We start from the raw sequence: 72,089 nt of genomic DNA on the forward strand, positions 1-72,089 counted from the left end.
CAATTTTGATTTGAAGCCTTTAGGAAAGCAATTTCATTTTTACTTTTAGGTTTTTGAGAGAGAGAGAGAGAGAGAGAGAGAGCATGAGCAAGAGAGAGGGGCAAAGAGGGGGTAGAGAGGTGAGGGAGAGAGAGAGAGAGAGAGAGAGAGAGAGAGAGAGAGAGAATCATCTTAAGCAGGCTCCATGCTTAGTGCAGAGTCTGATGCAGCACTCAATCCCATGACCCTGGGATCATGAACGGAGCCAAAATGAAGAGTCGGATGCTCAACCGAGCCACTCAAAAGCCCTGAGCAAGTTTATTTTTATACTTTAAATGAGTTAAAATTATATCACTTTGGGCTGTCTTATCACATTTAATCATTAGGCTGTTAGTATACTGTATGTTAAAAGTTTCGGGAAATTCTGGGTTTCCCCCCTTATTCCTCTGAGCAACTGCCTTGTAAATAAATGTGCTTGCCTGGTCAGTAGAAGGTTTGGCTGAAGGAAAGAGAGCATTTAGAACATTTCTTTGATCTCTACTCAGAAACAAAAAATTCCAGTTGTATGCTTTACTCTGCAAGATACAAGGAGGCAGTCCTTGATGACATTGTCCAATGTGATTTCCATATGGACTCCAAGGTCTTAAAAGAACTCTCTCTAATCTTCTGTCTTATAATGTTCCAGATTTAAATTCCATCTATACCCACCTTTTAGCTCCTTTGCTGCCACCCCAGAGCTGAGTCACCATGAATAATCTCTCTTCGTCTTTGAGGCTGGGTCAAGCCTGAAGGATAACATGAGAAAGCACCTCATCCTTGAGGTTGAATTAGCTCTTTGGATTTCAGAATAGATGTTCTTTGCTGAGAGCTATTACAATGTCTACCTAAACATTTTCATCTTAGACAATGGTGCGGCAAGGTGAGGATAGCTGCAACCTCAAGGCAGAGGCTATGTTTACTTCTGTTAAACATGATTTGGCAGAGATTTAAATGCTGCTATTTTGTTATGATAAAACTAGTGGTGCCTATGGATAAATTTAAGGACGTGCATTCTCAGTATATTTAAGCATTTTAAGGATATTTTATACAATTCTTTAAAAAGATTCAGTTTGCTAAATAATTCAGAGTATTAAAATTTAAGATCGAGAGAATTTACTAAGTTTTAGAGAAAGGAGACATAATTTAGATGCCAGGATATTCATGATTGTCTTTACCACCAGTGAGCTGAATAATCTTGGGAAAATCACTTTGTTTCTTTGGTTGTCAACTTTCTCTTTTTAAAAGGAAGTAGGATTAAATTATTCCTAATGACATTTTCAGCTGCAGTTTCCTATAGTTTCAAGTTCATACAAATTTATTGTGGTCTTTAGAATACACTTAAACACCCTATTTTAAGAATTCTCAAAAATTGATATTCTAACATAATAACTATATTCTAAAATAATAAATACTATATCATTGGGTAAGTCATATTTAACAAGTTACTAAAGAGTTGTTAAATATTTTAAAGTATTCTTTTAATAGATATCTAAGCCTTTAAGGAACTGTAGGTCTGTCAGGACAATGAGAAGTGAATTTTTTTTTCAATCCAAGTTAGTTAACATATAGTGTAATACCAGTTTTAAGAGTAGAATTTAGTGATTCATCACTTACCTATAACACCCAGTGCTTATCCCAACAAGTGGCCCCCTTATACCCATCACTCATTTAGCCCATCCCCCCACCCAACACCCCTCCAGCCACCTTGTTTGTTCTCTGCCTTGAGAGTCTCTTATGGGAATGCCTGAGTGGCTCAGTGAAGCATCTGACTCTTGGTTTCAGCTTAGGTCATGATCTTACAGTTCATGAGTTCAAGCCCCACATGAGCTCTACTCTCACATAGACGCTGTTTGGGATTCTCTCTCTCTTCCTCTCTTTCCTTGCACCTACCCCCCCCCCCCCCCAGCTCATGCTCTCTCTCTCAAAAATAAATTAAAAAAAAAAAAAGAATATTTTATGGTTTGCCTCCCTCTCTGTTTTTATCTTATTTTTCCTTCCCTTCCCCTATGTTCATCTGTTTTGTTTTTTTAAATTTCAGGAAGTGAACCTTTATAACTATAGTGTGAAGCAAGGTGACTTGTATTAAAAGCTTGCTGGAGGATAGATGTATTCTGTAAACTGTGGTGGGTCAAAGCAAACTTTGTGTGAGAAGCATGTTGGTGCAGAAAGTAAGACCAAGGGATAAAGTTCTTCTTAGACATATTTTTCCATACTTTCCTGTGATTGATTTTAGTGCCTAAGTGAAAAGTATTTGCTTTCATACACATTTGTGTATATGTGTGATGTGTTCTTTGTTGAGGGGGAACGTGGTGATGATGCAGATGATGCGGAGGATGATCTTGTTGCTAAATAAGTTCAATTCTCTAGAATTTGTAAGTCTTTTTTATTTATAGGAAGTGTTTTTAAAGCATTATAAAATAGTGTTTCCTTTGCACATTATTCTAAGTCTCTAAATAGCTGTTTATTCTATTAGATCCTAAACTCACTAAGGTTCTCATCAAATTTATCTCAAATATTTGTTAAATAAAATTATATTCACATTTGAAATAGAGCATTAACGTTTCCCTGTGGAAATGATTCATAGAATATGACTATGCCCTTTCCTTGGTTTATTTTTCTCCCTGGTGCTTTTTATCATCTAGGTACTATACATTTCAGTCATTCATTTTTTCATTCCCACTTGCATAAATGACTGCCAAGATCTCAGCTCAGTCTGTTGAGGGACATTTGAAAGAGAATAAAATAAATGACTAATGATCTGGTCTACACAATCCCACTTAGATATATATATATTAGATTACCAGATTATTCCATTACACACCTATTATGAGCTCCAAACCCTAAAATATGAACACATCACATCTTCAATGTCTTTCTTTATACACTTGACATTGGAGTTTCCATTAGATATCACTTGTTTAAATAAGGTTAATTTTTTTAATTAAGAATATGTATTGGCATAATTAAGTGATTGTAGATGGATTACTAAAATCATCTTAGAAAGGGTAAGAATCATTCGTTTATACTAAGATTGGAAGTGACTTAAAAATCTGAATCTTTCTAACAATTGTTTGTTTCCAACAACTTCTTCTTCTGTTGAAATTGTTCATTATGAGGAGGAATGATAATGGCTAACATAAAAAGAGAATTTGTGTCCTTAACAGACCTTGGCCTTACCAGAAACAGATTCTAAGTTTTTTTTTTTTTAATAGTTTCTAGTATCTCTTTTCCTGCAGTTTTATCATCTATTCCTAATTTTGTTTTCACTATATTTACACATGAGATTAAAATTGACATAGGCTATAATACCTACCAAATATACTGAACTTAAATTAACAAGTGGGAAGGAAGCTGTGACATTTCTTTTACATATTATTACTGATCAAAGAATATAGCATGGGTATTTTGCTCCAATAGAACTCACTTAGAAACTTTCAATGATATGAAGGCAAATATTATAAGAGTGCTTGTTGAAATATTTATAGGGGGAAAAATAAGACTCTAATGTCAAAGTGAATATTAAGAAAAACATGAAAACATGACAGGACTAGGAAAATGAACACATTATATTATCAAAGGGTACAGCCATCAGGTGAAAAATATGATATAAATACCAGCTGGGCAATTTGAAGGTTAGATACTCGAAAACAGTACAAACCACTAGCATTTAAGAAATAACAGAGTGTCTATTGAAACTTCTCTACCATCAGGAAGAAAGTGCATGGGAAAGCTGACCAAATGTGGTCACTTACCATTATATTAAATCACTGGGTACATAGGTCGTAGCTGGCATTAAAGAGAAACACTTGCAGGATAGAGGGAAAGTGGAGAGAGTGTTATGGTTAGTATTCTTTGACTATAAGTAACAGAGTAACTCAAGCTACCTTATGTAAAAATAGATTTATGTTATATCATATTCTATTTTATTATGATATGATATGATATGATATGATATGATATGATATATATTAGTGTCTCATAGTCCAACAACATGAATGTGGCCAGGCTTTAGGAAGGGAGTGAATCCAGGGACTGGAAAACATCAGTTTTTCCCCATTTTTTGTCTCTTCTTCCTGTAAGTGTGCTTTGACTACAGGTCTAACTCCTGGCTGGGAAGACATACAAAGATCTTTTCTACATAGACTTGTAAGATAAAGCTAATGTGTTTGATAAAGTGTTGGTCAGTAGCAGAAGGTTGGCCTGGGATGGTGACTTTTCTGTTAGAGCTGGGAATCCTCAGGGCTTGCATTGCCATGGGAGGAGTTTGGGGGTAGAACAGGTGTGTCATAGTAGGGCAGGTCAGAAAGTCAGTGTTCATAAGACTTGACGTCCAGGAGACAAAGATCCAGAAAAGGACTAAGGGCTTGGCTTGGGTCTTATAGGGCCTTACTTTGCCCTTCCTGCTCTTTTAATCGGGAGAGTGGTCTTACCTGGGATCCTTGTATGGCTTGCATTCTATCTCAGCCCAAATGTCACCACACAGAGGCTTTCCCTTACCACTCTACTTAAAGAAACCTCCACACGACACTCAGATCACTCTTTTATAACTGTTTTGTCTCCTTTGAAGGGCTTATTTTTCCGAAATTATCTTATTTCTATACTTACCTATTTGTTTGTTCGTACCTTCTGCTGTTTCTGTTTTCCAGTCCCTGGATTCACTCCCTTCACAGACCTTTTCTGACTCGTTCTCCTTTGTGTCTCTGTCATCTAACACAATGCCTAGCACATAGCAGATGCACAATAAATATCTGTTGGATAAATGACTAGGAGCATAGACTGCAACTGTAGAATTGGAGCTAAGAGCAGTATGTGGTTCTAGAAGCGAGGAGATTATATACGGTGCCTTGTTCTGGAGCAGACTGAAGGTCTTTGTAGTCCTATCAGAAGCAGGATCTACCCACCCCTTATAAGTGGGGGACTTAAAGTACTTACTTATTATATCTATGTTTCAGTGAGGTTAGGAAATCAAGACTTATCATCTAGTTTGGGGTCCGATATTAGTACGGGACAGGGGATTATGTGCTCAAAACGTAAAGGGTCCTGGGGCATGTCAGACACCTTTATGCTCTCTGAGAAAGTGTTCAGCCATCTGTTACAGATAAGTGTTTCACAGCTGTTGCCAATCTCCCAGATTTAAAGGGAGATGAATAGAGTTTTTGAGAAGGAAAAAAGTGACTTGCAGCTATTTATTACACCAGATTTCTAACAGAGATTTTTTTTTTTTTTTTTTTTTGGTTAATGAAGGAAGAATTATTTTAAATCGTCTCTATACATTTGAAAGACTTAAACTACATTATATGAAAAAATAAGATATCTGCAGTTAAGCCTGAATATTAGTGTTAAGACCTCATTGTTTTCTTTTCCTTATTTTTTTTTTTAATGTTTATTTATTCTTGAGACAGAGAGAGACGGAGACAGAGACAGAGACAGAGACAGAGACAGAGACAGAGACAGAGTGGGGGAGGGGCATAAAGAGAGGGAGACACAGAATCTGAAGTAGGCTCCAGGCTCTGAGCTGTCAGCACAGAGTCCGACGTGGGGCTCAAGCTCACAAACAGCAAGATCATGACCCAAGCCAAAGTCGGACGCTTAACCGACTGAGCCATCCAGGGGCCCCAGGACATCATGGTTTTCTAATAAAGTTTACTGCTGTCTTTCACATCGTGGGAGTCAAGGTAATGTAAGTATACAGTTTTCCTTCTTTTCTCTTCATTTTTGGCTGTCTTCCTGAGGAATGAACTTCATGAAGATATAAGATATTTGTTCACTTAAACAGGAGGAGTTTCTCTGAAAGAGAAGCTGGGGTAATGTTTGGAAGAAGGCAGAGAAACTGGTCCATCACGAGCATTAACTTTTGCACTAGAACTTCAACTTGAATGTCAGGTTTTGGTAACACAGCATTAAAAATGTGCTGTAAGTTGGCCTATATTATACCCTGAAAATCATTTTTTCTGCAATGGTCATTTCTTGAATTGTTTTGCTCTAAGAGCAAACTTGCTTTTGCCCAGCCAGAAAACATTGCACTCTAAAGGTCAAGTTTCAGCAATCTCAGACTAAACAAATAAGTCTAACTTTGGTAACTTGTGGCTTTCACTACAGTTTTTTCTCCTGATATTTATGAATTTAGTATGTATACCCTATTCTGGAGGGAATTAAATAATGCAATTAAGAGTGCTTATTCTACAATATGTAAGGAAAGGGGAGACTTGGGCATATGTTCCTCTTGAGTTCTCCCCTTAGAAGAATTTGCACCTTCAGATCACATGCACTTCTCAGATCTGGTGGGAAAATACATTAAAAAACCCAGGTCTTGGGATGCCTGGGTGGCATATCTGGTTAAACATCTGACTTTTGATACTGTCTCAGGTCATGTTCTCATGGTTTGTGAGTTCGAGTCCTACATCTGGCTCTGCACTGACAGTGCAGTCCTGCTTGAGACTCTCTGTCTCCCTCTCTCTCTCTCTGCCCCTATCCTGCTTGCTGTCTCTCTCAAAATGAATAAACATTAAAAAATTTAAAAAAAAAACTCAAATCTTCAGAGAGCAATGTCAGGTTATAATCTCAAGTCTCTATCCTTAGTTCCAAGCTTCTCTTGAAACTGTGCTGGTTGAATCTCCACTGACTTTTCAGAAAAACTCAGTTCTTATACAGAAGCATAGGATCCAGGTCCATTATCTATCACTTTTTTCCTAATGGTACATTTCCCTAAGGCTGAGGCATTCTGGGAGTCAGTGAAGGTAGGGGTTAGGGAGACCAGGAAACTTAGTGGTGTCTAATGGAAGGCCAAATCCCACAGAAAAATTCCTTTCTCTTCTGACTGTATAATTTCCAAATCTAGTTTTCTTCAGGTTCTCACCAGACTTCTTCTTTTGGCCATGAGAGAATAACAGAGATTGAATTTATTCTTTTTCAGGAAACGAACAAGGAAACAAGACAAAATATATGATAAAATAATCTTTAAGGCCCTGGACATCAGGCAATGAAAGATAGTGATACTTAAAAGATGGGAAAACAGAGAACACATGAAGTTAGCCCTGTTATTGCCTGTTTTAGTGCCTGATAGAGTCTCCAGGCTGTGGTGCTGGGAAGAGAAACTAAGGCAGAGGACAATGGGCTCCCTGAGTGAAGGAGATGCTTCCGGGTGTCCAAAGAGATTATGATAACAAGTAGGGTTCACAAGGATGAGTGCTGAAAAGAGAGACCTACACAATGAGAAAACCTCGGAAATCTGCAGAGGGTCCCCTTCTAGGATTCAGGAGAGTCTTAATAAATCCATGCATGTGAGGAAACTATGTATGAGTTCAAGGAAAGAACTATCCAAAAAATGATTAGAGGTAATAGAACATTCATACAGTGCCAACAAGGCCTGATTGCATCAACCACACTGGAAGAATCTCACAATTCACAGGGCGTTGAGTAGAGGGCTCAAAAGGGTCATGGTAGTGGACAATAGTTAATTAGCTCTAAACTAAATGCTACTCTAGTTCTACATAGCAAATCTTAAAAAAAAATTCAAAAAGATTAAATTTTTCCCAAGTAACTTAGCTGTATTGAAAAGGAAAGCTTAAGAATATTTATACAAAAATATGCAGCCCTCAATAATATAAAATCAACAATGTCTGATATAAAAGGATTACCAGGCATTCAAAGAGGCTGGAATATAGGACTCATAATGATGAAGAAAAAATCAAAGAAAGCTGACTCAGAATTGGGTTAAGATAAGTACATTAATACAGTTATTAAACTACATTCCATATGTTCAAAAATCTAAAAAGAATAATTTTAAGAGACCCAAATTAAACTTTTGAAGTTGAGAGCCAGAATGACTGAGACCTTAAAATATACTGAATAGGTTAAACAGAAGATAAGACACTGAAGGGGGAAAAAAAAAAAAAAGATGAGTACACTTGAAGACACAAGTACAATTTATCCAAAATGAACCACCATGGGAGAAAAGAATAGAAAAGAGCATCATTGAGGTCTGGGAAAACTTCAAGCATCCTAGAATGTTTGTAATTGGAGTCTATGAATGAAGGCAGGTAGAGAAAAATACTTGAATAAATAATGGCTGAAAAAATTTCAGACTTGTTGAAATTTTAAACTCCACAGATTCAAGAAGCAATGGACTCCATGCACAAGAAACATGAAGAAAACTATACAAAGGTACATTATAATTAAATTACCTAGAAAGAATGACAAAAGGATAATCTTAAAAGCAGATGGAGAAAAGAAAAAAAAATACAAAAACACACTATAGATGAATAAAGATAAGGTTGACAGCAGATTTGCTAGAAACAATGCAAGACATGGATATTTGTTCTAGTATGGAGGTTTTTGCTTCCTACTTTGCCTTCTTTGACACTATGGCCAGAGAGAGTTGGAACACCTCATTATATCCTCACAAGGCTAGACTTCTAGGCTTCCCACTCATCCTTGGCTGGCATGGATGTGGGTGGGGCCTTGCTTTTTTCTGTGATGTTTGGCGAGAGTATAATAATTGTCTAAAGGGTCCTGTTTTCGAAGTTCTTCTTTTCCTGGTCCTTTGGCAAGAGGGAGCAGGCTTTTGTTGGGCCTTTTTATTGTCTGCATCCATTGGCATTTATGGATCATTGGCTTCTTCAGCTCCAAGTCTGGGATATCTGAGACAAAAATAAAACCCACAGAACCCAATACTTGGCCATCCTTCAGGTCCCAAATTCCCCAGCCAGTCTGCCTTTTTCTCTCCATGTTTCAGAATCTTCTTATGTTTATTTTATATATAATGTTCAGAAATTTTAGTTGTACTTCATGGGAGAAATAGGAAAAGTACATTAGCTATTTTCTTGGTAGCAAAAGTCTGGACAACTGATTGCTCACAAATTGCCAAGGTGATTCAGTGGAGAAAAAAATAGTCTTTTCAACAAATGTTACTGGAATAGTTAGAAACTACATGCAGAAAAAAAGACTTGATTCATAACCATACAATATAATAAAATTAACCTTAAATAGAGTTTTAAGAATAAACTTTAAAACTCTAAAACTTCTAGAAGAATGCATAAAAAAATCTTTCTCATCTTAGGTTAGGGAAAGGGCTTCTAGATACAGTAGTGCCCCCCACCCCATCTGTGGTTTTGCTTTCTGAGATTTCAGTTACCCACTGTCAACCATGGTCCAGAAGCAGATACTCCTCTTTCTGATACATCATCAGAAAGTCAATAGTAGGTCACAATACCTGCATCATTCACCCCACTTTGTCTCATAAGTTAGGCATTTTATCATCTCACATCATCACAAGAAGAAGAGTGAATATAGCACATTAAGATATTTAGAGAGGTAGACCAGATTCACATAACGTAGGTTAAAAATAAATTGTTATAATTGTTCTATTTTATTATTGTTGTTAATCTCTTACTGTGCCTAACTTACTTATTAAACTTTATCCTAGGTATGTATGTATACATAGGAAAAAACATGGTTATATATATAGGGTTTGATGCAATCCCTGTTTCAGGCATCTCATGGGGGTCTTGGAACATAGCCCCTGTGGATAAGGGAGAACTCCTATATAACATAGGAGTATGGTCCCTGAAAGAGCAGACTGATAAACTGCACTGCATCAAATGCAAAAATTTTTGTCTTCAAAAGTCATGTCAAGAAAGTGAAAAGACAAGCCATAAGCTTGGAGGAAATATCTGCACAGCACACATCTGATAAAGTACTGACACCCAGAACATATATATAAAGTTCTCAATAGTTCATAAGAAAACAAGCCTCTGAATTTAAAAATGGGCAAAGGAGTTGAAAAGACAATTCACCAAGTAATAAAATGTAACCACACTGGCTCCTGATTCGTACATGGCAACAATCGTCTGGAGCTGAGTAGTAGTTGCTACCTTAGATTGGGCACTGGTTTTCTGGTTTTCTTCAGTCCCTACCTGTTACCTTCCTGGTCCTTGCAGGAACATGAGTTACCTGATTGATCTCTGTTCTAAGTGAGGTTACTTCTGTCATTGTCAAGTTTGTGTTTCACATTAAAGTAGAGGCAATTCTCTTCCCCCCCCTACTTGCTTTTCCCCCAGACTCAACTTTCACACTGGATCCCTCTCGGTTGGCTTGCAAAGCTACACAGTCTCCACGACGACTTTGAAATTATTGGTTGTAAGGACTTGATTAATTACTTCTTTTCCTATAAACCATTCTTCTCTCTATCTTTAACAGTTATAATAAAAAGAATGATCTAAAATAGCATGAACTCTATAAATAAAAATTTGCATTAAACATAATTCATCAAATTCAAATTGATTTGAAATCCTAAAATTGTACTGAAAATGGAATTTATTCTATGTGTCCTTGTTTTAACATGATTGTCTCAGCCCCTACTGGGCATTAAGCCCTCAGTGTAATTTATGATATGGAATTAATTATTTTGCTCTCTAGTGCTACAGACATCACACCCTTCACTTGCTGCATGAAAGCACAGGATCTGAGGCCTCTGAGGATAAGGTTCTGTGTTTGCTTATACAGCCTTCTCCTTTTTCTATATGTTTACTCTAAAATATACACCAAGCATGGTTGGTATACAAATATGTACTTCCCAGTAAATAATTCCTCTTTGTCATTTTTATTTGGCATTGAGACTTTCATTCTATCAATTGAAGATTGATAGAAATTAATTGAAATTAATCTAACATTCTTCAAATGGAATTTTTACAATACCAGGATATATAAATTCTCATAAAATACTAACCGCTAAATTTCTAAAAAAAAATTTTTTTTATTTAGAGAATTCTTAATGTCCCTGGGAAACTCCACTCAGAGGACAAGGCTGCAGTAAATCTTTGTGACAATTGTACTTCTACGGGATTTGTGTGGTGAGGTTGGATCGAAAATTTACATCCACATAAAAGCCTGCACATGGATGTTTATAGTAAGTTTATTCACATTTGCCAAAACTTGGAAGCGACCAAGATGTCTTTCAGTAGGTGAATGAATACATAAACTGTGGTACATCCAGGCAATGGAATATCATCTAGTACTAAAAAGAAATGAGCTATAAAGCAATGAAAAGCCACCAAGGAACCTAAAAAAGCATATTGCTAAGTGAAAGAAGACAATTTTAAAAGGCTACATATGGTACTATTCCAGCTATCTGACATTCTGGAAAAGGCAAAATTATGGAGACAATAAAACAATCAGTGGTTGCCGGGGTAGGGGGGCAGTAAGGATGAATAGGTAGGGCACAGGGGATTTTTAGAGTAGTGAAACTATTCTGTATGATACTACAATGGTGGGTACTTATATTACATCAGTGTCTAAACTCATAGAATGTACAACACCAAGAGTGAATCGCCTGCGACAAGTATAGCACTCTGATTGGGGGTACTGATAGTGAGGAAGGCTATGCATGTAGGGTGCATATGGGAACTCTGTACTTTTCATTCAGCTTCTGCTCAGCTTTGCTATGAATCTAAAATTGTAAAAAATGAAGTTTATTAATTTAAAAAGAATGTTGGATGGCATTTATAATTGAGAAGTCATTTGACACATTGGAAGTAACATAGTCCTGGAATCAGAAAACGCTATTTGAATTTGACTCTACCAATCATTTTGTGGTAACTTGGTGAGATTTAACTTCTCAGGGCCTTGGTTTTCTTGGGAATAAGTTAAATGAATAATATTTATTTTGCAGGATTGATATGGGGAGTAATTGCCGTACCTTCCTACTGGGGCCAAGGGATTTATTCTTCCCACCAGCGGCAGAATAAGGAGGAATGCCCATTGGTGTCATGTTCCCAGGGCCTGGAGGCCCTTAGAAGGCAATAGATGAAACTACACCCTTTTCAGGAGCAATATACGGGAGACAGAGGAAAGAGTAAATCCAACCAGTCTCAAGTATATTATGTTTTTAAGTTTTTCCTTTTACTCTTGCTGTGATAATGTGAGATCTCCTTAGATAAACTGATGCTATTTTTAAAATACCACACATACTCCCATCCCTGAAAAAGAATTAGAAATTATACTCAAAAAGCTTTCATGTCTTGATTAATTTTCCCTCCAAATATTAGGAATTTGACTAATATTTCCAAAAATATTTCCAAATATTATTCTTTCTGAAGAAAGAAAAATACCTACATGAAAAAATTACTAGGAAGTAGTCCCCGTATAATGGATCCTAGTCACTAATCTCATTGAGAAATTAAACTTGTAATTAAGCACATAAATGGAGAGCAATGACAGGCAAAGTATCTTGAGAAATATGAAAAGAGAAAAATTAAGGCAATTGGGAAGAGTGGATAACCATAAGAACTGTCAAATGGGTTCTTTTCCATTTTCTCCTTTACCCCATCCCAAAAACCCTCACTTAAAAAACCAAAGTAGTGTCTAGTGGCAAACCAACAAACTCTACCACAGCATTCATTTCTTCCTTTTTCCTTTCTAACAGTTCCCCTCATTTTTTTTGTTGCTATATCTCTTTGCCCCTTCCAACCAATGGGCTTCAGGTAAAAAGACATTTTTTTCCCAGCTCTAGGGATTGGTGTCATTGACCTAAGATATTCCCTCTTCTTTGGCCAGTGATGGCTTTAGAAATGGGAATGTGATGTGACAGTTTGTGCTGGTGAGATGTGAAGACAGGTTTGCTGAGGGTTTCAGGGAAAGAAATTTCCTTGCGGTTAAAAAAGAGCCAATCAAAAAAGATAGTCTGTCTTTCTCTGGTCATCATGGTGATGCAGATAAAAAGCTCAGAATTGACACAGCTCCTTTTTGGTTATGCAGAAGCTAATCTTAGGATGAAATTAATTCACAGTGGAGGACTTGGTGGAGGGAATTATGGAGAAAAAGGACCGGAGTTATTGGCTTGTTCTAAAACTATACTATGCCTTCCCCTGGAATTCCAGGTATATGGACCAATACATATCTTTATCTGAACTAGCTTAATTAGATGTTTATTTGCAGCTGAAAGCATTCTAGCTAATATCAGCCAACTAATGAGGTATTAAAAATAGTTATTTTATTACACAGGCACAAACAAAGTTAACAAAGCTATGGTAAGATCTTTAGATCATGGCACAGGATAAAGAAAATGAGTTATTTGATACTGTGGGAAAGAATACTAAAAAGGCAGTTGACTTGCCTATCTGAAGCTACCACCACTCATTTTTGAACGATTAAGACATTACGTTAATGTCTTTTCGATTCACTTTTTTTTGACAGCATTTTGAATTGTTACGTGGTCTCATACTTATCTGAGTTTGAGACTTAGCAGAAACACCATGAATAACTATGTAAGAGAGTTGGAATAGACTCAATGGAACTTAATCATATCATGGATAATGGAAGCTGAGTAATATTGACAGTTATAACAAAGATGATGGCAGGGAATTTTTTATAAGGGGGTTTAATGCAACATTGAATCTAGATGCAATAGCATTTTAAGACTAGGTTTGATAACAGGTATTTTCAAAAGGTTGGAATGTGCAATCAAACTGTGGAGATAGACTCACACTGATATTTCCCGTGATATGAAAAATCCCTTGACTTTTCGACATGTAATTTCTAACATAGAAGAGGAGAGCACACATTCCCTAGATATTCTGAAGTGACTCTCACTTGTCAACCTTCTTAATGGGGATGGGATTAGAATGTCATTGATTCAGAGTAAATGTAACAGGTCATTCATGATGAAAGAAAATGTTTATTTGTGGAAGAAAGGAAAGAAGGGAGGAAGGGAAGAAGGGAGGGAGGAAGCAATTTATTTCAATGACCACTTAAACTACTGGCCTATATAAGGAGTTCTATACTGTTAAGATGATGAATTCCACAAACCACTCATGAAACTCTTCACCTTACTTTACTGTTGGTTTCACTGTACACTCTGGGTCCAGATTCATCTTTCCAGATGCCTATAGAATACTTTCACATGTATGTCCCACTATCAGCTCAAATTTGGATATCCCAAATCAAGCCTCTGTCTCATCTGGAGCTTTTCCCCATCCTCCCACTTTCCCTGTATTTGGGGGCACACCTTTCTCCCAGTTACTAAGGGATGCATCAAGTCACTATTCATTTTCTTCCTCTCCATTATCTCTCTTACTGAATTAGCCCTGGAGTCTTGTTTACTCTTCTTTAAAGTGTCTCTGGTTTCTTAATCCAATGGTTACAAAACCTCAACTGACTCATTGTTGTTATAGACATGTCACTACTTTCCCAGGTTTTATTTACCCCCAATTCAAATCACACCACACACTTCTGCCTGATTAATCTATCTAAAACATTGCTTTTATTGTGGCTTTCTTTGGCTTGAGAGCTCACAGTAACTGTATATTGCTTGAAGTTTGAAATCCAGTTGAACTTGACTGTCATTCCAGGTCTTTTATCATTGGTCTAAGATTACTTACAAAAATTGTCTTTTAAATCTCACACTATACTCTTTGCTATAAATTGGTTTCTGGCATGTACTAGGTGCATTTTCCAAAGCCTTGCCTTTGCTTATATTGTCTCTGCCAGACGTGCCCATTTTCAAATCCTTCTCCAACTCAATCCTTTCCCTTGCTTTCTTACTTTCACCTTGACTCTCAATGCAAGCATCCATGCCAGGTTTTCTTCCTGTTCAGCTAAGTCTTATCTATGTAAATATTTCTCACTATCTCAGTTCACAGTTATTCCTTTCTGAAGGAGCATCCCCCCAGGGTAAATTGCTTTAAGTTGTGTAAAGTTACACAACTGGATGTCTGTATTATGCAGCTTTGAAGGGAATGAGCCTTTGATCCCATCTCTGGCTGGACCCAAACAAGAGCACTAGGATTATGATACTAGTCATAATGTAGCCTGGTGTTTATCTGCTAACCGTGGTCTTCCTCATCATGGCTTCCCTATTACAAATCTCTGTAATGGAAAATGACAATTAAATCCTTACTTAAAAAAAAAATTCTTTCTTGGGGCTCCTAGGTGGCTGAGTTGGTTGGACTTCTGACTTCGGCTCAGGTCATAATCCCACAGCTCCTGAGTTCAAGCCCCACATCAGTCTCTGTGCTGACAGCTCAGAGCCTGGAGCCTGCTTCAGATTCTGTGTCTCCCTCTTTCTCTGCCCCTACCCAGTTTGTGCTCTGTCTCTGTTTCTCTCTCTCTCTCTCTCTCTCAAAAATAAATAAACATTTAGAAAAAAAGGAATTATTTCTTTTTTTTCACAATGGCATTTTTCTTTTTAATTTACATTTTAATCACCCATTGCTCATCACAAGTGCACTCCTTAAGTCTCATCACCTATTTCACCCATCCCCCCACCCACCTCCTCTCTGGTAACCATCTGTTTGTTCTCTATAGTTAACAATCTGTTTCTTGCTTTGCCTCTCTCTCTCTCTTTTTTTCCCCTTTGCTCTTTTGTTTCCTTTCTTAGATTCCACATATGAGTGAAATCATATGGCGATTTTCCTTTCTCTGACTTATTTCACTTAGCATTATACTCTCTAGCTCCATCCATGTCATTGCAAATGGTGAGATTTCGTTCTTTTTATGGCTGAATAATGTTCCATATTACATCTTATTTATCAACTCATATATTAATGGACACTTAGGGTGCTTCCGTAATTTGGCTATTGTAAATCATGCTGCTATAAACACAGGGGTGGATGTATCCCTTTGAATTAGTGTTTTTGTATTCTTGGGTATATGACCAGTAGGGCCATTACTGGATAGTAGTTCTATTTTTAACTTTTTGAGGAAACTCTATACTGTTTTCTAGAGTGGTTGCAACAGTTTGCACTCCCACCAAGGGTATATGAGTTTTTTTTCCCACATCCTTACCAACACCTGTTGTTTCTTGTGTTGCTGATTTTAGTCATTCTGACAGGTGTGAGGTGATAACTCATTGTAGTTTTGATTTGCATTTCCCTGAAGATAAGTGATGGTGAGCATCTTTTCATGTGTCTGTTGGCCATCTGTTTGTCTCCTTTGGAGAAATGTCTGTTCATGTCTTCGGCCCATTTTAAATTGGATTATTTGTTTTTTTTGGGTGTTGAGTTTTATCAGTTCTTTGTATATTTTGGATACTAACCTTTTATTGAATATGTCATTTTTCCCCATTCATTTTTATTGAATATTTCATATTTTCCCCATTCCCTACATTGCCTTTTAGTTTAGTTCATTGTTTCCTTCACTGTGCAGAAGCTTTTTATTTTGAAGTAGTCCCAATAATTTTATTTTGTTTTGTTTTGTTTGTTTGTTTGCTTTTGTTCCCCCCTGCTTCAGGGGACCTGTCTAGAAAAAAATTGCCACAGACTATGTAAGAGAAATTACTGCTTATGCTCTTTTCTAGGATTTTTATGGTTTCATATCTCACATTTAGGACTTTAATCCATTTTTTAAAATTTTTATTTATTTATTTTGAGAGAGCATACACATGCATGAGTGGGGGAGGGGAAGAGAGACAGGGAGAGAGAGAATCCCAAGCAGGCCCCATGCTGTTAGGGCAGAGCCCAACACAGGGCTGGATCCCAAGAACATTGAGATCATGATCTGAGCTGAAATAAAGAGTGACTTAATCAAGAGTGACTTAACAGACTGAGCCACCCAGGTGCTCCAGTATTTAATCCATTTTGAATTTATTTTTGTGAATGGTGAAAGAAAGTGGTCCAATTTCATTTTTTTGCATGTTGCTGTCTAGTTTTCCCAGTACCATTTGTTGAAGACACTGACTGTCTTTTTCACATTGGATATTCTTGCCTGCTTTGTTAAAGATGAATGACCATGTAATTGTGGGTTTACCTCTGGGTTTTCTATTCTATTCTTTGTTCTATGTGTCTATGTTTGTGCAAGTACTATAATGTTTTGATTACTACAGCTTTGTACTATAACTTGAAGTTTAAACCTGTGATATCTCCACCTTTGCTTTTCATTTTCGAAATTGCTTTGGCTATTCAGGGTCTTTTGTGGTTTCATACAAATTTTAGGATTCTTTGCTCTAGTTCTGTGAAAAATGTTGATATACTGATAGTGATTGCATTAAATGTGGAGATTGCTTTGGGTAGTATAGACATTTTAACAACGTTTGTTCTTCCAATCGATGAGCATGGAACGTCTTTCTATTTCTTTGTGTCTTCTTCGATTTCTTTAATCAATGTTTTGTAGTTTTCATAGTACAGGTCTTTTACCTCTTTGGTTAGGTTTTTTTTTAGGTATCTTATTATACCTAATTATATATATTATATATATATACCTAATTATACCTAATATACCTAATATATACCTAATTATGTTATATATATATATATATATATATATATATATATAAAATTATATATTAATCCCAATTATATATGGGATTATTTTCTTAATCTCTCTTTCTGCTACCTCATTATTGATGTATTGAAATGCAACAGAGTTCTTTATATTCATTTTGTATCTTGTGACTTTACTGAATTTGTTTATCAGTTCTAGTAGTTTTCTGGTAGAGCCTTTCAAGTTTTCTATATATACTATCATGTCATCTGCAAAGGGTGAAAGTTTTACCTCTTCCTTTCCAATTTAGATGCCTTTTGCTTCTTTTTGTTGTCTGATTGCTGTGGCTAGGCAAAATTCTTTCTTATGCTTAAGTGCACTGTGGTTGTAAAATCTACCCTGTGGTTAGAGAATCCATTAAAACAATTTAAAATATTTAGAAAAAGACTGTAATCCCTGGGCTCTATCACAATACAGAAAAAGGCAGAATAAAAACTTGTACATAATATCTTGAGTATATCAAAATATTTCTATTCTAAAAAATACTGGAATATTAATATTAACAGTGGTCATTTGGGGATGATAGCATTGAGTGACTTGCTATCTTTTAAAAGATGGATGTATTTTAATTTGTGTTGTAGAATAGTGGAATAAGGTCTACTCCTAAGTGTTCTGTAAAAGTTAACAAATTAAGGCCTAGAAACTTGTTGCTGTTTTTTTTGAAAAGCATTAAAAAATATGAATAAATAGGAGATCAAATATTATTTGTTACAACTTATGGGACAGGAAGATAGTTAAATGCAATATTGTTTTGAATATTTACAGTAAGAAAGGATGTAACAGAAGCAACTTAAAAAATAAATAGCTTTGTTTTGTTTTGTTTATTTATATTTATTATTATAAAAAATTTTAAACATACCCAAAAGTAGAGAGAATACTATATATAAAATAATCCATATATCTACTACTTGGATTTTAAAATTGTTAAAACTTTTTCTGTATTTGCTTCATCTATTTTTTATAAAGTCTTTTAAGATAAAATATCGACATCATGACATTTTATTCCTAAATACTTCATGGATTTCTTAGAAAATGAAAGCAGTTTCCTACATAACTACAAATCTGTTATCACAACTAAAAATATAACTAATTACCTTACACTATCTAGTACTGAGGCCATATTTAAATTTTAAATATTCTGTCCTGTCCCCAACATATCTTTTATAGCCAGTTATTGAAACCAGGATCCTAATGGAGGGACACATAGTACATTGATTTGTGATGTATTTTGACTGTTTTTATCTACAACACCTGCTTTTTCCTCATTCCCTCCTTTACTTCCTTCCTCTCCATGATATTAACTTGTTGATGAGACTGGGCCAGTTGTCTTGTAGAACAACCTGCTTTTTAAATGTGTTTAATTGCTTTGTGGTGGTGCTGTGTTAGCTTGTTCTTCCAGCTCCTGTTTTACTATAAACTAGAGGTTCAATCTTTAGGAGTGATGACATTCAGGTTGAACATTTTAGGCACAAATATTTTATGAGCGAAGCCACCTAGTTCCTAACACATCCCATTAGGAAATGCATGATATATGGTTGCCCCTCCATCATCATGCCAAGACTGATCTCTGAGTCAAAGAGGCCCCAGGTAGATTCCTTCCCACAAAGCCATATTTCTCCCATCCAACCTACATTGATGCTTACTACCACGTAGCTGGATTTTAAGATTGATTACTTTTTTTAAAAAATAGAGTCCTCCGTATAAGTTCATACTTAAATATACTTAATTTTAGAAAGCCCTTGGATTATATGAAAACTGTTTTTGACTTTGAAATATGACCACACAAAAGCAATGTCCTATAGTGAGCAATAAAACCATTGTATTAGACCAAATGATGTAATTTTTCTTCAGCTATAAGCTCAATTCCTTTAAAACTTTCCTGTGTGTTATACTAAATAAAAATTTTGATATGTTTCATTCATATGGCAGAACTTATGGTTTTTGCTGTATAAGTGTCCAGGGGCCCTAACATTGCTTCTTTTCTGGTGCTCTCAGAACACAGAACACAAATGTGCTTTTGTGTGCTTTGTGGCTTGCCGTCTGCCAATCAAAACTGACCGTTCCCTCTGTGCCAGCCTCTTGCATGGTTCCTGGGTTTTTGCCAGTTCCTAAACCTGGCAACAGAACTTATGCTGCAAAAATTTGTGTTTCTACATTTCCTACTGACTTTAAATTCTGGGCAAAAATAAACTCTTTTTCTTTGGGAGGGTACTTAAATCTTCCTTTTTAACTTTGAACTCTGGGCACATGCACTATATGAAAGGTGCTAAAATTTATGCAATTTAAATAAAGATTTAAATGAACACCTATAAGGGCACACCTTTAAGGGTCCAACTTCGGCTCAGGTCATGACCTCTCGGTTCATGGGTTTGAGACCCACATGGGGATATGTGCTGACAGCTCAGAGCCTGGAGCTTGCTTTGGATTCTGCATCTAGCTCTCTCTCTGTCCCTATCCCGCTCATGCTCTGTCTCTTTCTTAAAAATAAATAAACATTGAAAAAAATTTAAAAAAATAAATGAATGCCTATAACCATGATCAACTGTGTATATTTGTTGTGATGGTCCCTAAGACATCATTTTCTTAATTAATGGAATATGGACTAGATTTGTTGATATTTTAGCAACATTTCAGAATGGCATCTAGAATGCGGCACCTAACTTGCTCTTCAATTTTATATTATTCTTAGTAGCATTTTCCTTGGAAGCCATGTGCTTAAAATGAGTAGGGATTGATCACTTAACTTAGTGTTTAACTTAGCAGATTTAAATCTTAGGATGCTTTGTCCTTAGGTTGTTTTTGCATTAGCAAAAATATACCTGTTTAAATATGGGTTGTTGGAAACAATGTAAAACTTAGAAATACTAGAAAGGTAGACAAAGAAGAAGTAGGTAGAAATAGAAACATTTACTTTTCACAGTTACCAATAATCTGCTTTCCTTTTTAGAAATGCCTTTGACTGGGAGGGATTATATATTGTATGTTCTCCAAACTGTTATGTAAAATTTTATTTCTCCATGAGTTCTTAAGCTAGAAGCCAAAACAATGTTTTGGGGGGCCTAAGTGCATTGCTTGATCTTGCAAAGCCTATTTCATGGTCTGCTGGATTCTAATGGAGATAGTTGGTAATAAGATAATATTTATTTACATAGAAAATAAATTTATAACAGAGTGCAAAAAAGCATGTAAGTAAGCAGTACCAGCTTTAAAAAATTTATAGTAAAACCATATGGATGTTTCTAGTTTCTCCAGGAAAACACTTTCCTCACACATATACTACAGATACCTCATGGACATACCTATAAACATATATACTTTCCTTTTACTCAAAGGTATATGTGTACCTTGAGGTGTCATTGTGGGGGATTCTTACTCTCTAATTTAAGCTTTAGGATTCTTCTATCCCAAGAGCTATTCATCAGCTTGCTGCTCCTTGAAATCGATTGACAGCAAATGTTGAATTTATTTGCTTAAAGCAAGTTCTGTGCCCCAGTTAAGTGATTTATATATTTCACCATCTAAGAACAGTAAAAGAAACTTCTATAGTGTCTTTTGCTGACCTTGATAGCTGATGTGTTAATAACATTTCAGACAGACGATTTGCAGCAGGCTTTTTGCCCAAAGCTCTGTAGTAAATTATTGCTGCATTGCAGATTACAATTTAATTCCTTAAAAAAAAAAAAAAAAAAAAAGCCTATATTCTCAGATCCTTGTTTGGGCTGCAGAATCTAAAACCACACTCAGCCTATGGCATCTTGGAAAAACCATCCTTGTAGATGGAACTTAATGTTATTCATAAATATGCTGTGTGCCAAAAAATGTATAGTGTGATACCTTGATTAGTGAAAACTCTGGGAACTGATCTCCTTTATAATGAAATTGGCAGTATTAAAACTGTGGGAAGTGAAGCTTTGTATGTGGTAAAGCTTGACAAATGACACTGCACAGTTTCCAATTGTTCCATCTACATACAGGCAGACAGGGCTACAATGAGCAAAATTGTGAGGCTTTCAAAATATGTTTCGCCTCCTTTTTACTTTACCCCCTTAAACCACTGGCTTCCTGCTGTCTTTACTCTGAGCTTTGCCCAAAGAGGAAGCATTTATAACTTTCACTTCTACCAGCTTGCCTAGTTGACTAAATACTTTTTGATGAGCACTTGCAAAATGGCAATCTGTGTCCTGAGTTTGTCAGGCACAACTGCTTCCCGCCCCCCCCCCCCCCACAGTGTTTTGTTTTGTTGGCTTTTATGAGTTAGTTACCAATGTTTGAAGATACAAACAGTTTTACAGAAAAATAGGGATCAGCATCTCTCTTGAAATATAAGAAGCTCTTGAAATATTTGTAACCACCCAGGCTTTCCCTTGGCCACCCTCAGTTGAAGCTGGATGACAACTGTTCACTGTTGACAGGGCGTGTCTTCTGCTTTTAGTATCCCCTCCCCCCACCTCAACTGCTTCACTTGCTGTCCCTTGTGGGCGTTTGTTTTGACTCTTGTATTTAACGACAGTTTTATCCTAACCAGCACTTATGTTTTATGAATGTAAGTTTTATACCTAGTCATTCAAATTATCAAGGGAAAGACTATCTTAAAAGACTGTCTGACCTTGGGGAGCAAGTATGTGAGACTCAAGTCATGAGGTGTCTAGGTCATGAAAGTAAAGTTGAGTTATTCCTATCAGATACTTGGTTTTTTGTTTTTTTTTTTTCCTTAGAATACCCCTTTCTTCCAGTCTCTCCCTTTCTTTCTACCCGCCCTGGGTCACCAGTGGCAGTTACAGAGATGGCTGCATCTAGATGAAATTGTGTCCTTCATCACCGTGACCTGCTGAAACCTACACTGCCCTGCCCTTCAGCAGGTCACTCCGCGCACCTTTTCCAATCAACCTTTCCCCAAACCTTCCACCTGTCTTGACAACGGGGTTACTATTGGGTTTATTTACTAAAATCCAGTAGCATGATTTCTCCTCATTTACTTCTATCCTAAATCATAGGAGGCCTATTTCGTGTTTTCCAGCAGAATTGATGCTATTTTCTTTAGTATTTTGTCATATTTGTGTATTACATATCATACTTTTACCCTCCTGTATGGAGTTCTGAAGCTAACACCTCGATCTTTGGTATTTTTATTTTCTGTCTTGCTTATGAAATATCTGATGAATAAGTGTGTCATTGGAACACATTCTCTTCATTAATAGAGGTATTACTGCAAGCCTATGTTAATGTCCCACTGGAAATAAGCCTGCAGGAGTGCTCATATTTTCAACAGGTTTTATTTGCTGAATTTCTCCCTGGTGCATTCTTTCAGAATAAGGTAAGGAAATGCATTTTTATGCCTGACATTTGGGTTTTATTTTAATACTGCCCATTGTTTTCACATACAGTTGTAAACACTGCCGCCTAAGGCTGCTTTGTAAAATTGCTTGTTTTAGAAACCTGTTGATCATAAAAACCTAATTTTGGGCTTTTCTGTTCTGCCCTAAGTTGAGTGTGCTCAATAAATGTAGACAGACCAGCCTGAGTACATTCCTGCAAGTCTACTCAAGAAGGGATCATGTACAATGCTTTCTATTCTATCTACCTGGGATGTGTGGTGGTGGGATTTTAGTAATAAAATATTTGTCAGGGGCACTGGTAGTATTAAAATAATATCCTTAGACGGAGAATATTCCTTTCTCATATGAGCTTAGATACAAAGGCTTAGTTATCGAAGCATGACAGAATATAGCATGTTCAGAGTCAAGCTAGGACTTCTGTGCTCAGTGGCTATAGAGACCTCAGTGTAGTTGAAGGAATATGAACTGGGAGATCAGGGAAAAGCATGTGTGAGACACCAGAGAGAAAGGACATGTGATGGGGAAGAGAGGAATAGTATGAGCTTTAATCAAAAACCTCAAAGGAAGTTTGAGGGATATTTCTTTAATCAGTCTGCTTTTCCCTCCCATTTTACTGACTTCCTAAATAAGTAGACATTCCCAAGAGTGTGCCTGTCAGCGGAAAACTAAGTTGGTCCAGTCAAGGCATTGGGTCCAAGAGTTCTGAGGGACCCATTTGAGTAAAATTTTCAACAGAATTGATTATGGTCATTAACTAGACAATTATATTTGAGGATCATTATGACACCAATAGAATTGCATTTGAGTAAAATTTAATTTTTAAGTTGCATTTTTTAAAACTGCAGAGAGGTCTCAATATGGCATGTTCAGAGTCAAGCTAGGACTTCTGTGCTCAGTGACTATAGACACCTCAGTGTAGTTGAAGAAATGCCTATGATGTGACTGTAATTCATCTTTTCAGACTTGTCTCTTGTGATATTTGAATGCTGTGTGACATTGAACTGCTGCTTCTAGTCCTTTCCCTTGATGAAAGAGTATGAAATAATAGAAAATATTTATTGGTCTCTGTCGCTGGTTATTGGAACTCCCAAAACCTTTGTAATTTCCTAAGTGATAAGAGCACAAGGAGCATCTTTTGTTCTAATATTTTGTCTTTGACCCTTGTTCTTGACACAAGGTTCCTAAATCCCTTGGAATTTCCTGGGTGATAGGAGTGTCTTTTGTTCTAATGAGGTGACCTTTGATTAGCTGAATGGGGGCTGGTCACTGGAAAGACCAAGCTGTGATTAAGAAGTTTGGAACTTTCAGCACTGTCTCCAGTGACATTGCTCCCCCCGCCCCCCACCTCTCCCCGCCCATCCTCTGGAAAGGGAAGAGGAGCTGGAGACTGAGTTAATGATCAATCATGCCTACATGATGAAGCCTTCATAAAAAATCTCAATAATTTTGGGTTTGAAGACATTTTGGATCTACATGCCTGGAGGGTGGCAAATCCCACCTCCACAGGGAGAGAAGCTCCTGTACTTGGGACCCTTCCAGACCTCATTCCATATGTCTTTTCATTTGACTGATCATTCATACCCTCTATAGTATCTTTTATAATAAACCAGTGTTACAGGATTTTTTACCTCAATACTCAGGTTTCATTGTCTTACTGCTTCGAAGAATGAAGAGGTGGACACAAAACAAGCAGCAGGCAAAAGTTTATTAGAGTATATGATCAGAAGGTAAGAATACTAGGAAAGTTCTCTTTACAGAGAGGGGACATTTGAAAGTGAAAGCCCATGACAATAGGCAAGGGTCTTTGTTTTATAAGGGTCTGGTCACCTCATCCCTTCCTTCCCCTTTGTTCCTTCTCAGGTCCTACCCTTCTTGGCTTGATAGCTCTAGATGCTGGGTTGTCCATTTCTGATTGGCTCTGTTCCATTGTATGAAGGGTGGTCTATGGCCATACCATTCCTTGGGGGGCATATGTTTTATGGTCTACCAGTTATTTTTAGTTAGGTCTGTTGTCAAATCCCTGAGGAAAACCTGAGGGGGAATAGGTGGCGTCTGTTACATTCTTGAGGAACCTTACGCCTGAGGGGGTTTTCTGTGATCAGATACTCCCAGCATTGTTCCAGAATATGTGTTTTTGCCCACCCAGGTACCTCAGGTCCTAATCTTTCTCTCTCTGCCCACTGAATCCTATCTTTAACTATCATACCAGTAAATGTAATTGTTTTCCTGACTTCTAGCAAATTCTAACAAATTATTGAGCCCAAAGATGGGGTTGTGGGAACTCCAAATTATAGACGATAAATAGGTCAAAGGACAGGTGACTGCAATTGGTGTCTAAAATGGAGGAAGTCTTGTGGGACTGAAAACTTATGGGATGTGATGCTAACTTCAAATAGATAGTTTCAGAATTGAATTGAGTTACAGAGCAACCATCTGGTATTGTAGAGAATTGCTTGATGTGTAGAAAAACCCACATATCTGGCATCAGAAGTATTAAGTGTATGAGTAAAGGGAAACACAGAAGTGCTTTTCCTAGACAATGGAGAAATATCCTTCTATGCACTTCTGTTCTTTACATGCCACCCACATTTGAAGACCCAGCTCAAATGTCACCGACTCCATGAAGATTCCAACATCATCTCATCAGAAGTAATCTCTCCCCCACTATATTTGCCTTATATTTATAGTTGCTTGTGTTTCTGTCTTAATTCTCACAAGTGCATATATATGTGTGTGTGTATATATACACACACACACACACACACACACACACACATATATGTATATATATATATATATATATATATATATATATATATATATCTCCATCTTCTCACTGTGTCCTCACATGGCTGAAGGAGCAGGGGAGCTCTCTGGGGTCCTTTTTTATAAGGGCACTAATCCCATTCATGAGTGCTCCACCCTCATGACCTGGTCACTTCCAAAGGCCCTACTTCCAAACACCATCACATTGGGGATTAGGTTTCAGCATATGAATTTGGAGGGGGAGGGGGGAATACACTCAGTCTAAAGAATGTAGCATTGACATATAGTCACTATTAATATTTTGGCATTTTATTTCCAATCATATTTTTACATACACATATATAACACACACACATAACACACATAAACACACATTTGGAGGGAGGAAAAACTCTCTCACTTATTTAATATCAAGGCTCAGAAAGGGCAGATGCTCAAGGTCATTATTGATTTTTTAAAAGTTTTTTTATTATGAAAAATGTAAAAATATACATAAAAGTATTCATAAAATTGTATAAATCTCCATCCTCAGCCTCAGTAATTATCTCATAACCGATCTTGTTGCATCTATGCCCTCACACATTTTTCTGCCTCTTGTATTATTTTGGAAGAAATCCCAGATACTAGTATGTGTTTCTAAAAGATAAGGATTCTTTTTTTTTTAAAGCATAACCACAAAGCATTATCACAAATATAACTAACAATGTTCCTTCTTACCGTCAAAATCCAGTTAGCATTCAAATTTCCAAATGTCTCCAAAATGTCATAGTTTCTGTCTTTATTTGCATTTTTACCTGAATTTATTTGAATTATTTAAAATCAGGCCCACATATGATTAACATGATTTTAAGCCTCTCAGTCTATGCGTTTCATACCTTTTCTCTCTTTGTTCCCTTGTGATTTATTTGGTGAAGCAACCACATCATCTAGCCTGTACCTTCCTACAACAAATTCTCTATTAATTTTTATTCAAATAAAACCTCAGAGTTTATAGCTACCCTTGGTCTACCATGAGAGGGAAAGGAATTAGAATTTACCGGAAGCTATAATTAGCAAGCCATGTATGGTGTCTGAAGGATAGCTTTTGTGTCCTGATGTTTCATTGGCATTAAAATCATATCCATATGATCATGAAATTTCAAACTCAAAAGCATGAGCTTTTTCAGAAATTAATTTCTAAAAAGTGTCTAGTCCTTGCATAGCATTCCATATACTACTGTATCAAAACCCTAGAGGTGCTTGCTAAGAAAACCTAATGCCATGAGTTTAAAGTCAATAATAAACATAGTTTATTGTCTTTTTGTGTGTGGTAACATTGTATTAAGACAAAACAAAGCAGTATAAAAAAAAACTAAAAAGAACATAAGTATTTTGAAAGTATAATTGAAAGTATTAGAAAAATGTAATTGTCAAACTCTCAAAGGTCTCGGACATTGTATTCTTGGTCTTTTGTTTGTTTTTCAAGAAACAAAGACACACTCAAGCTGACTCAGGTGAGACGCATTTGTTGTCAGGATGCATGGGAAAGAGTGGAAGACCTGGAACTGCCATCTGGTCAGAAATCACTGGGCACAGCAGCGGTCCTTCAGTTGGCCTGCAGCACTCCATGAGACCCAGTGGAAGCTCTAAAAGCTATTCTCTTCAAAGCCAGTAACCTTACTCTGGAAGGGCTCCATATGACAATGACCCAAAGGGCATCATCTCTGCTTCTATTCCTCTTGCCTCTATTGACTTGTCTCCATTTTCCTTCTCTCAGAGGCATGGGTTTTTTTTTTTTTTTTTTGATGCTCTATGGCTTTTACCACCTCATAACTTTTGCAGATAGGTTAATACCTTCTGCTTCCTTCATTCATTCTGGGTGTCTCTCCACCTCTGATTCTACTACTCCCTCCTATTTGTCTGTGTTTTGCATTTACACACTACTTTGGGAGACTCTGAGTCAGTTCCTCCCCATTGTCCTTTTCTTGCAGAGCACGAGTACCAGGTATGTTTTTAGTTTTTACCGTCTGGTTATATTTATCTTTTTGTATACTCCCTAGCTTAGTTAGTGGAATCAATGATCCAAACCATGAACCTGGGAGTCTTCCTTTATCTCATCTTCGCTAGCCAAATGGTCACCAGCTACCACTTATTCTACATCATGAAGTGCTCCCAGATGATCTTGATCTCCTTGGCTACTCCCTTATCATCTTCCATTAGGATTATTATAGCACTCTGGTGGGTCTTCCCATCTCTAATTTCTTCCTTTGCTCTAACCTCCACATTATCACCAGAGTGATCTTTGAAAACTACAATTTTTCAAAAGTGGTATTTGACTTGCTTTTAAACTTAAAAAAAAATGCCTTATTGTCTATGGCATAAAATATAAACTTCCTAAAATGCCCTACAAGGTTCTTCACCAGTCATCCCCATACTCCTCTCCAGCTTCATTTCCCACCAGCATCCTCCCATGGGCACTGTTCTCCAGCCACTAAGAATTATCATCAGTACCACAAACAAATTATTGCTTATTATTCCTCTATGCCCTTTCTCGTGCTGTTCCTCCTCCTTGAAATATCGACACCTTCTGCCTCCCTTCTGCGCCTATTAAAATTCTACTGCCCTTCAAGGCAAAACTAAAGGTCATTTCATCAATGATTCCCCAGGATGATGGAGCTATTCACCTGCGGTGTTTCCGCAATATTTTATATGCTTGTGTCAGAACATGAATCACATCATCCTGTGGTTATTTACTCCCACGACTATTTCTACCATTGCTGTGGGGACTCTTTTAGGACATGTTCTATGATTTATCCTGCTGACCCCTGATGAGTGCAAGACCTGACACACAGTAGGCATTGACTAGCAAAAGTGGTTATTGTATAATAATAGCCATGAAATTATTCTTCTTGCTCTAGTGTTTACAGCTTTTTGTTTATATTAAGGACACAAAATTGTTAAGGCATCATTTGTGAAACATTATCTTCCTGAAATATGCGCAAAATGAAGTTGCTGCCAGTGACAACTCTAGCTAAAAAGGAAATCTATTGTTACTAAACTTCACTAATTACCTTACCAGCAGCTATCACTAGAACTTCTGCTTGGGAAGAAAGATCTCTTTTTGTTTTGTTTTGTTTTTTTATGAGTAAAAGTTATCTTTCTGATTAGAAAGTGCATAGGAATGTTATATTATTGTCTGAAAAGCATCATTCTGCTTTCTGTCCATATCTTTTGCTCTCATGTAGAACAGATAAAAGAGAGTCCCTGGGGGTCCTGAATCTGTGGGAAATGATTCAGCAGCAGGTCTTGAATGAGGAAAATCAAAAAAATTATTCTTTGACCTAAAATACTCATGTCCCACAATGACCAGATCTTTCAAGGATTCCGGTGCTAAGTTATTCTGAAGTCTACTTCCAGAGCCTTTCCTTTCTACGCCCATGCCATATGCCCCCCACGTGATTGTCTCATGATTACCCTGAGGTGCGAAGAGGGGAGTTGATTTTAAAAATTGGCATTTTATTTAAAAAAAATTTTTTTTAATGTTTATTTATTTTTGAGACAGAGAGAGACAGAGCATGAACGGGGGAGGGTCAGAGAGAGAGGGAGACACAGAATCTGAAGCAGGCTCCAGGCTCTGAGCTGTCAGCACAGAGCCCGATGCAGCGCTCGAACTCATGGACCGTGAGATCATGACCCGAGCCGAAGTCGGACGCTTAACCGACTGAGCCACCCAGGCGCCCCAAAAAACTGGCATTTTAAAAAAGGTTTACTTTTTGAAAAAGTTGGCCTTTTATTTTATTTTTTCATGTACAATTAAAATTTGGTCTTCAAATAGCTGACTTTATCATGTGACTTTTCTTGTATAACTACTAAAAACTCAAAAGAAAACAACAAACAGAAACTACACCATGATTAACTTTTTTTCATGAGAAATAGCTTCCTGTGGTTGTTAAGGAGTTATGGTGCTAAGTTTATATTTTAATGCTGTGTTTCAACTACCTGTGTGATCTTGGGTAAGTTACATGGCCTCTCTGTGCCTAAGTTTCCTCATCTGTAAAATAGAAATTATAAAGCTATTTACTTCTTTGGGAGTTGTGGATTAAACAAAATGTTGCTTACACATTGCTTAGAATGATGTCTAGAATATAGCAAGGGCAATATAGTGTTTGAAAATATATAAATATTCTCCTAAGAGTTAATAATGTATGTTAGTGTTGTCTGTTAAGTTGTGCACTTTGGTAGGAAAAAAAAGATTGAGAACTATAGCTTTACTTATTTGTTTTTAACTTTTGAAGCACTGTCCCATGTATTATCTTATTTGATCTTTACCACAATACCCTGGGAAAAAGGAATGATACATAAGGTATTAACATCTGAATGGCTTGCCCTAGGTAATCCAGAGAATCAATGGCAGGAAGAGAGGTGCAAGTAGAGTCTCTTGGCTTTCTAGGGGCATATGCATTTTTACAAAATTGGACTATCTGATTAGAAATCAATATACATTATGTTTAAAATTTTTTTACTGACAAAATGACAAACTTTAGCCTGTTTATTTTTTAAGTGTTTATAAAGATAATTGAAAAATCACTTTGTCCAACATTATCGTCCAAAATTCTGAATCCTGATTATTGATTTATTTTGATATTGTCAATAAAAATGTCAATATTTAATATAGTAAAATAGCCTGTGTTTATGACCAGAGCTGTTCAGCAATTTTAGGTTCTTTCAATAAGTATTAGGAATTTCTGGTGATTCAAGATCCCACCACCAGGTACCAGGGATATATTATTATTATTTTTTTTTTCAACGTTTATTTATTTTTGGGACAGAGAGAGACAGAGCATGAACGGGGGAGGGGCAGAGAGAGAGGGAGACACAGAATCGGAAACAGGCTCCAGGCTCTGAGCCATCAGACCAGAGCCTGACGCGGGGCTCGAACCCACGGACCGCGAGATCGTGACCTGGCTGAAGTCGGACGCTTAACCGACTGCGCCACCCAGGCGCCCCACCAGGGATATATTAGAATCAGAGTAAGTCTTAGGCAAATTCTATCAAGGAAACCATTACTTATCAGTAAAGAGGTGCCATATAACCTATTCATGAACCTTCAACACCCTACCCCCTGTCATCAGACAATTAATCAATGAGATATTAGGTTTTATTCTCAGGTTCTACCATGGATATAGGAAAAGTAATTATAGACTCAAGCTTTTGAAAAGAAACCTTTTGTTATTGGTGTAAGATTTACTTGCAGGAAGAAACAAGAGAGCATCTTTTAGTTAGAAATCAGACACTTCAATCCTCAGGGCATTAAAAATGACTCAAGTTTATATTTCAAAAATTGGAATAATAACAGTAAATTAGATCAAAATTGAATTAGGAAATTAAAATATACAAGGGAGACACAGTAAATAAAGTACATATAGATTTGAAAAGAAATTCAGATATACATTGACAAGAATGAGAGTCATGGTATTATTTTGGAAGAAGAAAAAGCAGTATGACATCGAAGGGCCCATGAAATTGGTTCCGGAGAGTAAAATTTAAGGGTTTTTTAAAATAAATTGAGATTATAAATTCTAGAACATTTAATATATATTTCTGTTGATTATATAGGGACTGTTTTTGTCATCATATTCTCTCCTTTTTGGACATAAAAGTCCACACATTTATACCTATATATGTTTTAGCCTCAACTCTGCCTTTTTAATCACTCATATTGTTCACTGTAAGAAACACTTGAGGAAGGTGAAGAAGTGTAAGAAGTGGGTTAGAAGGAACCTCTTGGTAGGCAGCAGCGAACTACAACTGTAAAGGAGGTAAAGGCAGAATGAATCCTTATAGCCACTATTAGAGAATGGCTTTTCAAATTCATAATACTGTTGTGGTTATTTGTCCTGTGTCTCCATGCACTTACTTCCAGACTTCCTTGTTGTAGTGTTGTATTGCCAATTATATGGAATTGACTCACACAATTATGGAGGCTGAGAAGTCCCACAGTTTGTCATCTGCAAGCTGGAGACCCAGGAAAACCAGCAGTGTGGTCTGAGTACAAAGGCCTGAAACCAGAAGGACCAGTGGTGTAGGAGCCAGTCTGAAGGTTGAGGACTGGAGTGCCCAGAGTGTAAGTCCAAGTCTAAGGGCAGGGGAAGACTGGTTTCAGCTCAAACATTCAGGCAGGGAGAAGAAATTCTTCCCTCCTCTATCTTTTTGTTGTATTCAGGTCCTCAACCAATTGGATGACGCCCACCTACATTGAAGAGGGCCATCTGCTTTACTTTCTCTTGGAAATGCCCTCACATACACATCCAGAAATAATGTTTACCAGATATCTAGGTACTCTGTGCCTCAGTCAAGTTGACACATAAAACTGTCACAAGTATATGTGGTCTTTCCAGGGATATACTGAGCCCCATTTATGATTGCTATTTCAATTTTTCTTACAACTTCAAGAGAGTGGTGATCCAATAGCCCACTCCTCTGAATTCCATTTATTCTGATTGCCTAATTCTTCTTTGTAGCCATAGAATTCTGTAGCTCCCTCCCAGGTCAATCTCCTTCTCGCTCTGGTACCCTGGAAAATAGAGTCTTGGGATCTGATGGAACGTTGCATTCTTTTATATTCTTCAGAACATACAATTCTTAAAAATACCTAATATTATTTTAGTTAAAAGTATATATTTTATGTGGTTTTGTCTGACTCCAGGTCATGCCTTATGGAGTCTTTCTACTAATATTTTCCATGAATCAGAAAATGTCTTTTCACTGATGTATTTATATTTATATGTTACTATATTCTTCATGGATATAATAAATGATTCAGTAAGATCTGCTTGATTGAATATAAAACTGAATAGAAACTTTGCTTGTTTGATTATTTTTTGTTAGCCTTTTCTTTTCCATGTATCATTGTGGATTTATGGCTTTTCAGATTTAAAGTATTACAGTCAACTTGAGCCAACTTTTTCTGTTTGATGCTTAGATTATCATAACTTTGGCCAGTGGGACCCCCAATTTGATTGCCTCTGGTGTAATTTTGACATGACTCCATAAACTTTGAAAGCTTTCTTGCTTGTTGGCCGATAGGAAGATCTTCATTTGCCTTGTATCTTCCTGCCCCAGACATGGCATGTCATTTTTCTAGGAAACCTGGAAAAAAATAGCATTGGAGGCCATAAAACCTTGTGCTGGTTTTGAAAGTAACATTTTAGAAGTGACATTATAGAACTAGGGAAGAAAGTTGTGGGGGGGTTTCATTTGTTTTGTTTTTTAAATTGTGTAAAGATATAAGATAATTTTGCCTCATTTCCCATGGGAAATTTTCAATCCCATTCTGTCAGTAGGGTGTTCCTACCTTAATTCTTGATTTTAAAATATTACCTTCTTTCTTTTACACTATACAATATATACTACACTTTTATATATATCTTATTGAATTCTAGATTCCCAGCACAATCAACATAATTAGTTATTTACTAACAATATTAGAGTTCCACGGTAAAAATACAACATTAATACAAACCATAAAAGGACTAGACTAAAGTCTAAACATTTCTATGTATTTCCTTTAAATTTTAAACTGCATTACTCTAAGGATTTGCAGGTAATTGCTTTGTTCTAGAAATTATGTAGTTTTTGGGTGGCTATATAATTACTAAGTGATTGATAGTTTGGTTCAATTGTTTCCATTAGCTTTCCTTTTGAAGGCTTTGGCATATTATCAGCTGAAAATCCAAATGCTTAAAACAGTGGAAACTTTTAGCTGCTAGTTTTTTCTTGGTGGCTACTGTCAATGAAGAGAGAGAAGAGTCTGTTCTACTTGAGATTAAGTGAAACGCAAATAGCTCAATCTTTGAAATTCTGTACATCATCTGTAACACCATCATCCCTAATAAAAACATATTGTTAAACTATATTGAATTTCTAGAATATCAGAATCTATATATTTTATGTACTTACATATTTTTTATTTTATTATTTTTAAATTATTTTTAAAAATTTATTTATTTATTTTGAGTGAGAGAGTGTGAGTAGAGGATGGGGCAGAGAGCGAGGGAGAGAGAGAATCCCAAGCAAGCCCCATGCTGTCAATGCAGAGCCCAACATGGGTCTCAATGTGGGGCTTAAACCCGTGAACCCTTGAGATCATGACCTGAGCAGAGATCAAGAATCGGACACTTAATTGACCCTCCCCTGGTTATATATATTTTAAACTTTACTAAATCATCTTCTGATCTTTCAAGTTTTTAAATTTATTTTGCTTCTTTTTCTGAGCTACAAATTCTTTTTTATTTTATAATCTGTAACATCCCTTTAAAAACCCAGCATCTCATGACTTACATTGTTACACCAAGTTTAAAGTGTATCAATCTAAATCTCCCAATTAGGATCATATTAACCTAGTACAGTCAAAGTCTTTAATTTTGCTTCAGGAATATCAAGGCAAAAACTCATATTTACAACTCTTGTGATTATCAGAGAACAAAGCATGGATACATGGGCTTTTACATATGGGTCACAACGAGTCAAAGTAATGGGTCAAAAACACTTTGTACATATTATTGGTGTCCTTGGTTTAAAAACAGGTCTAATAAACAGTTATTTTTCAGAAGTCTCTAGATAAGTACAAATAGATATTTTCTTAAGACCTAAAAATTCAGAATTCTAAAATCCAACTAAGAATGCTATAAAAATATCAAGAGTATATCAAAATAAAATGCAATTTATTTTTTTTTCTTTTTTTTTTTTTAATTTTTTTTTCAACGTTTATTTATTTTTTTTGGGACAGAGAGAGACAGAGCATGAACGGGGGAGGGGCAGAGAGAGAGGGAGACACAGAATCGGAAACAGGCTCCAGGCTCTGAGCCATCAGCCCAGAGCCCGACGCGGGGCTCGAACTCACGGACCGCGAGATCGTGACCTGGCTGAAGTCGGACGCTTAACCGACTGCGCCACCCAGGCGCCCCTAAAATGCAGTCAATTTAAAAAATAAGTGGAAAATGTGGAAGATTTTATGCTCAAGTCGAAACCTTTCTATGGTTTCATATAATTTTCGGATCATCCGGGTCTCGTTAGAATTGTATTTGTAAAGAACGTTCAGGTTTACAACTACAACACATTTCAGTTGCACTTCATTTCAAATGAAAGAAATATCATGTTTTACATAAAATGTTAGCTCTTTAGTTGTAGTGCAGAAATTCAAATTCTTAAATAGAAACAAATATGCTGTGCCCAAGATTTCCAATTTCATATCTTATGGTAATTGCACTTGTAGCTATAGTATACAATGTAAAATTGTATTTCTTAAAACTTTATGTAAACCAATAGAAATTTCATTTTTATTATGCAATATTTTTTAAAGTTAGAATTTTATTTTAGTTATATTATTATTTTATTTAGTTATATTTAGTTCAGTTATATTTTATTTAGTTATATTAGTTTAGTTATATTATTATTATTATTATTTTATTTTATTTTATTTTTTGAGGGAAAGATAGAGAGCATGCAAGTGCACATGAGCAGGGGAAGGGCAGAGGGAAAAGAAGAGAGAGAATTTTAGGTAGGCTCCACGAAATGTGAGATCATGACCTGAGCCGAAATCAAGAGTCAGATGCTCAATAGACTGAGCCACCCAGGCACCCCTAAAATTAGAATTTTAGACTTAAAGTGAGCCAAATATATGTTTAACTCATTAAAGAGGGACCGAGCAGGATGGTAAAGTTGGATCAAAGGAGAATTAAAAACAGAATGCTGAAGTAAGAGTACTAAATTAGGTGCAAAATAGGACAATAAAGCTTTAATCTCTGGGGTTGTATTTTCTACAGGATAGAAATTATTTACATCTCTACCAGACCAAAATCATTTGCAACTTATCAATTTTCTACAAGTTAAAACCTAACTTCATGAGTCTGAACTTTAATCAATGGTAAATAGTAAGTTAAAAATATAATCCCCTAGGCAGCTGACTTATTAGCCAATGCCCCAGTATGTCAGTGAAAGGACACAGCCATCCTTTTGTCTTATTTGCATATATTGGATAAATTTTTCCTAACCAGGGGTATTTAAAACACCAGCAACAACAAAAACATCCTCAAACTTGTAATGAATGTTTTAGAAATAAAAGTGAGATAAAATATGAATATTTTATTAAAGAAAAGAGAGGTAATTAGGTCAACCCCTTCCCCAGTTTTCTAGAACAAGTGTTCCCTGTTTGCAGATTGTAAACTGATATCTTTTCTCCCTCTCTTTTTTTTTTTTTTTTTTAGTCTCTTTATTTATTTTTGAAAGAGACAGAGACAGTGTGAGCAGGGAAGGGACAGAGAGAGAGGGAGAAGGAGAGAGAGAATCCCAGCAGGCTCCACACTATCAGCACAGAGCCCGATGTGGGGCTTGAACTCATGAAACCGCCCAGAGATCATGACCTGAGCTGAAACCTAGAGTCAGAGGCTTAAGTGACTGAGCTACCCAGGTACCTCTCCCTCTCTTTTTATTTACTTTCAGAGGCTAACCTCAGGCACAAGCCTATTATCAATTACTGGCATGTTGCTGGTCTTTTTTTTTTTTTTCTTTTAAGTTTATATATTATTTTGAGAGAGAGAGAGAAAGAAAGGGGAAGGGACAGAAAAAGACAGAATCTTAAGCACTATCAGTGCAGAGCCCAGTGAGATACGCATTCTCATTAACTATGAGATCTTGACCTGAGCCAAAATCAGGATTTGAGTGCTTAATGGAGCCACCCAAGTGCCCCTTGTTGCTGGTCTTTACCAGGCCAAAGATAACTTTTTATTTTGGAGCTTAAGATAATTTATTTTTTTATACACTCACTTTATGTGACATCCTGACTTTCTGGTTAAAAAATCAACTGTGATGTTTAATCAAAATAACCTAATATATATCAACATATTTTATACTTTTTAACCATATATATTTAAAAATAGAAATTTTATATGGTAATGTATTTGGAGCACTCCTTCCCAAACAGTTCTTAAGATTCTTAAAAAAGAATTCTTAATAAATTAATTAATTATTTTCAGGGTAACATATTCTTTCATCTATAAAAGAGAGATTACATTACAGTATAAAGCAGAGTTACTTGCAGATATAGCTGTTTGGATGTCAACATCTATGCACTGTTTGCTGCTAGACTAATAATTTTCTATTTCACAGTCCTTTGTAATTCAGGCTTACTTGAGGAGAATGGTTATTTTGATCTACTTCCTATTATTTAAAAGTTAAGGAATAGACAGCAAAAGAATTAGTTTCTAAAAAATAGACTTTTTCTGGGGATCAGTCTTTGTTCCATTCACCGTGAAGCAGAGTGGCCACCGCTGGCCATTATTTTTAAGGTGTGACCTCCTCAGGGCTAAGCAACTTCAATAATAATGTTTTGAATATTTAATCTTATGTTGAAATAACTGTATAGAAACTTTTCTGGCATCTCTGAAGAAGGAAATCTGGAAGCTGGTAGGGGCCCACTGCATGGGTTGTTGTAAGTCTAGGAACAAAGTATAAAGGTTATTGGGGTTATCAGGTACTCTTTCATCAATACCAGGTGTTTCACAGGGATCCATATTCCTTAACATAGTCTGGTAGAGGAACCTGGGCCCGTACCCCTTTTAAGAAATAGAGAACAGGACTTTTGCTCCTGGGGCCTTTCAGCAGATAGTTTTACAAGGCTTGTCCCCAAATTCCTCTCTGCCTCTGTCCCTCTCTGTCTCTCTGTATTTCTCTCTCTGTACTCAGTAAAGTTTCCAGACTTTCCTGGATGTATGAAGAGTCAACTAAATTTTAGTTTTCTTTTGTATGCTTCTTTGTCCCATAGATACCAGACTTCATCTGGCCAGGATGAAATTTTTCTATTAGAAAAACAATTTTGTTTTCTCTTAGGTGATTCATGTCATGATGGTTTGGAAGTCATCAAGGGAATACTTTGGGTCATCTCTGATACACCAAATTATGCAGAATAGAGTCCATTTGGTTGAAAATAACTGAGCAAGGGTGGGGTTTCAGTTTTCTGACTCTTAGAGAGAAGAGTGCCCATAAAAAGTGGGTCTTGCCTACACATGAAAATAGGCTAACTAGAAAAAATGATTTATGAAATCTACAAAAATATGTTAAGTGGTGGGAAGCAATAACAGAGGAGAGACAGAACAAGCAAACACAGAGGAAGGGCTCATTATGAGCCCTACTTGAAATGATAAAAGTCTTTTGAACTGAAAACTGCTCAAGGAAGCAGTATTTGGAAGTGGTATTTTTTCATGAGATTTTTCAGTGAGATTTTTTTCATGAGATTTTTCCTGTAGCCGACCACTTCTTTGTCAGGATCTGTTCTGCCAGGCCGGGTCAAGACTACACCAAAGTGTGGTGTGGAAAGACCAAGAATGGTATTTGTCACTTTGGAGGATGAAATGGTCAATCATTTTGTCCAGAGTCAATTGATTATCACACAATTGTTTTTAAACCAGCACTTTAAAAACAATTAGAGTATTCATTTTGCCAACTTCAGAGATCCAGGTAAAAATGTCAAATACACATTTGAAAAGGATATTCGGACAACATTTTAATAAGAAGGAGCATGACAGTAAACAAACATTTGAAATAAAAAGGATTCAAATATTGCTTCAGAAGAACAGAGAACAGTATGACCTTGAAGGGGTCATGTCATGTCATGTAATATATTCAAGGCAGTCAGCCTTTTAAAGATATTTTTATTATTAGAGTTTCTAACTTTATACAGGACATAATAAAGTTCTATGGGTTAGGAGAGCTTCTTTCATTCACATTACTTACTGGCAGTGAGACCTTCAGAAAGTTGTGTAAACTCTCTGTGCCTCTGTTTCCTTATTTGTGATATATAGCACTGCATATCTTAGAAAGTGTAGACAGATTGAATGAGTTTCTACATGTATGAGGTTTAGAACAGTGTCTGACACACAGTAGGTGATCAACAAATGTTAGCTTTTACTGTTTTGAAGATGCACTGTGACATAGATACAAATGATGATCTTCCAGTCTAGGGGACCAACGAGTGCTCTGATGTGGTCAGGCTACAAGGTCATCTGGGAAGTGGGGAAGACCCAGAACCCATTGGAGCAATTGGCTTAGAGTGTTGAGTTTCCTGGCTTTTTATACGTACTTCATCACTGGTGGTACGATCAGGTAAAATCAGGTACAATCAGGTATGGTCAGGTTAAACACCATTGAATATCTTCTAGTTCACCCATAAAAATTATTTTCTAGACATACTATCTTAACTAACAATATTCTGATATAGATTTCGACAATGGCATTTGAAGTGGACTCCTCTGTCATGTAGATTTCTGAATGGGGGTCTTCCAACCACTAACAAGCCACTGTGGGGATACAGATTAAAATTAAGTTATACATATATCATACTGTTTATGCTTAAAGTAAATTACCACACAGATAATTTGACCTCTCAGTAAGTATGGAGTGAAGTTTAAGTTTTAAGACACATATCAACTCTGACCTTTTACTTTTTAGATTCCTCTGTCACATATGACTGTACAGGAATGTTTATAAAGCAAAACCTGCATTTAATATTTTTACCATTTTTCATCTTACCAATAAAGCTGCATTGATTCAACTTAGGTATCAGGGTAATATTCATAAAGTAAAATATTATGACAGAAGATAGTTTGTGTGATAGGAAATCAACCATGTGAGCCTTATGAAGAAATCTAAATCTCATTATAACAAAATTACAATTTTTCATATTTGTGTGGAAAATTCTCTTAAATGGAACGATTAAGTGAATATTAAAGGAAATTGTGGTGTGACACATATAGAAATATTCTTTTTTTCAGAAAAGGGACTTTGAGACTTGAGAAGGCAGCTTTGAAAATACAGAAGTATAAATTCACAGAAAATGCCTCCCTTGTTTTAAAATACTTTAAAGGTGAAACATAAATAAAAAGTTTTTAAGAAATTCAAGTGAAAAAATAATGATGCAAAAAATAGAGATTCTTAAATCTAAAAAAATTAATAAACTGTTAAATTTTAAAACAGTTTTAGATTTATGGAAAAAATGTGAAGATAGTACAGAGAGTTCCAATGTATCCCACACCCAATTTCCCCTATTATTAACATCTTACATTAGTATGGTACATTTGTTATGAATAATGAACCAATTTTGATACTTTATTATTAATTAAAGCCCATACTGTATTCAGATTTCCATAGTTTTTAACCTAATGTCCTTTTGTCTGCTCTAGGATACTACATTACATTTAGCCATCATGTCTTCTTTAGGATGTAACAATTTCTAAGACTTTTATTGTTTTTGGTGACAGTGACAGTTCTGAGTAGCACAATTCAGGTATTTTGTAGACTATCCCTCAATTTGGATTAGTCTGAAATTCTTCTCATTATGAGACTGGGACTGTGGGTTTTGGGGAGGAAGACCACAGAGATAAAGTGCCATTTCATCATATCATGACAAGGGTAACTGCAACCAACATGGGTTATCACTGTCGGTACCGACCTTAATCACTGGTCTGAGGTCGTATTTGTCATGTTTCTCTACTGCAAACTTACCCTTTTTCCCCCTTTTCATTTTGACTGTTTGCAAGGAAGTTATTAAGCACAACCTACATTTAAGGAGTGGGGAGAGAATCTTACACTTTTAAAACTATAAGAGTAATGCAGAAAACAAATGCCCATATGCATCCTTCAGTAGCTTACTTTTTTCACCTGTGAATATATTGTGAACATATTTTCATGCCAATAAATGTTTCCACAACATGATGGCAACAGCTGCAGTTATTCCATGGTGCTAATATACCATCATCCATTCAGCTGTCCACTGTTGGCTGTGTAAGTAGACTCTCAGAATAGTAAATCCCAAGGACATGGGTGTGCAGAGCAACTTGGGAGAAGGCTGTTTGTTGTCATTAATTTTTTGAGTCTTTATAATGCCATGATGCAGAGAAGGTCACCTATTTCCTAATTCTATTCTCTTAATGGGGAAAAAATATAAGACCGTATGGTAGAATGTATATAATACATTTCAAGATATTTCAAAGATGCAGAGAAGATATAGGCTAATCTCCAATATTGTCAGGAAAATTATTTGAAACATTGAAATAGGTAAAAAAAAAAAAAAAAGGGATTATTGAATATTCTTTCCATGTGGTGCTGGGCTTCTACTGACTAAGCCATTTACAACTCTGTAGGACAGAGGTTAACTTGTAGATTTTTGTCAAGTAGATATGCAAATAATTTCTGTACAGTGGAACAGATAACCTCTGTTGTTGATCAGTAACCAGGTTTAAATCTAACCTGGTAATCTTATCCTAACATTTTCTCATTAAATTGTCTACCTACACCTTTTCAAATGCTCTTTGAACCAGTTTTGGCATCTTACCAGTTTTCTCATTAAATTATCAGCACTACTTTCAGATCCTGAAATGTGTTATGATTATGATGCTTTGGCAGAATATTATTTGCTTCTAATGCAATTTTCTATATAACCTAATAGCACAATATTATGTGACACATTCTTGTTTAATGGACACTTATGCATTGAAAAACTGTTAACCTGATTATATACTTAATAAGAATTTTTTATTCCTTACCTATTTGTGAAAATATGGGTTTAGTATAATTAGAAAATGCAGTTGGAATAAATTCCAAATGTTAAAATCATTAGGTAAATCTTGATAGCATTGTTGGATTTGATTTTTACACTGGGGTTTGGCTTTACTCAGGGGTTAGCATACTATGGTCTAGGAGTCAGAGCTAGCCTGTCACTTGTTTAGTTAATAAAGTTTTATTGGCTCACAGCCACATTCATTTTTCTTTGTATTGTGTTTGGCTGCTTTTTTGCTACAACTGCAGAGCTGGGTAGTTGCATCAGAGACTATGTGGCATGTGAAACCTAAAATATTTACTGTCTTGCTTCTAACAGAAAAAATTTGTCGGCCCTGGGCTTTACCTGTTCTAGGGTATGGCTTCCCATATATTTGAGTAATGTTACTACTTTACTAACATAGAGGACATTGAACAGGAAAATGCCCTATAACAGCAACAGCTGTTTTTCTGTTTTGCAATGGAAATACTTTAAAAAAACCTAATCTACCTCTAATATTTTATTGATCAACATACATATTTATTATATTTATTAAATAAATATACTTTGAACTTCTCATTCATGAGCTAGTCCTATGTAATCAAGCTTTCTAAAATATTTGCGTTATACTGTTGACAATTGGTTCTGAGTCATAAAATATTTTAATAGTTCAGTCTGGCAAATAATTGCTTGCCTGAGGCATATAATGGCCTTTGCTGAGTGAGGAGTAAAGAATATTTCTGTCATTTTATTCTTGGCCTACTTCCTGATGAAGTGATATAAAATAATAAAGTTTTGGTAATATTTGTAAAACTGCATTTTGGTAAGTGTGTTTTCAAACAGAAGAGACCAAACTTCATGTTAGTACAAGAATAGAGGAAACACGTTTTCCTATATTGCATAGAGAACATTTTTTATTCCATGAGTTGGTAATTTTCAGAAAGCAAAAAACTTTAGGCATTCCATAATTAAGAGAAGGCAATTTCTGAAAATACCATGTCTTTGAAATCCAGATAATACTGATGGTACCTTGATTAATTTCCAAACCCACTTAGCCAACTTCTGCCTGTAATTCTTTCTTCCAAATTTTTTTTTTTTTTTTTTTTTTAATTTATAAGTGGATCCATTGGCTCTTGTCTTTCGATCTATTGAAATGTTCCCATTCTCAATTCTGGGCTATGTGCCTTTCAACAGATGCTCACCAAGGGTTTCCTGGGGGCCATGGGGGTTGAGTGGTGTTTATAAAGTAAACAAGAGGATAACAGGGAAAGGACCTTGATGTACTCGTCTTTCTGTCTGACCGGACCCCTGACCCTGATAGACACCTAACGTGCATTTATTAAGGATGACAAAGGGCACCTGCCAGCACCTCTTGCTCCTGAGAGGCTGCTCCTGACTCTGGGATTGTGTTTCCCAGCTGCTAGGCAATCACGGTGGCTGCAGGCTTCCAGGGCTCTCCACCACAGCACTATCTCTCTACCCTCTGAGGTCACCAAGGAATCCATCACAATGGATTTCTAACTTCTGTTAGATTCACTGTTTGTTTTTTTCATACCCCACAGAGGCTGCTGTTGGGAAGCTAAGAGGCCATCTCCGATGCTAGCTCTAAAATCTGAGATTTACAGAGTTGGTTGGATTTATATAACGTCCCAGCACATGCTTGCTGCGTGTGCTCCACAACTAATGATTTCTTGCTTATTCCTTCCAAGCCAGAGCCCTGAAGTTAGCTGGGAGTTTTCTTGATAATTCAATCACATAGGTGATGGATTTTGTGAGATTTGAGCATGCCAGCTTTTTAAGGCTGTTTGTCTTCAGACATACTCAGAGGTACAGGAGGATCCTCACATTGCTCTCCCTTGCCCAGTGTATGCCATTTTAGACAGACACTTGTAGTTTCAACTTCTCTGTCCTCAGGGAGAAGGAACTGGGGAGTCCCCAAACTGGAAGTGCAGGAGACACCTCATGTGCCTGTAGAAGTTCACAAGAGGATATTTTGGTCTGTGCCTGTCAATGCTCTGTTCTGCTGCCCCTGGGATGTAGCTGAGTTCATCCTGCCTGATTTCTGTAAAATCAGATCCTATTTTTGTTGGCCTAATTGGGAACTGAGGCAATGCTCTTCTAAGTAATTGTTGAAAAAATCATTAGGATAATTAAGATAATCTTTGTTTAAAGAAGCAAATACAGGAGCTGTAATCGGAATCATGCTAGTGGGTGAAGGGGGGAAACCTGAGACACATATTCTCCTTTCTCTGATTCGCATTCTGGTAATCCTTTTACTTTTCATTGCCTAATGATATGGCTCGCTTATTGTCAACTTGCTCAGTCCTTTGTGTCTACTAATGGCTAACCTATGAAAAAGACAGGGCACCTTCATCTAGTTCACGGAGGACTCAACTTTCAACTCTGCTTCAAAACATTACTCAGGAACAAATATATCCAAAATTGGGGCTTCTTCTGTGTTGTACAGAAACAGTTAATCTCGCAGTCTTTGAATTTTTCAATTTTAAAATCTCTTCTTTGTCTCGTTCATGGACACGTATGTTTATGGAGGTTAAAATAATGACCATAAAGGAATTTTAATGTTATGCTGTAAATGATACTTGAACTTGACAATAACAAAACCTAAATTACACAAGAAGCAAAAATGGAATGACAGGTAATTTTCTAAAGTCAATGATATAGACCAGCCCTAAATTGAAGGTTATTCAGATAAGGGGAAATTGGCAGGCTTGCAGACACTGTGTTTGAGTTTTGTTCCTGTCGGAGAACTCTCTGAAAGGTGCCAGGCTTAATGGAATTTAGATAAAGACATTCTCATTTCAGCCAAAAGTTGAACATTCTTCTGTGTCTGATTTATCCCTGTAATATTGCCAAGTCTGATAGGATTTCAGAAGCTCTTCAACCTTTCTAACAGTCTCAGTTCCTGAGTAAGCTGTCATGGCATCTTAACCCAGAGGTTAGGAGAAAATAAGGAGAATCATAGTCAGTCCAGCCGGGTGAACTTGAGAGGTGCCAAATAATGGAAATTTCCAGTTTAATGTCACAGAAGAGCAAAAGTGAATCAGCTGACACAGGTGAATTTAGGTAGTTTCAATGGGTTGGTGCTTAAGGAGTCCAGAAAAAGCCCCATATCCTAGCTCTAGAATCTTTCTCTCATTGCCCCTGGATCAGATATTTCTAAAATAAAGCGTAGGTCAAAAAACAACTATTAACATTTTACGTGAGTCAGTTGACTAGCTTTCTCTTGCCATGTTGCAACATACTAAGGACAGGTGCCTATAACAACAATACAAAGGATGGGTAAAGAGCAAGAAGGGGCTGGAGTGGGGCAGTTGATGGCAGGCAGCTTGGGCAGGTTACTGCAGTAGTGGGTGCAGTGTTGGTGCTTTGGAGAAAAGAAATATGGAAAAAGCATCAGGGGAAGAGTTCAAAAGGCACACTGTCTGTACTCTTGGTGCTTGAAGTGTAATGTGTGTGGGCCAGCAGTAACAGAAGCACCCAGGTGCAAATTAGAAATGCAAGACCCAGATCTGCTGACTCAGAATGGGTATTTAACCAGATCCCCAAGTAAGTCATAAGTACACTAAAGTTTGGGAAGTACTTGTCTGCATGCTTCTTTTGTCAAGGGTCTGTTCAAGCAAAATGGGGTTCTGTGTTCCTCCGAGGTCACTGGCAGACCTTCAGGATGCCCTTTCAAGCACATGGATTCACCGGCCAAGTGAAGAATTGGATTCACTTTTCAGCAATGTCATTTCTCTTAGCAGCTAGTTTAGCAGAGAGAAAAGAAATTAAAACGTATCTGTTGCTATGGATGAAGGTGTCTTTGAGCTGCCAGGAGGAAGAGTCAATACCTGTTACCACAAGCCGGCTTATGGTAAGTGCTATAATGGAAGATAATGAAAATTTTGTGCTTTATCAGAAGAAACAAAGGAGTGAAAGCAGAGTAGAAGTAATTGAAGTGGGGGTTGGAGGGGTTGGCCTCGTGGTACTTGGGATATGTAATGTAGATTTATCTCAGTATTTGACCCCTTTTCGAGCGCTACAAGAACTTTCTAGTTAGCTACCCAATACCTATAAGCAAACTGGCTTGCAAAAAACACCAGCTGCTGTACTATCAAAATTCCTCTTTTGCTTTGATTCCTTGTTGTGTGTTAGTTGCCAAGACTTAGTGGTGGTTTAATAATACGATTCTTAAATGTTGGAATGCTTTGCATAATGTTTAATTTTAACATGATCGATGAAAATAAAAATGAGCAACTCTCCCTCTATACTGTACTTAGTTGATTAATTGTTTTGGGGTTCACTACTCTAAGTTGCCAATAGAAATAGTTGTTTGAGAGCAGAGCTGACCTGTGACAACTTTTAGAAATCAGTGAAACTTTATAGCCTCATCCCTATTCCTTGGGACTCATGCAGAGCCTCTAGATCCGCAAAGCCCCCTAAGCTCAGGTACTCCATTTTTATGAAGAATCCCTGACCCTTGCTTCATGTACATCTAGACTTTCTTATGCTACAATCCACAGCAGCCTTCTTAACCAGGCTCTTGTCCTCATCTCCATCATCAAAGCCTAGCTGTTTTGTGTTTCATTTCTGTCAGTTTCAGAGTAATTTTTTTCTGACTTTATAAGCTAAGGTAGTATGATAACTGCGATTATTAATCTTTTTCCTTTCAGATAGGATTATTACGTTTAACTATCATGTATGCCTTTTATATCATTTATATCCTAAAGGAGGAAGTACAGTGGGAATTCAGATACTGCTTGAGAAAAGCTTTCAGCAAGTTACTTCATGTGTGGGTTTCTTTTTTTTTTTCTTTTTTATTCACCAGAAGAAGCAAAATGGTGGTTGGATAGGGGCCACAAACATTTTTTTGTTTGTTTGTTTGGTTGGTTTAGCCTTCAGTGTCTTGGGGTATTTTTTTAACCATTAGTAGCGAATATATATAAATGTGAATTTCTAGCTTCTCTTGGTGAATCTGAAGTTGTGGTTCCACCTGGTCCATATTCTGTCCTGGCAAAAGTTAGCTGGTGCTGAGTGGCAGCTGCCTCCTGTGAGTGGGTCCTGCCCTCTTACTGAGAAGTACAGTTCTACTTTTCTCATATTCTTTACCTTCTTGACCCTGCCTGGCATTTGTGTTTGGAAATCCTGGTCCAGTTGGTCTGTGTATGTGCCTGTCCTTAGATTTAGGGAGCAAGTAAGACTAACTAATAAATTAAATATTCTGCTTTGACATCAAACTGAAGTTTAAATATCAACCAGCTCTTGAATAATAAAGAAAAATTCTTTTTAAAAACATTAAAAAAATTTTTTTAATGCTTATTTATTTTTGAGATTTCTTTCTTTCTTTCTTTCTTCCTTCCTTCCTTCCTTCCTTCCTTCCTTCCTTCCTTCCTTCCTTTTTTTATTTTTGAGAGGGAGAGACAGAGACAGAGTGTGAGTGGGGGAGGGGCAGAGAGAGTGAGGGAGACCCAGAATATGAAGCAGGCTCCAGGATCTGAGCTGTCAGCCCAGAGCCCGATGAGGCTCGAACTCACAAGCCGTGAGATCACGACCTGAGCCGAAGTCGGAGGCTCAACCGACTGAGCCACACAGGCACCCTTAAAAACATTTTTCTAATGCTTATTTATTTTTGAGGGAGAGAGAGCACAATCAGGGGAGAGGGGCAGGGAGAGAGGGAGACACAGAATCTGAAGCAGCCTCCAGGCTCTGAGCTGCCAGCACAGAGCCCATGCGGAGTTCAAACCCGTGAACCGCGAGTCGTGACCTGAGCAGAAGTCGGACGCTTAACTGAGCCACCCAGGCACCTCAGAAAAAAATTCTTTTAGATTTAGTAAGTTGGCTAAATCTTTTAAAATCACAGGTAAGTTCTTGTATTACTACGGTCAAAATTAAGCATTATGCAGAAAATAAACAATTTTGTCTATTGAGAGGATTATCATACTTTGCCGATATATTTTAGGGGCCTATTGGTAACTGAGCCCATAGTAATAAGAGGAAAAGGAGACGGTGAGTAAATCTCAACAAAGCTTCTGCTAATAGTCTACTTTGATGAAAACTTTGGAAAACCTAAAAGTTGAAAGTCTGTCAAAATGAAAGGTGGATATTTAATTTCTCTTAAGAATTAAGGCAGAACGTTAAGTATAACTAAAAAATGATAGGCTTTTACTAGGAAAGGCAATAAAATTACTAAGCAAGATATTCTAACACATTACAAACTTAGCTGTGCTAATGTATGCTTTCCATTTAAAAAATGATTTTATTAGCCTTTATGATTGAAGTTTTTACAAAACAGGTGAACTTATAACTGAATTTTAAGTTCTTTGCTTCAGTGCAGAAGTTCTTTTGAAGCAAATAAAGCAGATAATAAAAGATAACCTTAGTTTAAAGTAGATTGAAGTAGAACCAAGGATTTTCTAGCTTACTAAGTAGTGCTGGAGAACTTTTGAGTGCATATGGTGGGGTGGAAGAGAAAAGTGCTTATGCAGGTGCTCAGAAAGTGTGGTGTGTGTAAATCCTTCTGAATCGCAGAAGCAAAATAATTGGGTTTTCTCATCTCAAAGTTTGTTTTTATATACTTGCAGTAGTTTTTGCCACAGGTTTTCAATGTTTCTTCAGTCGAGGAATGAAGAGGCAGGCATATATATCTCTTTGAGGGGTGTATGTGTGGTTGTGTGTGGGAGGGTGCAATGAAGATTTTTGCCTATTTTCTATAATTGTTTTATTATACGGGTTTTGAGGGTTTTGTCATTGTTGTGTGTTTGTTTGTTTTTGTGAGTAGGTATTGCCTTTATTACAGACTTCCAATTCTGATTTTGAAACACATCAACCTTGTGAGAAATGGACTTTTTTTTTGAAAAGCGGAGTGACTTTGCTCTAGGCCGGAAACTCAATGACCCGTTCAAAACCTTCTCTATTGCTCTTTTGTTTTTTAGCTGGAAGCTATTATCTAAATGTCTAAGCCTCCTCCCCAAAATGTCATTTTGATAGGCAATGGATTTGAACATTGGGTTTTGAAGCCAGAAGCCTAGATCAATTATTGTCCTTTTCTTTCTGCAGTTGTTTATTAGTTTAATTTATACTGTTAGAAAGAGATATAGAAATTTAACTCTTGATTGGGAGTTTCTGATTTCTTTTTCATTCAGTTAACAGTTTGGGCAGCAGAATCAGCTAAAGAAATAGAAATACAGGGGTCCTGTATTTGAGACATGAGGATTGCTTATTCAGTCTGCATCTCTATAATTTTTCCCAAGGCATTCGGACATGTACAAGGGGCTGGCCTTCCAGAGCTTAGGGTTTGGTACTTGTAAGAAACCTAGGAGATCATTTCTTTTGTTATGTTAAAAGGAGAGATAGTGCTAAACCCCAGGTCAGTAAACCAAGACTTAATACCTAACCTAAGTGCAGTTTCAAAACCGAAGGAATATAACCTTAAATCAATCAACATGGAATTGCTTGGTCAGCACTAGTGAGATACTTTATTCCATAGACCACTTCCATTCCCCTTAGAAAGGGGACTTAGTCTGAAACAACCTGTAATATCCTTTTCATGTACCCTTTCCACCTTTAAACAGCTTTCTTTTTCCACACCTTGGTAGAGTTCCTTTATGTTGCTAGATGGGGTGTTGCCTGATTCATGAATTGTTGAAGAAAACCAATTTGATCTTTAAATTTACTCAGTTGCATTTTTGTTATTTAATATTACAACTTGTCTTTGTCCCCTGGGTCATTCATTGTCTCCCCTATCTTTCCTAAAGCATAGGTTTATTTTAAGTGTTAAAATTAAATACGAAATGGAGACCAGACTTGAGAATTAATTCCCTGAAGCAGACAAAACCATTTAAGCCACATAAGCAAAACAAAGTAGCTTATTCCATGACACAAGCTAACCTTAAGTTGTAAATGCCTCTGACAATCATAAAATTTATGTCACCTTCCTAAAAATAGTATGAGATGATCACTTTTAACCAATCCCCTGCCTTCCAAAAACTTGAGTTGCAATGACTGATCATTGTAAAGGGTTAACAGCTTCCTCATTTTCCCTGTATAAGGCATCCTATAACTTCATGTCCCTGAGTCTCATACCAGTCTTTGAATTTGAAAGCTCACAGTTCATGAACTGTTCTTACATGTGCAATAAACTCTTTCTAAATATTATTTATTGACTTGGTGGTTTTAACTTTGCTATTTCTGGATTTACTACACACACAAAAACATTTTGTATCAATATTTTCCACATTTGTTATAAAAAGAACTGAATTTTTCAGACACATCATTTGAAGCTTATGTTTGAATTGTGAAAATTGGCTCTGATATCACTAACAACTCTAGGGAGCTCAGAAGTATATGGGCAGCCTCTTATTAAAATATGTATGTAACTTATAGTTTCTTCCCTATTAAAGTAACACAAAGTCACAATAGAGATATTGGAGAAAACTTTAAAAAACATTAAGGAAATAGAAATCATCCATAACTTTACACGGAGAGGAATCTGATCTATTTGCTTCAAATATATTTTATGTGTTATTTTACATTTGCATTTTTTGTTACAAAATTTAAAGTCATGCTATGTATTTTTGTATTCTGATTTTTAAAAATTAACATTTTTGGGGCACCTGGGTGGAGGTGTCAGTTAAGCGTCTGACTTTGGCTCAGGTCATGATCTCTTAATGAATTCCAGCCCCAGGTTGGGCTCTGTGCTGAGAGTTTGGAGCCTGGAACCTACTTTGGATTCTGTGTCTCCCTGTCTCTCTGACCCTCCCCTTCTTGAGCTGTCTCTCTCTTCCGCTCAAAAATGAATAAATGTTAAAAAAAATTTTTTTAATTAAAAAAAATAACATTTTATCATGAAAATTTCCCTGTATACTTTTGCATTCTTCAAAATCATTTTGTTTTCTTTGTTTTTTAAAGTTTATATATTTATTTTAAGGGAGGGGGAGGGATAGAGAGAGAGGGACAGAGAGAGAATCCCAAGCAGGCTCCACACTCTGCCAGGACCCAACTTGGGGCTTGAACTCAGGAACTGTGAAATCATGACCTGAGATGAAATCAAGAATTGACATTTAACCAAGTGAGCCACCCAGGCACCCCCCAAAAATATTTTGAATAGCTGAATAGTATTCTATTTATAGAAGGAACCTAATTTAATTAAGTACTTATTTTCACTCATTTACACCATTTCCAATAATTTCATATAAATGATTCTGTGACATCTTTTAACTTAAATGCTTTCTGTGGTCCTTTAATTATTTCCTTTGAATAACTTTCTAGAAGTAGAGTGATTGAAACTGTTTCACTAAAACACCAATGACCTCCAGGTTTCAAAATCTCAACACTTTTTTCTTTGTATTATTCTGACTTCTCAGAAGTGTACCTGCAACACTTTTTTTTCATCCATAATTCAGCAATTTCATCAGCAACATCCTTTTCTCCCTCTACTCTTTTCTTAGCCTATTTTGTCTACTCCCATGGCTTTAAATGTAAACTGCGTGTTGACAATTCACTAATCTCTATTTCCCATTAGGTCTTTTTCCTGACCCGTCTTCACTTTCAGTGTCTCACAGGCATGGTACATCTAGCATCTTCAGACCCCATCTCCCTCTCCCCTTCCCAGCCTGTTCCATCTCTGAGGTTTGCCCCTATTAATGACTGAGCCACTGTCTACCCAGGTGCCTCTTGGTCCCTTGCTCATGCTAGGGACTTGTTCTTGACAAGAACAAGTTGAATTCTATGTCCAAAATAGATCTCAAGTCCATTTCCAGAGGGAGATAGAGAAAGAGACAGAATCTTAATCCCAATGTGAGGCTCGGTCCCACAACTCTGGGATCATGACTGGAGCCAAAATCAAGAGTCTGTCTTTAATCAACTGAGCCACCCAGCTGTCCCTAAAGGTCTTTAATTTGCTCTAAAGTGTTACTTTTTCTTTTATCACCCAATATATGTTCATAGCTAATGTTGATTGATTAGGGATGGTGTGTGTGTGTGTGTGTGTGTGTGTGTGTGTGCGCGTGTGTGCGCATGTGTGTAAGAGAGAGAGAGCATTCTAATTCTTTCTGTCCTAAGTCCTTTACCATTGATTTGACCTTGTTTATGGAGTATGAATTCACATTTCCACTCTTCCTATTTGCTGTATATTAAAAATTTACTGTAGCTGGAGGTAATAATCTTTATTTTGGGTAATGCTTCATAATGGTCAAAACACTTTTATGCCATTTTCTTATTAAAATCTCAAATAAGTCCTTGAGGTTGACAGAACAGGTATTATTAAACCCATTTTGAAGATGAAGAGATACGAGAGTTCATTTTACTTTAATTAGCATGACTAGTAGAGGGTGTGTCTCAGATTAGAATTTGGCTTTCTTTAATTCTCAGTCCAATATTATTATATTACTTGTGATTAAGATAGAACCTTGTAATAACAACCTGCTTTATTTTTGCTGTTGTTGTTGCTGTGTATTGTGAAATGAAATTGCTTACATTTCAAGTCCTGTTAATCTTGCGTAATTGAAACATTTACTTTTAAAAAATGATGCTAATTTGAGATTTAGAGCACTAGTTAAATTTGTAGCAATGTGTAAAAATGACTCTGGTTCCTCCAGAATAGACTCAATATTTTCCAAATTTATTTCCTTTAGCATTATAACAAAATCAGATGGCTCTCACCATTCACCAAGAGCTACCTGGACCCGCTGATCTTGGCTCAAAGTCTAGCAAGAGGTTAAAGCTTGAGATTTTGGCCCAGAAATCTGTACTTCAAACTGAATGTAGTCTTTCAAACAAATAAATTAGTCTTCTCAAAGAAAGGAAAATGATTTTATATTTCTAATAATGCTATTATTTCTTACACTTTAATGGCATTTTTGCTCCAAAGTTCTTGAATGGTAACCTTCATTTTTCTGTATCTAGTGAATCTTTTACTGGAGTTCTATTTGAATGGTTGTTCAGGGTGTTGGCAAGAGTTATAAAGCATTTATATTTTATTCTTGACTGGATTCTGGTTGAGAAATCGAATGGCACAAATGTTGAAAGACTAGCTTGCTGTGGACATAATGAAGCAAGCAAAATGAAATCTCCCAAGGATAAAAGTGTAATGTCCTTTACTTTTTATCTTTTAGGTACAGGCTTGTGCCATATCTTACTTTCTTGCTGTGGGCAAAATGGAGCCAGGGTGAGGGGGCAGGTTCTTATGAAAAAGATCAAAAGGAAAAAAGAAAGTAGGGGTATGGTAGAAAGGGAACTGAAATACACCTGGGGCACAGATATCACTGCCCCTAAACTTTCTCTTTTGAATTGAATTTAAATATTCAATTGAGTTGGATTGAACTTAAACATCCCTCCAGCATTAATGAGCATTGGAAGTGTATTTATTCTTTTATTTAAAAGGGTAGTTTCTCATAGTTCATAGCACAATTTGTAGGGGTAAGTTTTCAAACCTGGTTTTAATAAGGAGACTTATGAAAACATTTACATAGAACTGTAGAAGGATGATTTAGATAATCTAGGAGATTCAACACTATATATGGATCTTTCTTGATTTTTAAAAAAAAATAGTGATTCTTATTTTTATTTTCATTCCCATGGCAACACACTAAAAGAGTCTAGCCAAGGTCTCTGAAACAAGAAAATAATCTTTTCTTATCTGCTTCTAAGAGTTTATCTCTATCTATCTGTTACCTAACTTCAAAAAATAGAAATCTTGAGGGGGGTGGGGAGCAGGGGTGGGGGCAGGGAAAATGGGTGATGGGCATTGAGGAGGGCATTTGTTAGGATGAGCACTGGATGTTGTATGTAAGTGATGAATCACAGGAATCTACTCATGATGCCAAGAGCACACTGTATACACTTTAGGTTGGCTAACTTGACAATAAATTATATAAAAAATAAATAAATATAAATTAAAAAAATAGAAATCTTGCTCATTACCAAAATGTTTATTGCATAAATTGGATAATTTACAAAAATGTAATGAAGAGAGTAAACATAGAAAGTAACCCAAAATTCTACCACTCAGAAATCAACATTCTTTTTTGTTGTTGTTTTCTTTTGGTCTTCTTTGTAAAAAATAAACAAATAAACAAACCAACAAAAAACCATTTAAAATATTTGGAGCAACCTGAAAATTTTAACTTTGTTTTCTTTCTCTTTGTACTATACAGTGTTTCTTTTTATATAATAACAAATATTCCTCTACAATATAAAAAGTGTACTGGACCAAGACCAAGTCATCAATATGTAATATAAAGCCACAGAACCTTGGAAAACAACTATAACCAAGAAATTCTTTGTAGTATTCTTTCAGTTTTTCTATGGATCTTTGTATGTATAGGTGCTCAAAACATACATTAGTTGAATTAGTTGAATGGATGTTGAATTTCAGTGAAAATAAGCTAAAGGAAAAAGGAGCATTATTTTTACCTCTTTTTCCCTACTTATTATTTTCAGTTCTTGGAAAAGCAGACACCAAGATGAGATTAGACTGCAAGAAATTGATTGGAGAAAACACCTGTGTTTTAGTCCATTTGGGTTATAACAGAGCATCATAGATAAGAAGCTTTATAAACAATGAAAATTTAATTCTCAAAGTCCTGGGGCTGGGAAGTCTTAGATCAAGGTGCTACAGATACCATGTCTGGTGAGAACCTGCTTTTTGGTTCATAGATAGCTGTCTTCTTGCTGTGTCCTAACAGGGCTAAAGGGACAAGGGAGCTCTCTGGGGCCTAATCCCATTCATGAACGTTCCATCTTCATGACTTAATCATCTTCCAAAGTATCTGCCTCCTGATACATCATACTGGCAATTAAGATTTCAACATATAAATTTTGGGGAGATACAAACATTCCATCAATAGCTTTCCACCATTGTCCTCCCTCTAGTTCATATCCATATTACATGCAAAATACATTCATTCCATCTCAGCAGCCCCAACAGTCCAGCATCAACTCAAAAGTATAAAGTTCAAAGTCTCATCTAAATACCATCTAAATTAGATATGGGTGAGACTCAAAGTACAACTCATCCTGAGGCAAACTCTTCTCCAGCTGTGAGCCTGTGAAACCAAACAAATTATGTGCTTCCAAGATACAATGGTAGAATAGGCACAGAATAGACATTTCCATTCCAAAAGGGAGAAATAGGGAAGAAGAAAGGAGTTAACAGATCCCAAGCAAGTTCAAATACATGCAAACTCTATGAAATCTTAAAGACTTGTAAATAATCCTCTTTGATTCTCCTCTTCAGGCCCAATTGAGAAGGCAATGTCACTCCTAGGGCTCAATGGGACAGCCCTGAAGCAGCTTCCTGCCTGGGCCTGGGGCTCTCCTGGGTTGGGGTCCTAAGCCAGAAGCTCTGTTGGAAAATCTTGTCCCTTGAAATCCAGGTGAAGGCCTGCTTCCCAGGCTTACATGGAGGTTGCCAGAGTGTGCTGCCTACACCCTCTATGGAGGCGGCCAAAGTAGCCTGTGCTGCACCAGGGCCTCCAGATCTGTGCCATTGGAATGCAGAGAGTGGAGGCTGTGATGTGAGGCAGCACTGAGCAACTCATGCACATTGAGGTCCCACGGGCATCAGTCTTTTGATTTTGAAATTACTCAGCTCCTCCTGTCCCCCCACCTCTCATCCCCACTCTTACACTCTGGGACCATGGTGGCTTTGGAAACTCTGATGCTCTCTGAATTGCCTTTGGAATCATTTTTCCATTTGTAGAATAGCACTTGGCTTCTGTTGAGATAGGGGACTAGGTCTGTGGTTCATACTTATCAAAAGTGGTTACTTGGCCACACCCTTAGTTTTCTCTTTCTGTCATGCTATCGCAAGTGTTTGCAATATCCATTGGCTGAGAATTTTCCAAATCTTTAAGTTTTAGTTCCTTTTTGGTTACCAATTCCATTTTTAAGTCATTTCTCCTTTCTCACATTTTACTATAAGCAGTCAGGGGGAGCCAAGCTGTACCTTCAACACTTTGCTTAAGAAATTGCTACAGCTAAATATCCAATTTCATTGCTCACAAATTCTACCTTCCCCCAAATACTGGAACACGAACACAATTCAGCCAAGGTCTTTACCACTTTATGACAATGATTACCTTTTATTTAAGAGAGAGAACAAATGGAGGGTTGATGGAGGGAGATGGGTGGAGGATGGGCTAGATGGATGATGGGGATTAAGGGGGGCACTTGTTGTGATGAGCAATGGGTGTTATATATAAGTGATAAATCACTAAATTCTATACCTGAAACCAATATTGCACTGTATGTTAACTAGAATATTTTTTAAGTTTGTTTATTTATTGAGAGAGAGAGAGAGAGAGAGAGAGAGAGAGAGAATTCCTGGCAGGCTCCATGCTGTCAGCTCATAGCTTGATATGGGGCTTGAACTCACGAACCGTGATATCATGACCAGAGCTGAAGTTGGACACTTAACCAACTGGGTCACCCAGATCCCCCATTAACTAACTAGAATTGAAATAAAAATTTTAAAAGAAAAATAAAAAAGGATTCCCTTTTATCCATCCATATGTTCCTTATTTCTGTCTGAGACCTCATCAGAATGGCCTTTACTGTCCCCATTTCTGCCAACATTCTGTTCATGATTAGTTAGATATTCCCTAAGAGAGTGGATGTTGTCTGTCCAGCTGTCCTCTTTTCTTTGGGAGCTGTCACCACAATCACCTTTAACAGTCTATTCATAGCAATGTAGACTTTTTCTAGCATGCACCTGCAAGCTCTTCCAGGCTCTACCTGTTACCCAGTTCCAAATCCACCTCCACATTTGGTTATTTGTTACAGCAGCATCTCCAGTTCTCAGTACTGACTTCTTTCTTAGCATGGACTGCTGTAACAGAATACCATAGGTGGGGTGGCTTATGAACAACAGAGACTTATTTCTTATAATTTTGGTGGCTGGAAGTCTGAGATCAGGTTGTCAGCAGGTTGGATTCTGGTAAGGGGCTTCTTCTGGGTTGCAGATGTCCACCTTTCATTGTATTGTCATATGGAAGAAGGGGTGGGGGAGGTCTCGGGGGGGGGGTTTCATACAGGCACTAATTTCATTCGTGAGGCTCCACCTTCTGATGTAATCACCCTCTAAAGGCCCTACCTCCTAACACCATCACATTAGGGGTTCCAATTTCAACATGTGAATTTGGGGGGAGGGGTGGACATAAACATTCAGTCATTAGCAACCAGTGAGGGAGAGCTGGGAGAGAGCTGGAAGAGGCTAGAAGAGGCTGAAAGAGCTACCAGCCCAATGCAGGTCTAACCTCTGTGAAGGAGAGATGGCAGGAAAAGGACTGGACAGGCTGAACCTCAGATTGCAGCACACTTCTAAGAAAGCTGCAGCAAGAAGTTCTTAAGTCAAATTTGCCTGTCAGAGGAGTTTCACATATTGCAAGACGGGGCCTGCCTTAGTATTCCTACCACATCAGTTATTGGCTGAGTCTGGGGGAAAGCACAGTCTTGGTGCTCACGCAGTGGGGGATTCAGAGCCCCTGGAGTCCTCAGTCATTCCTCTCCCTGAAGCAGGAGATCTCCCTACTGCACTTTCATGGACACTACATCCTAAATTTGTTTTTTATTGGTTTTTACTATAAAGGTTAAAACTGATATCAGCATCTACCTATTCTGTCAACCTAGAAGTCTAAGCATCATAAGTGACTTTTCAAGTCTTTTTGACTTTTTCATTACCAACGTTCACAAACTTCTCTCCTTGTTCAGTTCAACCACTATCACAGTGTCAAGTTGTTGACAATTGTCATGCAGGTTATTATAGCTGCCCTCCACTGGTTTCTGTGCCTCTAGTCACTGCTTCAACAGTGTACTTCACATGCCAGAAATCTATTCCTAAAACATGACCTGCTCTCTTGCTTACAAACACTTCATTTGCGTTGTTCTCAGCTACCTTCAAGACAAATTTGGAATTCATTTACCAAATAGACAAAGCCCTTCCCAGCCTTAGCCCTTATCACTCCACACTTTGTATACTCATCTAGAACCATACCAGATTTCTTGCGAATCCCTCAGTACAACATGCTTTTTAATGCTCCCATGCCTTGGATCACGCTCTTCTCTATCCTGGAGTTCCCTTCCTATGTTTTCCTTTGATGAACTTAAATTGATACCTTGCTCTCCTCTCACCACCTCCCCTTTCCCCACCAAGGATTAAGAAACATTGATTTTGTCTTATTTTCTTCAGAAATTTTTATAGCTTTATTGAGATATAATTCACATAACACAAAATACACTCATTAAAGTATTAAATGGTTTTTTATTTATATTCTTAATTAATTTTAGGATATTTTTATCACTCCAGAAGAAATCCTATGCTCATTAGCAGTTATTCTCCATTCCTCCCTTCCAGCAGTTCCTGGCTTCTTTCATTCTGCATAATATTTTAAAGGTTCATCCATATTTTATGAAAACCTCATTTTATTGCCAAATAATATTCCTTTGCATGGACATACCATATTTTATTTATCCAGTCATCAATTGATGACCATTTGGATTGTTCTCATTTTTTGGCTTTTATTAATATTTGTGTATGAGTTTTTGTGTGGACATATGTTTTCATTTCTCTTATATACTGTTATGTGAAATCACTAGGTCATATGGTAACTTCATGTTTAACTTTTTGAAGAACTGCCAAACTGTTTTCAAAAACATTTAAAATTTTAAATTCCCACCAGCAGTGTATGACGATTTCAATTTCTCCACATCCTCATCAACACTTGTTATAATATGTGTTTTTTATTCTAGTCATCCTAGTGGGTGTGAAGTGGTATCACATGTCTTCAAGTTACATTTGCTTTATGGCCTAAGATTTTTGTTAAAAATAAAACTCTTTATAATATTGTATTGCATATTTGAAAGTTACTGAGAGCAAATTTTAAAAGTTATTATCACATACAAGATAAACCAACCAACAAAATAAAAAACCTGAATATCTCTTCTCCTATTTTTTTTTCTTTTTTGAGAGACAGAGAGAGACACACACACAGAAAGTGAGTAGGGGAGGGTCAGAGGGAGAGGGAGAGAGAATCCCCAGGAGGCTCCATGCCCAGCACAAACCTCAACATGGGGTTTGATCTCACTATTGTGAGATCATGACTTGAACCAAAATCAAGAGTTGAATGCTTAAATGATAAGCCAGGTGTGCCCTCCCCCCACCCCAGATATCTTTGCTCTTAGGCCTTCTTTGATTGCCTGGATCACCCCCATTTCTTATATTCTCGTGGTTCTCCATACATGTCACTATTACCCCAAGTATATTGGACAGTCACTGTTTGTTGTTGTGCAATTCCTTCCTAAACTTTGAGCTCCAAGGACAGAGATTGGTCATTTGTTCATTTTTCATTTCAACCTAGATCTCATTTCTCCACTGTGATTAAGAATAGACTGATAACAAACTATATAAGAATATATCCTTTATATTATCCATTATCTTTATGGCATAGATGTGTCCTTTTCATTTCTGCCAGGAAGTTCCCTAGTCATGGTGTGTGATGGGATATATGTTAGAAAGGCATTCTGCACAAAGTTAATATCTTCTATGTGCTTCTATCTGAGTCTTCTCAGAACTATTCTCCTTGTATGACTCCATCTGCATGTGGGAAATTGAGGCAGTTTACCAGAATTACTTCTTTATTCTCTTACCACATTATCTTAATCTATTATTCATCCAATAAAATTATTATATTTAGTACTTCTAGAAAACAAAAGAGGTCCTCTTAGATGTGTATATATTGATGAAATACCTTGTTGGCCATTCTGCTACTATCTTTCAAGATCCTATATCCCATCTTTCTAACTTTTGAAGGTAAAAACTTATTACTTCTGGTCTCTCCTATAGGCTCTTTAATGAATACATGATATATCAAAATTATATTCACAAACATACATGTTTAAAGTAAGAATTCAGGGGCACCTGGGTGGCTCAGTTAGTTAAGCATCCAACTTCAGCTCAGGTCATGATCTCGCAGTTTGTGAGTTCGAGCCCCGCGTCGGGCTCTGTGCTGACAGCTCAGAGTCTGGAGCCTGCTTCAAGTTCTGTTTCTCTCTCTCTCTCTCTCTCTCTCTCTGTCTCTCTCTCTCTCTGCCTCTCCCTTGCTCGTGCTCTGTCTCTCTGTCTCTCTGTATGTCTCAAAAATAAACATTAAAGGGGCACCTGGGTGGCTCAGTCGGTAAAGCGTCGGACTTCAGCTCAGGTCATGATCTCGCGGTCCATGAGTTCGAGCCCCGCGTCCAGCTCTGGGCTGATGGCTCAGAGCCTGGAGCCTGCTTCCGATTCTGTGTCTCCCTCTCTCTCTGCCCCTGCCCCGTTCATGCTCTGTCTCTCTCTGTCTCAAAAATAAATAAAACGTTAAAAAAATTAAAAATAAAATAAATAAACATTAAAAAATCAAAATAAAATAAAAGTTACAAATGAATGTTCAATTAAAAAATAAAGTAAAATTCAAATGTATGTGTGTGTGCATCTTTGTGTTTGTAAGAGTGGAAAGGTTATTTTAACAGTTGCACAAATGTTCTTTGGAATGGAAATTTGTTTGGAGGGAAAAAAAAACTCTCTATAAGCTTATTGAAGATAGAAACTAAGGTCCTGAGGGTGAAGGTTGGAAGACCTCTTCCCCTCCTCTTCCTTCCTTCTTTTCTTCCTTTTCTCCTTCTTCTCTCTGCCCTCCCTTCATTCCTCCCTCCCTTTCTCAAAAATATTTATTGACCTCTTGCTCTAAGGCACTATTCAGGGTAATGGGGATAATAATTAAATCTTAAAAATGAAATAGGTAAACACTTGAATATAAGAAAAAAATAGGAATTTGGGGAAGTAGGGAAAAAGAAGAGTGCAAGAAGAGAAAGCAGAGAGAAGAGAGCAGACATGACAGGCAGCTTGAGCCAGCTGAAATGGGTAGTCAGTAAGAAATCCTGGTGTATTGCCAGGAAGATGTTTATTTTATTTGAATACTGGCTGTATTTTAGTCATGGTGATACATATTGGGGATATAAAGCCCATTGTCCCTGCCATGTCTGGAAAGTTTTTATTTTTTTTAAGTATTCAGGTATAATCTATATAAGATAAAGTTCATTCATTTTAATGTACAGTTAAAAGAATTTTTAAAGTGCAACAGTCATGTAATCAACACTACAATCAAGATACAGAGCAATTCTATCACCCCACCCTAACATTTCCTAGTACCTCCCTATAGTCTATTTCTCCTCCATCCGCAGCCCCTGAAAACTATTGATCTGTCTCTAGAGTTTGCCTTTTTCAAAGTGTCATGTAAATGGAATTAGAATGTGTAGACTTTTTAGCCTGACCCCTTTTGCCTAGCATAATACTTTTGAGATTTATCCATGTTATTGTATGTATCAACAGATTGCTCCTTTTAATTGCTGAGTAGTGTTCCATGCTAAGGATATACTATAGTTTGTTCATCCATTTATAAGTGAAGGGCATTAGAGTTTTTGGAAATTATGAATAGCTGTGAATAGAGTTTTGTTTAAAGATAGGCTTTCATTTCTCTTGGGTAAATATGTAAGAGTGAATTTAGGGGTTTCGTTGGAAATGTTTGCTTAATCTTATATGAAGCTACCAAATGTTTTTCAAAAGTAGCTGTATCATTTTGCTCTCCTACTAGAGTTCTAATTACTCCACATCATTGGAGGTTTTTGAGACTAGGAATGTCTATCATCCTCTTTCTGGTTGTTTTCAGTGCTGCAATGTTATTTCATTTAGCTTCCCCAATTCTCAGTTATTTATGATATGCCTATTCAGCCCTACATGGTGGAGAACGATGAGGTACATGAAAATATTGGGAAATATGGCCTGTACCTGGTTCAGCTCACCATGGATACCCACACAGAGACTGTGCTTGTCTTTGAGGGGGATTAGTACCCAGGTACTCTAAAGGTCACCAGCAAACTATGGATCAGATTGGAGAGTGATAGAGATAAGATCTTGATGAGGAAAGACAAAGGCCAAATGAATGGCTCAGGAGTGGACATGATATCAACCCCTCTTTTTCCAGAGTCTAGTATATTTAGGCAGTTCTGCTGGATCCAGTTTGGACAAAGCTCATGGGAGACAGAAAGCAATTCAGAACTGGGAACTGACTGTAGGAAAGAATGTAAGGGTGACATTAATTATATATGATATAAAAGACTGTGTGATGGTACCCAATTTATGTAAGACTTAAAAATTTTTTTCAATTTATTTTTGAGAGAGAGAGAGAGACAGTGCAAGCAGAGAGGGACAGAGAATTGAGGGAGACACAGACTGTGAAGCAGGCTCCAGGCTCTGAGCTAGCTGTCAGCACAGAGCCCAACGTGGGGTTTGAACTCACAAACTGTGAGATCGTGATCTGAGCTAAAGTCAGACGCTTAACCAGCTGAGCCACCTAGGTGCCCCTAGACTTTATTCCTAAAATTATACCAACCCCAGAATGAATAAATGAATAGGTAGGCTTTAGTTTTCAACAGCATCTGTATATAGCTTCAATGAAATGATTACATTAGTAACTTCAAAAGGTCTTTAGGAATGTAAATATGATTTTGTAATTACAGTGATCCTCTCCATATTATAATGGTGATATTTCCAGTATTTTAATGTAGCAATTCTCAACAATTCACTTAGCACAATGTCTTCAAGGTTCACTCATGTCATATAATGTATAAAATTTACTTCATTTTTAAGGCTGAATAATATTCCATTGCATGTATATACCACAATCATTCATCTGTTAATGGACATTTGGGTTGTTTCTACCTTTTAGCTATTGTGAACATGCTGCTATGAGCATGGGTATACAAAATCCATTTTGAGTCCCTGCTTTCAATTATTTTGGTTATATACCTAAGAGTGAAATTTCTGGATCATATAGTAGTTTTTCAATTTTTTGAGAAACCACCATACTGATTTACATAGTGACTGTACCATTTTACATTCCCACCAGTAGTGCACAAGGGTTCCAATTTTTTCACATCCTTATAAACACTTGTTATTTTCTGGTTTTCTTGGATAACATATTAATGGGTGAAAGCCATGCATTTCCCTTATAATTAGTGATGTTAAGCATCTTGCCATGTGCTTGTTGGAAATTTGTATATCTTCTTTGGAGAAATGTTTATTCACGTTCTTTGTCTTTTTTTTTTTTTTTTTTGATAGGTGTAGTCACCATCTATCACCAATAATGTTATTACAATATTATTGACTATATCCCCTATGCTGTACTTTTAATCTCCATGGTTTATTTTATAACTGGAAGTTTGTACTCCTTAATCCCCTTTATCTATTTCACCTATCCCCCTGCACACCTCTCCTCTGGCAACCACCAGTTTGTTCTGTGTATTTAAGAATCTGCTTTGTGTGTTTTTGTTTGTTCATTTGGTTTGCTTTTTGGATTCTACATATAGGTGAAATCATATGGTATTTATCTTTCTCTCTCTGACTTATTTCAATTAGCATAATACCCAGTAGGTCCATTTGTATGGTTGCAAATAGCAAGATATCATTCTTTTTTATGGATGAGTGAAATTTCATTGTAGATATATAAAACACATCTTCCTTATCCATTCATCTATCCATGAACACTTAGGTTGTTTCTGTATCTTAGCTATTGTAAATAATGCTGCAATAAAATATAGGGTGCATATATCTTCTCAAATTAGAGTTTTTCTTTTCTTTCTTTTTAAAAATTTTAAAAGACATTTGTTAATTTTTGAGAGAGAGAGAGAGACAGAGAGACAGAGAGTGAGTGGGGAACGGGCAGAGAGAGAGGGAGACACAGAATCCGAAGCTGCCTCCAGGCTCTGAGCTGTCAGTACAGAGCCCAACGCGGGGCTCCAACTCAGGAACTGTGAGATCATGACCTGTGCTGAAGTCAGACACTTAACAGACTGAGCCACCCAGGTGCCCCTAGAGTTTTTGCTTTCTTTAGGTAAAACCCAGTAGTGGAATTACTGGATCGTATGGTAGTTGCATTTTAATTTTCTGAGGAACATCCATTCTGTTCTCCACAGTTGCTGCACCAGCTTGCATTCCCACCAACAGTGCATGTGAGTTCCTCTTCCTCCACATCATCACCAAATGCTTATTATTTTTAAAAAATCAGGTTGTTTGCTTTTTTGTTGTTGAATGAGAATCATTTTTAATGGTTCTTTAAAACAGACATTCTCAATTTTTATTTTGATAATCAGAGTGAGGTGCACTTCTAATAAAGTACAAAATTCTTATGTTCCTTAATTATGGCACTTACCACAAGCTGGTTTGTACTATGACTAATTATCTTCACTTGAACAGCTGGAGGACAAGAAATGTTATTGATTCTCACCTGATAAGTCTTAAGTTCCTATGAAAGTGGGTAGTGAATCAAGTCCAAGAGAGTGAGTTAGGGTGCATGGATATTTCAGGAAAACTCTCAAGTTTTTCAGGTTTCTATTTCTGTATAACAAACTACCCCACAGCTGAGTGGTTTTAAAAAAAGTGAACTATTTAATTTCTTATATTTCTTATGATTTTGTGGGTTTGTATAGTGGTTCTTCTACTAGTCTTCTCTGGGCCCCTCAGGTCATTGCGTTCAACTGGCATCTGGGCTGGATGGGAAGGTCCAAGATGGCCTCACCCACACTATCAGTTTGGGGGCCTTGATGAGGAAGGATGTCTAGAAGGCTGAGAAGATTTTTTTTAATGTTTATTTATTATTGAGAAACAGAGAGAGAGCACGAGCAGGGGAGGGGCAGAGAGAAGGGGAGACACAGAATTGGAAGCAGGCTCCAGGTTCTGAGCTGTCAACACAGAGCCCCACGCAGGGCTCGAAGTCACAAACTGCGAGATCATGACCGGAGCCAAAGTCAGATGCTTAACCAACTGAGCCACCAGACCCCCCAAGGCTGAGAATATTCTTACGGCCATTTGTCAGTCAGTAGTCTAGCCCTAGCTTCTTTACATAGTGTACTGGTTCCAAGAATGTTAAAACAGAAGTTGTAAGTTCTGTTAAGACATAGGTCCAAAACTCACAAAGCACCAAAGTCAAAGTAAGTCACAGGCCAGTCCAAACTTCAAGTGGAGGGAAAATAGACAACACATTTTGATAAGAGGAGGGTACAATCACATTTGTGAAAGGTCATGGGGGATGTGAGGGATCATGCCATCATTTTGGGACATAGTCTATCACACCAGGTGATTCTGAGGTCTCCCCAGGAACATGACTCCTCTAGTTCGAGAATCACGTGTATGTAAACTCAACTACTTCAATGACTGCTCTATTGTATTGTTCTCTTTCTTCTACTCTGCAAATGCTCTGATCCTACATTTATTCCTTACAGTCAGGAGGAATAAGACACAGAAAAGTAGGTATCTCTTGTGTGAATGCATGAAACTATAGCAACAGATTTGTAAACTCTGTATCGAGGCTGTGGGAACAGAAGGAGTCCTAAAGAATGACAGTTTTTGAGTTGGCTATCTATAATATAATTTGTAAATACATTTTTCATGTGAGAAGATAGACCCCAAATGGAAGAGCATTAATTTTGAGTTGTTTTTATTCACTCACCCACAACCTTTCACTGATAGGCCTTGTGGCCCACAAAACACATGTATGAGACAGCTGCCCGGATCAGGTACAGATGAGCTGAAAACCTGCACAAAATAAACTGATCCAATAAGGTTTGCATCCTCTACCTTCACTTAATGTGGAGCAGACCAGTGTGAAGAAGCAGAAAGAACCCAAGATCTAGACTTACCCTTACTGCCAAGTTTTGGTACAACCTTGGCTGGGTCAGCTAAGAGATCCTACATTTCGGTGTCCTCATTTGTAAATTTATAATACATCTCTCAGTGTTGGGAAATTAACTAAAATGACCTAGGTAACAGGTGGCATTATCTGTTAGCTGATGTATAGCAACTAGCATCCAGAACAGTTAAACAAGTAATAGGGTTCTGCTGCTAAATTATGGTACACTGAGCTCTGATACTGGCCTATTACACCTATAAGCAATTTCCAGGTGCTTTTTCTGGTTGTATTTGGCTTCTACTCACTCTGATTAAGTCATGGCTGCAGGTGCTGCCATGGTTGCTCAAACAAGTCACATTTGGTTGTACTGGTAAATGCATGATTAAAATCAAAAGGAAATGCAAGAATGCCATTCAGTTTGTAAAATTTTAGTGTTCATCACAAGCATATTGTATTATTACTTATCTTATGTGTATATCCAGTTCCTAAATTAGATTGGTTAGTTTTTGAGGGCAGACTTTGGGCCCTCATGCTATTTGAATCTCTTGCATCTACATCAGCCTCTTCTTAATATTTGGTGATAATCAAGATCAGTAACTTACTGCATAAAATGTGCACTGGTCCTCTTAAAATGTGCACAACATTTAGGTGGTAATGTCTTGTTACTGGTGGAATTGCATCCACTCCAAATTCATATGTTGAAGTCCTAACTCCAGTATCTCAGAATGCAACCTTATTTGAAGATCAAATCTTTACAGAAGTAATCAAATTAAAATGAGGTCATTAGGGTGGGCCCTAAGCCAATATGACTAGTGTCCCAATAAAAAGGGAAAATTTGGACACAGAGATGCACACAGAGGTACGACAAGGTGAAGAGAGACAGGGAGAGTCAGCCATCGATAAGCCAGGGAGAGAGGCCTGGAACAGACCCTTCCCTCACAGTCCTCGGAAGGAACAGAGCCTGATGACACCTTGAGTTTTGGATTTCTAGCCTCCGTAAGTGTGACAAAATACATCTTTGGTGTTTAAGCCACCCGGTCTGTAGTACTTCGTCATGCGGTCCTAGCCTACTAACACAAGTCTTGGGGAAATGGGCGTGGCTCTGCCCAGCGTCATTTGTATCTTGTAGAGAGGAGTTGTGTATTGTCAGTGAACTCATCTGCAATAATGACAATGACAAATACAAATCAGGGAAATTCTGCAGCCCTCTTATGAGGCCTGTATGCCACCTTCTTTCTGATAATCCTGTTTGATACGTATCTGGAAGAGAAGTAATAAAGATACTTCTAAACTCATATCTTTCTCCAGAGAAAAATTGGAGACCAAGTTATGAGTCTTATTTCCAGTTTTGGAATGGATTGCGTTCCTTTCTGTAAGAATCTTTTTCAAGCACAGGGACAGCTTTTTAGCAAATGGATGAATTACATGTTTCTTCCTAAGAGCAAACATTCCTTGATGAGTTGGTATCAGGGTAGGTAATTTGCATCAGTGTTATTCTGCATGATAATAACATAATGAGTGGTGAAAATCCAGCATTAATTCATATGGGAACGTGTTAACCAGCTTGGGGAGAGCAACACAGCCTCTTAGCCAGGTAACTCTGAACCATAACAGTTGGGCCACACTGTGCATTTGGAGTAGATCTTAGTGTTATTTTACTTATGTTTGAGACTGAAGATATCTTATTCTAACCCTTTTTGCAGTGAATATCTATTATATGCCATGGAAATTTACGTTTAAGCTGGCTAAGGGCATGTTGAATGAGTACATATGAAACTTCCTGAGGCGAATTTCATTATCAAGTTCAGCGTCTGATGACTAGTTTGATTCTGTTTAAAGGCATAGATATAATCACTGCCACCCACCCCTCTACCCTGCTTTTTTTCTGTATAATTGTAAGTGTTGCTTTACTCACTAGTTTAAAAAAAAATAAAATTGTGAGAAATTCAAAACTTAAGGAATCCCAGAGAAAATGTTAAGCTCTTTTTGCCTGGGCTTGCATCTTCACCCAGTTTTAGTAAGGAAAGACATATTGCAGCTTTTCTAATACACAAATAAGAAAATAAAATGAGTGAGCGTGTGCGTGTGTATGCACCTGTGTGTAGTATGTTGCATGCTGTGAGAAAGATGGAGAAGCTCATTTGATTGTGATTCCGCATTCTGCCCTAATTTTCTTTAAGGAAAAGGGTGAGGAGGCAGCAGAATCAGAAAGGAAAGAAGCACTCCTTAGTGAAAAGCCACAGGGCTATAGGGATGGTTAGAGTTATATTCAACTAGAGCATACACTGTTCATCCTTCAGTTCTGTTTTTACTTAGGAAAATCCCTTTCTAAGGCTAAGATAATGAGATAAGTCTTTCTTTCCTCCTGCATCTTTGAATGAAGTAGCTTAGATAAAGCAGTCTTTGGAAACTATGACTAACCGTGAGATGTGGTAAGTAGATTTTGTAGAAAGATGTTGTAAGGAGTGCGATGATAGATATGGATACACTGTAAGTTCCTAAGGAGAAAGTTATTACTATAGTAAGAAGTGTTACTATTCACAATAGTCTTCGTTAGACATCTGGGTAATACATTTTCTTCTGGTTTTAAACTTTATGTATGTCCATGATTAATTATGGGATTGTGGCTTGGTTAGATTTGTTTTTAGAAGAAAAAAGTTGTGTTCAATTTGAAATGTTAAAAAATATCCACAACATAGAGTCAAGTCGAGAATAAGGATTAATCTTGTATGAGACAACAGGGATACTTGGAAGAATTTCTGTTTTATTCCGCCATTGCTTAGGTGAAAACAAAACTGGAGCATCCAGAATATCAGCAGGCTGTCCACATACTAGCATGATAGAGTGAGCTTTGGGATAAACAGACCTTGGACATTTGCTAGCTGTTTGGGTTTGGTCAAGTTATTGAATTCCTCTGAGCCTCAACTTACTCAGCTGTAGAAAGAGAACAATACTGACTTATCCATGCTCAAGTGATGTACTGAAAGTTCTTGGCTGTTAGTAGGTACCGAATGTTGGCTTTGGGCAGTGGTACTCTTACATCTGTGGTAGGAGGCACTTTAACAGAATAGAAGAAAAGCAATTGAACTATTTCTGTGAAAAATGCAAGAATTTAGGAAAAGACTTTCCCCATCTGCTTTTCCAAGAGTTTGTGCAGTGAGCAGCCTTTCTCACAGAGAACATTTGATTGTGGAGTTCCTTGAGTAAGAGAAAAAATTAAGGATTCTATTGTTGTGCCTGTGAATACACATTAATATTTACCCTCTTTTATTTTACCTATATTCTGCATGTGACTTTACGTTCTGTCAAAGTAATAAACATGGGGAAGTCAGAGGCCTGCTTTGTGAAACTCTAGAGTATTTAAACTTTCTCTTTTGTATTGTGATTGCTTCAGTCTCTGATAAGAATGCTTGAAGGGCAACTAGATCTAATTCAAGAGATAAAGGGCAGATCTCTGACAGAAAATTGCCATTTGATGGAAGCATTTTCCATTTATACAGTGTAACTTATTTCAGTCTTTCATATTAGTGTGGTTTTTGAAACATCAGTCTGATAAAACTCCAAGAGGCAATTTCTAGATAAGATGTCTGTCCAGTAGAATGATTTATATATGATATATTTAATTATATAAATAAATGTTATTTCTTCTGAAATGGAAATTTTCAGCTATTCTAAGACTCTCTCCTTCCCTGACCCCCACTCTTTTTTATTTGTCTTTCCCTATAATAGCATTTCTGTAATTTAATCAAGTTGCATCCATTCCTTGACCAGAAAGGAACAGACCAGCACAAATAAATTTATGACTTGGTTCTTATTGCATCACTCATTAGTTTTAATTTGATTGTGTTTATCTCTCCTTAGAGTCCACCAAATGGATAGGCTTCATAGGGGGACAGTATGGAATTTATAGACATTGGGTTCATGTGGGAGTCACTGAAGGATGGTATCTCTTGCAACACTTAGTATGTTTAGATCTAGCAGAACATCAAACCAAGTCACATCCTTACTCACCTCTAGACATCATTTGCTTATTTACCGAGGATTATGAAGAAGGAAGAATAGCTTTTGGATTTGTCTTTTCATTATTACACTAGTTCAAGTAACCTTTCAAGGAGTCATATAAATATTCAAGCATATACAATATAACTTTTCTTTTAGACAAAAGTCACAAGCATTCTCCTATTTAAATTGGTACAGCTGCAGAGTTACTCATAATGATTATTTTAAGCTTTTCTAATAAAAAAAGGGCGGGGGCTCAAAGGGCTGGAGTGACGTGTACAAAGGCATGAAGTTAGTCAGTGACAGAGCTGAAACTCAAATCTGAAAGTCGCGCTTCAGTGCTTTTTCCTATGAGCCATTCCGTCTTGAGTGGAGATTCGAGTGCCATGGTGTCAAGGCAGACTCATTTCATGGGGAAAAAAATCATATTATTTAGGGAAAGAGTGTAAGGTCTGATGTGTCCTTGGCAAAAGATATTATTTTGGAGTTAGAGAAGCACAATAAAGACTTGGCTCTGATCTTATGTAAAAAAGTCAGCTCTGTCATTCATTGTTCATCTTAAAAGCTTCAATTCCACGCCTAATATGGTTCAGCTCTTGAAGAGTCAGGTAAAGGCAAATGAGATATTGTTGAGGACCTTGAGGAGCTTATAATTCAACACTGGGCCCTAACTATCTTCCTCCCACATTGAGGTGGAGGAAGAGATATTAAAATGTTTCTAAAAAATAAGAAAAACCTTTTGAAAAATATAGCATACAGATCAAAGTAGCCCATGCTACTGATTTATAAATCAATATACTTATGTTGGAGATGAATATGCTAAATTTTTTGCTAATAGGGATGTATGACCACAATGTTTGCAGATTCTGTATAAGGAGAGCAATAGGTAAGCCTAGTGAATTTGCAGATAGGTGTGGGGGAAGTAGTTTTTATAACTGGTTTTTATATTATGAAGGATATAATATCCTTCATAAGGGAAAGGGGGGATATCCCCCAGTAATACATATCATAATTTTTAAAAGGAAGAGCATAGTTTGAAAAAAGTGATGCATTGTCCTATAGCTTCAATTTATTTTTGGAATGAAATACTTAATTTCAATTTTGCTATGGGACAGTGAGAATTTTTGTTTATCATGAAGAGTCATAGAACAAGAAAGAATGAGATAGAAGTATTAATTTTTTTAATGTTTGTTTATTTTTGAGAGAGAGAAACAGAGTACGAGCAGGGGAAGGGCATAAAGAGAGGGAGACACAGAATCTGAAGCAGGCTCCAGGCTCTGAGCTGTCAGCGCAGAACCTGATGTGGGACTTGAATTCAAGAACCTTGAGATCATGACCTGAGCCAAAGTCGGATGCTTGACCTACAGAGCCACCCAGGCACCCCGAGAAAGAGATTTTAAGGGAAGTTTAGAAGAAAAAATGTGGACATTGGAATCAATCATTAGGACATTCACACCTTTGCTGGCAACCCTGGTCAAATCCTTTAAACTGAGACTAACTCGGTTTCTTCATTGGTAAAGTGAATATAATAGTAACAACTTGGTAAGATTGTGGTGATAATTAAATTGAAATAAAGTATCTGGCCATGTCCATACAGTGCCTGATAGATGTTAGACAAAGCAATAGATATTAATGCTCTTCCTTTGAAATAAGAGATCTTAAGGGTTAAATACACATTAATGTTAAACATTAGCTTCTAAAGGTTAGCATTCCGTATGAACCCTTCAGTTGTTTATAAGTGATTTTCACATTGCCTCGAGTTATTAACTGTGACTGTTGACATCTTGATAAGATCTTCATATTTGTTCCATAAAGAAGTACACGAAGCAACTGGCAGCATTGTAGTGAGACTTAAAATTCTATTATGGATTTAAAAACAAGTTGAGAGATTAGTAAAACAAGGAAGTGAAAAAGGCAAGTCACAGCATGAAAAGAAATTAATTGTACAACTCCTCGCCTTCCTACACTGGGACTTGAAATGTTCATATTTTCAAAGACCTCTCTGACAAGCAGGGCTGAATGGTTAAGACAGTTAACAGAAGATAAATTATTTAGTCAAAGAAAATATGAGAAAGGAGCTTTAAAGACTTCCAGAACATACTAAATAGATTAGATAATTGTGGAACAAACATAGTTAATTGAGCAAAATAAGAGCAGGTGAAATTCAACATAAGCAAATGTGAAGTAGGGCACGCTGAAGAATAGGATGTAAATTACCTACACACAGTGTACATTCCTAATTGATTGTGAAACACCTGTGGAAAAGAATTAACAGGTATTGTGGGTTAAAGAAGCAACTTGCCTGGTACCTGAAACCCATCATAGGGTGAAAGAGCATTTTCTTATTAATGGCCTTATCTTAGTTCTCAAAAATATTATACAGTTGACCCTTAAACAACATGGGTTTGAACTGTGTGGCTCCACATACATGCAAATTTTTTTTGCAATAAATACAGTACAATGTTATAAATGTATTTGCTCTTCCTTTTGATTTTCTTAATAACGTTATCTTTCTGTAGTTTATTTTACTGTAAGAATACAGTATATAATACATGAAACACACAAAACATGTTAATCAACTGTTTATGGTAGGCTTCTGGTATCCAGTAGGCTATTAGTACTTAAGTTTTGGGGGAGTCAAAAGTCATATGTAAATCTTTGACTATGTGGAGGTGGGAGCAGTCAGCACCCCTAATCCCTGCATTGTTCAAGGTCAAGTGTATTTGTATTCAATGTAGAACATTGCAAAAAGGAATGGGAAGATTCTTGGAAAACAGCAAGTAGAACTGGAGTGGAGGGAAAGGAAAAGCACACAAATAACATTTGTTGAATATCTAATAGGTACCAGGAACTGGGGTATCATAGTAAATTGCATTATTTTCCTCAATTTTTGCCATTGTCTGTATCTAAGCCCTTTGCTCCATGACTTTGCACTTTTCCCCTACCAGAGGTAGATATATTTCCATGGCCCATTAACATTGAGCTTTCCACAAGGCTTGTTTTAGTTAATCAAATGTCAGCAGACATGATACGAACAGATGCTCAAATGTGCTTTTGCATGCAATGGACGTTCTCATGTGTTTCTGCCATTGCTGGAGATGATATCTGGGAGAGCCAGTGGTCTAAGGAGAATGAATGTTCCTGGTAAATCATTAGAACTTTGTAGTGATGGGTAACTTCATGTGTCAACTTGACTGGGTCACAAGGTGCCCATTATTCCGGGTGTCTGTGAGGGTGTTTTTGGATGAGGCAAACATTTGAATCCAAAGACTGAGTGAAAGAAATTGCCCTTTCTAATGTGGGTGGGGTTCATGCAATCAGTTGAAGGCCTGAATCAAACACAAAGGGTAACCCTCCAGTGAGTAAGAGGAATCTCTTCCTCCCTGACTGCTTGAGCTAGAACATCAGTCTCTTCTTGCCTCCAACTCAACTGAA

The sequence above is a fragment of the Puma concolor genome, chromosome C2 (assembly GCF_028749965.1).
Source record: "Puma concolor isolate L17-30 chromosome C2, mPumCon1.1.hap2, whole genome shotgun sequence".
In the NCBI taxonomy this organism is placed as follows: domain Eukaryota; kingdom Metazoa; phylum Chordata; class Mammalia; order Carnivora; family Felidae; genus Puma; species Puma concolor.